This window comes from Euprymna scolopes, chromosome 17 (assembly GCF_053919585.1).
Source record: "Euprymna scolopes isolate OS-2025 chromosome 17, ASM5391958v1, whole genome shotgun sequence".
Classification (NCBI taxonomy): domain Eukaryota; kingdom Metazoa; phylum Mollusca; class Cephalopoda; order Sepiida; family Sepiolidae; genus Euprymna; species Euprymna scolopes.
In genome coordinates this window covers 129280226-129352314 of record NC_136498.1, presented here as the reverse complement: position 1 = coordinate 129352314, position 72089 = coordinate 129280226, and the positions used below count along the sequence as shown (strand labels likewise).

The window sequence follows — 72089 nt, the reverse complement described above, 5'->3', positions numbered from 1 at the left end:
GGTTTATATGAAGTTCCTACAGTTGTTTCCCTTCACTTTTTTTTTTATTTTTGTAGGATGAATAGAATAACTTTAGGTGATTTCTTTGAAGATTTTTATTAAGTTAATACAATTATTTCCCTTGATTTTTTGCGATTTTTGTGACTTTAATAGAGAAAATAAAGGTGATTTTTTTGATAATATTTATTAAGTTCCTACAATTATTTCCCTTGTTTCCCTATGTTATTTTTAATGAGTTTAATAGAGAAAATAGTGGTTATTCTTTAAAGACCTAGATTAAATTTATACATCTATTTCCGTTATTTTTATGCGTTTTTGATGAGTTTAATAGAGGAAATAGAAGTGATTCTTACAAAATTCAGATTAAGTTTTCCTTTCTTTTATGTTATTGTTGGTGAGTTTTATAGATAAAATAGAGGTGATTCTTCCAGGATTTTTATTAGGTTCATACAGTTATTTTCCTTGATTTAATGCCATTTCTGGGGAGTTTAATAGAGAACATAGCTATAATTTTTCTCAAAATTTAGATTAAGTTCATACTATTTTTTCCTTTTATTTTATGCTATTTTGTGTGAGTTTAATAAAGAAAAAAAGGTGATTCTTTCAAGATTTAGATTTATACTGTCATTTCCCTTGATTTTTTGGTATTTTTCGTGAGTTTATTAGTGAAAATAGAGGTTATTCTTTCAAGATTTAGATTACACTCGTACAGTTATTTTCCTTGATTTTATACTATTTTTGGTAAGTTTAATAGAGAAAATAGAGCTGATTTTTTGAAGATTTAGATTAAGTTCATATAGTTATTTCCCTTGATTATATGCTATTTTAAGTGAGTTTAATAGAGTAAATAAAAGTGATTCTTCCAATAGTTTAGGTTAAGTTCATACAGTAATTTTCCTTTATTTATGCCCTTTATGATGGGTTTATTTGAAAAAAAACTAAGTGTGTTTTATAAGGAAAATAAAGGTGATCATTTTCCTTAATTTTATGGAATATTTGGTCAGTTTAATAGAGAAAATATTGGTGATTCTTCCAATTCAAGATCAAGTTCATACACTTATTTCCCTTTATTTTATGCTATTTTTAGAGAGTTTAATAGAGAAAATAGAGCTGATATTTTGAAGATTTAGATTGAGTTCATACAGTTATTTCCCTTCATTTTATGGAATTTTTGGTGAGTTTTATAGAGAAAATAAGGGCGACTCTTCCAATGTTCAGATTAAGTTTGTATAGTGTTTTTCCCTTGCTTTTATGCCATTTTTTTGTTGAGTTTTTTAGAGACAATACAGGTGATTTCTTCAATGTTTAGAATAAGTTAATACAGTTATTTCCCTTTAATTTAATGCCATTATTCGTGAATTTAATAGAGAAAATTAAGGTGAATATTTTAAGGTCTAAATAAAGTTCAACAGTTAGTTTTCTTGATTTTATGCTATTTTTGGTGAGTTTAATAGAAAAATAAGAGTGATTTTTCAAAATTTTGTATTAAGGTCATACAGTTATTTCCCTTGATTTTATGTCATTTTTAGTGTGTTTAATAGTGATTTTTTCCAAGTTAAGATTAAGTTCATACAGTTATATCCCTCGATTTAATGCCATTTTAAATGAGCTTAATAGAGAAAATAGAGTTGATATTTTTAATATTTAGACAAGTTAATACAGTTATTTCCCTTGATTTTATGCTATTTTTTGTTAGTTTTATAGAAAATACAGGTGATTCTTCCACAGTTTAGATTAAGTTCATACAGTCATTTCCCTTGATTTTATGATTTTTTTTAGTGAGTTTAATAGAGATAATAAGGGCGATGCTTCCAATGTTTAGATTAAGTTCATTTACTTATTCTCCTTCATTTGTGCCGTTTTTTTGTGAGTTAGATAAAGAAAATAGAGGTGATTCTTGCCAAATTAAGATTAAGTTCATACAGTTATTTCCCTCGATTTCATACCTTTTTAAGTGAGTTTAATAGAGAAAATTGAGATTATATTTAATTAGATTAATTTAATACAGTTATTTCCCTTGATTTTATGCATTTTTGGTTAGTTTTATAGAAAATATAGGTGATTCTTCCAGAGTTTAGATGAAACTTATACAGTCATTTCCCTTGATTTTATGCTTTTTTTAGTGAGTTCAATAGAGAAAATTGAGGTGATTCTTTCAAGATTTCTCTTCCAACATTTAGATTAATTTCATTTAGTTATTTCTCTCCATTTTATGCCGGTTTTTGAGAGTTTCATAGATTACATGGAGGTAAGTTTTTAAAGATTTAGATTCAAGTTACACAGTTATTTCCCTGGTTTTAATGCTTTATTTCGGCGGTTTTATTGAAAAAATATAAAACGTTCTTTTAAGATTTAGATTAAATTCATAGAGTTATTTCCCTTGCTTTTATGCTATATTTAATGTGTTTAATAGAGAAAATAGAGCCAAATTATTCGAAGATTCTGATAAAGTTCATACAGCTATTCCATTGATTTAATGTTGTATTTAATCCGCTTCAAAGAGAAATTGAGCTGATTCTTTTAATATTAAGATAAAGTTCATACAGCTATTCCCCTTGATTTTAGTCTATTTTTGGTGAGTTTATTGGAGAATATATAGCTGATCTTTTGAAGTTTTAGATTAAGTTTATACTGTTATTTCCCTTGATTTGATGCCATTTTTAGTGGGTTTAATATAAAAAATAGAGGTGATTCTTCCAAAGTTTAGATTAAGTTCATATTGTTATTACCCTTGATTTTAACCCCTTTTTGGTAAATTTTATAGCAAAAATGGAGGTCATTCTGTTAAGATGTACATTAAATCCATACGTTTTTTCCCCTTGATTTTATGCCATTTTTCGTAAGTTTAACAGAGAAAATACAGCTTATTCTTTTAAGATTTGGGATTAAGTACTTACAGTATTTGCCCTTGATTTATGTTATTTTAGTGAGTTTAATAGAGAAAATAGACTATATTTTTTGAAGATTTAGATAAAGTTTATACAGTTATTTCCCTTGATTATATGCCATTTAAGTGAGTTTAATAGAGAAAATTGAGGTGATTCTTTCAAGATTTAGATTAAGTTCGTCCAGTTATTTTCCTTGATTTTATGGAATTTTTGGTGAGTTTATTAGAGAAACTTTTTTAAAGATTAAGATTAAGTTAATACTGTTACTTCCCTTGATTTTATCCCATTTTTTGTCAATTTAATAGCGAAAGGTAAGTTTATTTTTCCGAATTTAGTTAAAATTCATACAGTTATTTCCCTTGATTTTATGCAATTTTTTGTGGGTTTCATAGAGAAGATAAAGGTCAGTCTTTAAAGATTAAGATTAGGTTAATACAGGCATTTCCATTGATTTTATGCTAGAATTTAATAGAGAAAATTGAGGAGGTTCTTCCAACGTTTAGATTAAGTTTTTAAGTTTTTCCGTCGATTGTATGCGATTTTTAGTGAGTTTAATTGAGATAATAGAAGTGATTTTTTTGAAGATTTAGATTAAGTTCATACAGTAATTTTCCTCAATTTCATGCCAGTCTTAGTGAGTTTAATAGAGTACATAGAGCTGATTCTTTTAAGATGTAGATTTAGTTTATACAGTTATTTCCCTTCATTTTATACCATTGTTGGTGAGTTTATTAGGGTAACTACAGGTTATGCTTTCAAAATTCAGATTATGTTCATACAGTTACTTCCCTTGATTGTATCATATTTTTGGTGAGTTTAATAGAGAAAGTGGAGTTGATTCCTTCAAGTTTTAGATTAAGTTCATACAGTTGTTTCCCTTGATTTAATGTTATTTTTTGTGAGCTTCATAGAAAAAATAGAGGTGATGTTTTCAAGATTTAGATAATGTCCCTACCGGTATTTCCCTTTTTAGTTTGCTATTTTTAGTGAGTTTAATATCGAAAATTGCGGTGATTCTTTCAAGATTAAGATTCGGTTCATACAATTATTTCCCTTTATTTTGTTCAATTTTTGCTGAGTTTCATAGAGAAAATAGAGGTAATTATTTCAAATCATTAAGTTTATACAGTTATTTCCCTTTATTTTATGACATCTTTGTCAGTTTAATACAGAAAATCGTGGCGTTTCTTTCAAGATGTTGATGACTTCATACAGTTATTTCCCTTGATTTTATGCTATTTTTACTTAGTTTTAAACAGAAAATACACGTGATTCTGTCAAGATTTTGAATAAGTTAATGCAGTTATTTCCCTGGATTTAATGCCATTTTCGGTGAGTTTAATAGATAAAATAAAGCTGATTCTTGCAGAGTTACGATTAAGTTTATACAGTTATTTTCCTTAATTTTATGCTATTTTAGCGAGTTGAATAGAGAGAAAAGGGGTGATCCTTCCAAAGTTTAAATTAAGGTACTACAGTTAGTTCACTTGATTTTATGTCACCTTTGAAGAGTTTAATAGAGAAAATGGGGGTGATTCTTCTAAAGTTAAGATAAAGTTCATACAGTTTTTTTTTCCCATAACTTTAAGCAATTTTTGGTTAGTTTAATACAGAAAATAAAGGTGATTCTTCTAAAGTTTAGATTAAGTTCACACAGTTATTTCCCTTGATTTTATGCCATTTTTAGTGAGTTTAATAGTAAAACTAGAGCTAGTTTGTTCGAATATTTTGATTATGTTAATACAGTTATTTCCTTTGATTTTATTCCATTTTGTTGAGTTTTATAGAGAAAATAAACCGAGTTCTTAGAAAATTAAGATAATGTTCATACAGTTATTTCCCTTGATTATATGCTATTTTTTATAGTTTAATAGAGAAAATTAAGGTTATTCTTTCAAGATTCAGATTAAGTTCATAGTTATTTACCTTGATTTTATGCCATTTTGGTGAGAGAAAATAGAGGTAATAGAGGTTCAAGATTTTGATAAAGTCCATACACTTATTTCCTTTTATTTTATGCCATTTTTTGTAGAGAAAAAATAGATGATTCTTCCAAAGTTGTTTTTAAGTTCATACAGTGATTTTACTGGCTTTTATGTTATTTTTTAGTGATTTAACCGAGCAAATAGCGGTGAGTCTTCCAAGGTTTAGATTAAGTTCATACAGTTATTCCCTTTAATTTATGCTATTTTTGTTGAGTTTAATAGACAAAATAGAGCAGATTCCTTAAGATGTTAATTTAGTTAATACAGTTATTCCCTTCAATTTATGCCATTGTAGTTAAGGTAAAACAAAGTTTCGATTCAGTTAAAACAGTTTCTTCCCTTCATTTTGTGCCAATTATTGCAAGTTTAATACAGAAAATACGGGGTGTTCTTCCAAAGTTTTGGTGAAGTATGTAATTTTTAAGGAGTTTAATAGAGAAAACAAAGGGGATTCTTCCAAAGTTGAGATCAATTCCCTTGATGCCATTTTTTAGTCAGTTTTATAGAAAAAATAGAAGTGATTTCAGCAATTTTTAGATAAAGGTCATACAGTTATTTCCCTTTATTTCATACCATTTTAAGTGAGTTTAATAGAGAAAATAGTGGTGTTTCTTTCACGATTTTGAGTTAGATCATACAGTAATTTCCCTTTATTCATGACATTTTTAGTGAGTTTATTAAAGAATATAGAAGTGATTCTTCACAAGTTTATATTACGTTAATACAGTTATTTCTCTTGCTTTTATGCAATTTTTGGTGAGTTTAATAGTGAAAATAGAGGTGATTCTTACAAAGTTTAGATTAAGTTCATAACGTTATTCCCTTGCTTTTTTTTGGTGAGTAAATAAAGAAAATAGAGGTGATTGTCTCCATATTAAGATTAAGTTCATACAGTTGTTTCACTTGATTTTATGCCGTTTTTGCTGAATTTAATAAAGAAAATAGAGGTGAATCTTCTAAAGAGTAGATTAAGTTCATATAATTATTTCGCTTGCTTTTAACCCATATTTTGTAAGTTTTATAAAAAAAATAAAATGGCGTGTCTTCTATAGTTTTGATTAAGTTCATACAGTTGTTTGCCTTGATTTTATGCCATTTTTGGTTAGTTTAATAGATAAAAAAGAGGTGCTTATTCCAAAATTTAGATTAAGTTCATACAGTTATTTCTTTTTTTTTTTTTGCAATTTTTGGTGAGTTTATAGAACAAATAGCGGTGATTTGTACAAATTTTTCCAAAGGTTAGATCAAGTTTATAAAGTTATTTCCCTGAATTTTATGCCATTTTTTTGTGAGTTTAACAGAGAAAATTTGAGTGTTTCTTTTAAGATTTAGATTAAGTTCATACAGTAATTTTCCTTGATTTCATGCCATTTTTGGTAAGTTAAATAGAGAAAATAGAGGTGAATATTCTAAAGTTTAGATTAAGTTCATACAGTTATTTTAATTGATCTTATGATATTTTTTGGTGAGTTTAGTAGAGAATATAGTGGTGATTCTTCTAAAGTTTCGATTAAGTTCAGACAGTAATTTCCTTGATTTTATGCCTTTTTTGTGAGTTAAATTGAGAAGACAGAGGTGATTCTTCCGAAGTTTAGATTACGTTTATACCGTTGTTTCCCTTGATTTTATGCCATTTTTGGTGAGTTTAATAGAGAAAATAGAAGCGATTATTCCAAAGTTTTGATTAAGTTAACACCGTTGTTCCACAGCTTTTATGCCATTTTTGGTGATTTAATAGTGAAAATAGAGGTAATTATTTTCCAAGTTTAGATTAAGTCCATTATTTTATTCTATTTTTGGTGAGTTTAATAGAGAAAATAGAGGTGATTCTTCCTATTTTTAGATTATGTTCATACGGTTATTTCCTTTGCTTTGATTACATTTTTGGTGAGTTTAATAAAGAAATTTAAGTAGATTCTTCCAAAGTTTAGATTAAGTTCATACAGTCATTTTTTATATTTTATACCATCTTTGGTGAGTTTAATAGAGAAAATAGAGGTGATTACTTCAAAGTTTAGATTAAGTTCATATAGTTATTTCCCTTGATTCTATGCTGTTTTTTTTAGTTTAATAGAGAAAATTAAGGTGATGGTTTGAAAATTTGGATTATATCAATACAGTTATTTCCCTTGAATTAAAGAGATGATTCTTTAACGCTTTTGATAAAGTTAATATAATTATTTCCCTTCATTTAATGCCATTGTTTGTGAGTAATTTAAGAAAAAAGAACTTATTCTTTCAAGATTTAGATGAAATTTATACAGTTATTTACCGTGATTTTTTGCCATTTTTAATAAGTTTAATAAAGAAAATAGAGGCGATTCTTCCAAAGTTTAGATTAAGCTAATACAGTTATTTCCCTATCTTTAATGCTATTTTTTGCTGAGTTCTGTTGAGAAAATCTTAGGTTAAGTTCATACAGTTATTTCCTTGGTTTCATGCCATTTTTGGTTAGTTCAATGGAGAAAATATGTGTTTCTTCCAAAGTTTAGATTTAGTTCATACAGTTATTTCCCTTGATTTTATGCCATTTTTAGTAAGTTTCATAGAAAAAATTGATGTGATTCTTTCAAGATTTACATAAGGTTCATACAGTTATTTTCCTTTATTTTATGCTATTTTTCGTGAGTGTAATAGAGAAAAGGTGATTCTTCCAAAGTTTCGATTAAGTTCATAAGTGATTTCCTTTGCTTTTATGCCATTTTTAATGAGTTTAATAGAGAAAATAGAAGTGATTCTTCCAAATTTAGATTAGAGTGCATACAGTATTTTCTCTTGATTTCATGCCATTTTTTTAGTTTAATAGAAAAAAATTGAGGTGATGCTTGCAAAGTTTAGATTAAGTTAATACAGTGATTTCCCTTGCTTTTAGTCCATCTTTTAGTGAGTTTTATAGAACAAATAGTGGTGATTTGTACAAAGTTTAGATTGAGTTCATACAGTTATTTCCCTTGATTTTTGCCATTTTTAGTGAGTTTAATAGGACATATAGAGGTAATACTTTCAAGATTTAGATGCAGTTCATACATTTTTTTCCCTCGATTTTATGCTCTTTTTAGTGAGTTTAAGAAAGAAAATAGAGGTGATTCTTTCAAAGTTTTTATAAACTTTATACACTGATTTACCTGGAGTTTATGCCATTTTTAGTGATTTTTGTAGTGAAAAAGATAGGTTATTCTTCCAAAGTATAGATTAAGTTAAAACAGTTATTTTTCTTGTTTTTATTTTATTTTTGGTGTGTTTAATAGAATAATAGTAAAAGTTTTTGTGAGTTAAATATAGAAAATAGAGATCATTTGTCTAAAGTATAGATTAAGTTCATACAGTTATTTGCCTTGATGTTTGCCATTTTTAGTGAGTTTAATAGAGAAAATATAACTGATTTATACAGTTTATACAGTTATCTATCTTTATTTAATGACATTTTTGATGAGTTTAATAGGAAATATAGAGGTAATACTTTCAAGATTTAGATTAAGTTCATACAGTGATTTTCCTTTCTTTTATGTCCCTTTTTGGTGAGTTTTATAGAACAAATAGAGGTGATTTTTCCAACGTTTAGATTATGTTAATGGAGTTATTTTCGTTATTTTATGCCATTTTTGACAAGTTTGATAGAGAAAACTGAGGTGATTCTGCCAAAGTTTAGATTAAGTTCACACAGTTATTTCCCTTGATTTTATGTCATTATTGTGTTTAATAGAGAAAATATTTTTTTTTGAAGATTTTGATAAAGTTAATACAGTTATCTCCTTTGATTTCATGGCATGTTTAATGAGTTTAATTGAAAAAAGTGAGGTAATACTTTAGATTTAGATACAGTTCATACAGTTATTTCCCTTGATTTTATGCCATTTTTAGTCAGTTTAAGAACGAAAATTGAGGTGATGCTTTTAAAGTTTAGATTAAGTTCATGGAGTTATTTCTCTTGCTTTTATGCCATTTTTAATGAGATTTATTGAGAAAGTAGAGGTGATTTTTCCAAAGTGTTGATTAAGTTCATCCAGTTATTTTCCTTCATGTTATGCCATTTGTGGAGAGTTTAATAGAGAATATAAATGTGATTCTTCCAAAGTTTAAAGTTCATACAGTGATATTCCTTGCTTTTATGCTATTTCTTGGTGAGTTTTTTAGCAAGAATCGAGTTTATTTCTTCAAAAATAAAATTAAGTTCATACAGTTGTTGCCCTTGTTTTCTGCCATTTTAAATAAGTTTAATAGAGAAAATAGAGGTGGTTCGTCCAAAGTTTAGATAAGTTCATACAGTTTTTCCATTGATTTTATGCCATTTTTAAATGAGATTAATAGAGGAAATAGAGTTGATTATTTGAATATTTTTGATAAGTAAATACAGTTATATCCTTTGATTTCATGCCATTTTTGTGAGTTTAATAAAGAAGATAGAGGGGCGTCTTTCAAAGTTTTGTTTAAGTTCATACAGTTGATTTTATACTGGTTTTTGGGAGTTTAATAAAAAAAATTAATGGTGATTCTTTGAAGATTTGGATTTTATCAATACAGTTATTTCGCTTGAATTTAAGAGATGATACTTATAAGCTTTTGATAAAGTTAATATAGTTATTTCCCTTCATTTTATGCCAATGTTTGAGCCATTAAAGAACATAGAACTGATTCCTTCAAGATTTAGATGAAGCTTATACAGTTGTTTGCCGTGATTTTTTGCCATTTTTAATGAGTTTAATAGAGAAAATAGAGGTGATTCTCCCAAAGTTAAGATCAAGTTAATACAGTTATTTCCCTTTATTTTATGGCATGTTTAGTGATTTTCATAGAAAAAATTGATGTGATTCATTCAAGATTAACAGAAGGTTCATACAGATGTTTCCCTTGATTATATGCTATTTTTCGTGAGTGTAATAGAGAAAATAATGGTGATTCTTCCAAAGTTTGTATTTGGTTCATACAGTTATGTTCCTTCCTTTTATGCCATTTTCAATGAGGTTAATTGAGAAAATAGAGGTGATTCTTCCAAAGTTTAGATTAAGTTCATACAGTTATTTCCCTTGCATATTGTGCCATTTTTTGATGAGTTTTATAGAACAAATAAGGGTGATTTGTCCAAAGTTAAGATTAAGTTCATAGAGTTATTTCCTAGCTTTTATGTCATTTTTGGTGAGTTTAATAGAGAATATTGAGGTGCTGCTTCTAAAGTTTAGATGAAGTTCATACAGTTATTTTCCTTGATTTCATGCCATTTTTGGTGACTTTAATAGAGAAAATAGAGGTTATGCTTCCAAAGTTTAGGTTAAGTTCATAGAGTTTTTTTTATTTGATTGTATGCTATTGTCAGTGAGTTAAATGCAGAAAATAGAAGTGATTCTTCCAAAGTTAAGATTAAGTAAATACAGTTAATTCCCTTGATTTTTGTTATTTTTAGTGAGTTTAATAGAGAAAATATTGTTGATTTTTTGAAGATTTTAAGTTTATGCAGTTATCTCACTTGAATTTTTTAGTGAGTTTAATAGGAAATATAGAGGTAATACTTTCAAGATTTAGATAAAGTTCATACACTGATTTCCCTGGCTTTCATTCTATTTTTGTGAGATTTATAGAGAAAATAGAGGTGATTTCTTAAAAGTGAAGATTAAGTTACTACAGTTATTTCTCTTTATGTGATGCCATTTTAGGTGAGTTTAATAGAGAAAACAGAAGTGATTATTTCAAGTTTTAGATAAGTTCATATAGTTATTTCCCTTGATTTCATGCCATTTTTAGTGAGTTCAATAGAGAACATAGTGGTAGTTCTTTCAAGATTTAGATTAAGTTCATACAATTATTTCCTTGTTTTTTTTTTTGCCGTTTTGTGTGAGTTCAATAAAGAAAAAAGAGGCGATTCTTCCAAAGTTTAAATTAAGTTCATAGTGTTATTCTCTTGTTTTATGCAACTTTTGGTGATCTAATAGAGAAAATTCAGGTGATTCTTTCAAAGTTTAGATTAAGTTCATACGGTGATTTCCCTTGCTTTTATGCCATTTTTTGGTGAGTTTTATAGAACAAAGAGAGGTGTTTTTTCCAAAGTTTATATTATGTTAATAGAGTTATTTTCATGATTTCATGCTATTTTTGATGGGTTTAATAGAGAAAATTGAGGTGATGCTTCCAAGGTTTAGATTAAGTTTATAGAGTTATTTTCCTTCATTTTATAGCATTTAAAGTAAGTATAATAGAAATAATAGAATGATCTTAATAGAGAAAATAGAGATGATATTTTTAAGATGTAGATAAGTTAATAAAGTTATTTCCCTTGATTTTATGCTATTTTTGGTTAGTTTTATAGACAATACAGGATATTCTTCCAAAGTTTAGATTAAGTTCATACAGTTATTTCTCTTGATTTAATGCCATTTTTAGTGAGTTTAATACAAAGGTGATATTTTGAAGATTTTGATAAGGTTAATATAGTTCCTTTGATTTCATGACGTGTTTAATTGAAAATAAAGAGGTAATACTTCAAAATTTAGATACAGTTCATACAGTTATTTCCCTTGATTTTATGCCATTTTTAATCAGTTTAAGAAATAAAATTGAGGTTATGCTTTTAAAGTTCAGATTAAGTTCATAGAGTTATTTCCCTTGCTTTTATGCCATTTTTAGAGAGTTTTATAGAGAAAATAGAGGTGATAATTCCAAAGTTTCGATTAAGTTCATACAGTTATTTTCCTTGATTTTCTGCTATTTTTGGTGAGTTCAATAGAGAAAATATTGTTGATTGTTTCAAGATTTAGATTAAGTTCATATAATAATTTCCCTAGATTTCATGCCGATTTAAGTGAGTTTAATAGAGAACATATTGGTGTTTCTTTTCAAGATTTTGCTTAAGTTCATAAAGTTATTTGCCTTGATTTTATGGCATTTAATAGAGAAACTAGAGGTGATTCCTCCAAAGTTTAGATTAAGTTCATACCGTGATTCTCTTGCTTTTATTCAGTTTTTGGTGATTTATTAGAGAAAATGAAGGTGATTCTTACAAAGTTTAGATTAAGTTAATACAGTAATTTGTCTTGCTTTTATTAAAATTTTGGTGAGTTTAATAAAGAAAACAGAGGTGATTCTTCCAAAGTTTAAATTAAGTCCATGCAGTTATTTCCCTTGCTTCATGCCATTTTTGGGGGAGTTTTATAGAGAAAATATAGGTTATTTGTCCAAAATTGAGATTATTTCCCTGTAATTTATGCCATTTTTTGTGAGTTACATAAAGATAATAATGGTGATTCTTCATAAGTTTAGATGAAATTCATAGTTATTTTCCTTTATTGTATGCCATTTCTAATGGGTGTAATAGACAAAGTATAGGTGATTCTTCCAAAGTTTAGATTAAGTTCATACAGTTATTTCCCTTCATTTTATGATATTTAATGTGAGTTTAATAGCGAAAATAAAGTTGATTGTTTGAAGATTTAGATTAAGGTAATGCACTTATTTCCCTTCATTTTATGACATTTTTGCTGAGTTTAATAGAAAAAAATAGAGGTAATTCTTTCAACATTAAGATTAAGTCTATGCAGTACTTTCCCTTGATTTCATGCCATTTTTGGTGAGTATAATAATGAAAATAAAGGTGATTCTTCCACAGTTTAGATAAAGTGCATACATTGATATCCCTTCCTTTTATGTTATATCTTGGTGAGTTTTATAGAAAAAAATAGAGGTTATTTCTCCAAAGTTAAGATTAAGTTCATACAGTTGTTGGCCTTGATTTTATTTCATTATTAATGAGTTTAATAGAGAAATAGAGCCGATTCTTCCAAAGTTTAGATCAAGTTCATACATTTTTCCATTGATTTTACATTATTTTATAATGAGTTAAATAGAGAAATTAGAGCTGATTCTTTGAAGATTTTTAATAAGTAAATACGGTTATATCCCGTTATTTCACGCCAGTGTTTGTGAGATTAATAGAGAAAATCAAGGTGATTCTTCCAGTTTAGATTAAGTTCATACAGTTATTTCCCTTGATTTTATGCTGTTTTTTTTTTTTGGAGAAAATTAAGGTGATTTTTTTAAAGATTTTGCTTATATCAATACAGTTATTTCCCTAGAATTTTAGAGGTGATTCTTTAAAGCTTTTGATAAAGTTAAAACAGTCAATTCTCTTCATTTTATTCCATTGTTTGTGAGTAATTAAAGATAATAGAGCTTGCTTTCTTTTTGCCATTTTTTATGATTTTAATAGAGAAAATATAGCTGATTTTTTGAAGATGTTGATTAGGTTACAGTTATCTTTCGTGATTTAATAACATTTTTGGTGAGTTTAATAGGAAATATAGAGTTAATACTTACAAGATTCATACAGTCATTTCACTTGATTTTATGCTATTTTTAGTGAGTGTAATAGAGAAACGAGGGGTGATTCTTCCAAAGTTTTGATGAACTTCTCGTAATGATTTCCCTGGCTTTCATGTTATTGTTAATGAGTTTTATATAAAAAAAGAGGTGATTTCGTCAAAGTTTATATTAAGTTAATACAGTTATTTCCCTTGATGTTATGGCATTTTAGGTGAGTTTAATAGAGAAAATAGACATGATTGTTTCAAGATTTAGTTTAAGTTTATATAGTTATTTCCCTTTGTTTCATGCCAGTTTTAGTAAGTAGAATAGAGAAGATAGTGGTAGTTCTTTCAAGATTTTGATTTAGTTCATACAATTATTTCCTTTGATTTTATGCCATTTTGTGTGAGTTTAATAGAGAAAATAGAGGTGATTCTTCCAAATTTAGATTAGAGTGCGTACAGTATTTTCTCTTGATTTCATGCCATTTTTTTAGTTTATTAGAGAAAATGAAGGTATTTAGTTAGAGAAAAAAAGAGGTGTTTTTCCAGATTTAGATTAAGTAAATTATTTCCCTTTATTTTATACCATTTTTGATGAGTTTGATAGAGAAAACAGAGGTGGTTCTTCAAAAGTTTTTGTTAGTGAGTTAAATATAGAAAATAGAAATCATTTTGTTAGTGAGTTAAATATAGAAAATAGAGATTAAGTTCATGCAGTTATTTGCCTTTATTTTTGCCATTTTTAGTGAGTTTAATAGAGAAAATATAACTGATTTTGGGGTTAGGGTTAGGGTTAGGGTTTTGATTAAGTTTATACAGTTATCTATCTTCATTTAATAACATTTTTGGTGAGTTTAATAGGAAATATATAATACTTTCAAGATTTAGATAAAGTTCTTACAGTTATTTCGCTTGATTTTATGTCATTTTTTGTAAGTTTAATAGAGAAAATAGATGTGATTCTTGCAGTTTAGATTAAAGTCATACAGTTATTTCCCTTTATTTTATGCCATCTTTGGTGAGTTGTATAGAGAAAATAGAGGTGATTCTTCAAATGTTTAGATTGAGTTCATACAGTTATTCAGTTGCTTTTATGCCATTTTTAGTGATTTTAATAACGAAAATAGAACTGATTTGTATAAAGTATAGATTAAGTTAATGCAGTTATTTTCCTCTATTTTATGTTATTTTTGGTGAGTTTAATAGAGATAATAGAGGTGATTGTTTTAAGTTTTCCATTAAGTTCATATAGTTATTTCCCTAGATTTAATGCCCTTTTTTAGTTAGTTTAATAGAGAACATAGAGGTGAATCTTTCAAAGTGTAGATGAAGTACATGCAGTTATTTTCCTTGATTGTATGCAATTTTTGGTGAGTTTAATAGAGAAAATAGAGGTGATTCTTCCAACATACAGTTATTTCTGTGAATTTTATGCTATTTTTGCTGAGTTTCATAGAAAAAAATTCAGGTGATTTTTCCAAAGTGTAGATTAAGTTTATACAGTTATTTCCCTTGAATTTATCCTTTTTAGTGAGTTAAATACAGAAAATAGAGCTGATTTTTATTAACAGTGATTTCCCTTGCTTTTTTGCTATTTTATGGTGAGTTTTATACAGAAAGTAGAGGTGATTTCTCCAAAGTTACGATTAAGTTCCTACAATTATTTCCCTTGATTTTATGCCATTTTTTGGTGAATTTAATAGAGAAAATAGAGATGATTCTTTCAAAGTTTAGTTCATACAGTATTTCCCTTGATTTTATGCTAATTTTACTGAGTTTATTAGAAAATAGAGCTGATTTTTCCAAAGTTTAGATTAAGTTTATACAGTTATTTCTTGATTTTATGCTATTTTAGGGGGTTTTATTAAGAAAATGGAGGTGAAGTCTCCAAAGTTTAGATTAAGTCCTTACAGTTATTTCCCTTTATTTTATCCAATTTTTGTGTTAGTTCAATATAGAACATGGTGGTGTATCTTTCAAGAAAACATTAAGTTTATACAGTTAGTTCTTTTGATTTAATGCCATTTTTGGTCATTTCTTTAGAGAAAATAGGTGTTATTCTTTCAAGATTTAGATTGGGTTCATACAATCATTTCCGTTTGATTTTATGCAATTTTTTTGTGAGTGTAATAGGTGATTCTTCTAAAGTTTTAATTAAGGTAATGCAGTTATTTACCTTTACTTTATGCCATTTTTTGTAAATTTTATAGGAAAATTGGGGTTATTCTGGCCAATTTTAGATGAAGTTCATACAGTTATGTCCATTGATATTTCCATTTTAGTGAGTTTAATACAAAAAATAGAGCTGATTCTTTGAGTATTTTGATTATGTTAATACAGTGATTTCCCTTGCTTGTATGCTATTTTTTGATGAGTTTTATAGAGGAAACAGAGGTGATTTCTCTAAAGTTTAGATTAAGTTCATATAGTTATTTCATTTGATTTTATGCCAATTGCGTAAGTATAATAGAAAAAATAGAGCTGATTCCTCCAAAGGTTGGATTAAGTTAATACAGTTATTTCCCTTCATTTTATGCTATTTTTTATGAGTTTTATAGAGAAAATACAGGTGAGTTCTCCAAAGTTCATACAGTTATTTATTTAGTTTATACCATTTTTGTTAGTTTAATAGAAAAAATAGAGGTGATTCTTTAAAGATTTCGATTCAGGTAATACATTTATTTCCTTGGCACTTATTCCATATTTAGTGCATTTAATAGAGAAATGAAGAGCTGATTGTTTTAAGATTTAGATTAATTTCATACAGTTATTTCCCTCTATTTTATTCCATTCTGGGTGAGAAAATAGAGGGTTCCTTTATAGATTTTTATTAAGTTCATACAGTAATTTTTCTTGATTTTATGACATTTTTGGTGAATTTATTAAAGAATATAGTGGTGACTGGTGATTCTTCGAAAGTTTAGATTAAGTTCATACAGTTATTTCCCTTGCTTTTATGAAAGTTTTGGTGATTCAATAGAGAAACTAAAGGTGATTCCTCCAAAGTTTTGATTAAGTCCATAGAGTTATTTCCCTTGATTGCATGCCATTTTCAGTTAGTTTAATAGAGAAAATAAAGGTGATTCTTCCAAAGTTTAGATTAAGTTCATAGTTATTTTCGTCGCTCCTATAACTAACTCAGCCCTGGTCTAGGCTTGCTAAAATCAATTTATTATTATTTTCAATCTATCGAAAATCTTAATAGAGTTGTTTTTTAAATTCCATTGTAACAGCAGCAGGTGTCGGTAGGCGTCTGGAAGTGCTTGAGGAGCCAGAGGAGTTGGCAAGCTCACTAAACTGCCCGCTGGTGGTGTCGGTAGGCGTCTTGAAAATACCCGCTCGCTCGCTCGATGACGACTAGGTGGACGAGGAGGACTCCCTACCTAGCCGAATACCCGTCGTCGTCACGTCACGTCAGTCAAACTTGCTTAAGAGGCAAAGCCTCACCTTAAGAGAGTCACAGTTAGTCCCGCCGTTGACCCGTCGGGGTGCCGGTCGGTGTGTTTCGGCGTGTTTCTTTCTTACTTTAGCTCGGCGCTCCTATAACTAACTCAGCCCTGGTCTAGGCTTGCTAAAATCAATTTATTATTATTTTCAATCTATCGAAAATCTTAATAAAGAAAATTAGTTTTCATGTGAATGTTATCATCTATAAGTTTAACTTTGTTTAATAAAGAAATCATGTTAATGATATCGACTGCGGCCGGGTGCCGGAACCCCATAAGCATTTTTTCACTCCACCTTGTTTTTATAAATAGCCAGTCTAGAGTTAAGGAAGGAAGAAAAAAAAAAAAAAAATTAAAAAAAATTTAAAAAAAAATTAAAAAATAATATTCGTTCGGAACGGATCCAGGAAAACACAGAGAAATGGTCTCTCCATCCACACCACTGTCCGTTCGTCTTTCTGGTACGAAACGGACTCGGTCGCTGTCGTCCCTCGTTGAGGACGAATCGTTTCGGTCGAGGGCTTAGTCTCAATAGATCGCAGTGTGGTGGCTGCTCTACTAAGTACGACACCCCGAGCCTGAAGTCAAGTGGTCTACGAGCGATCCCTCGTCTCAAGCTCCACAGGGGGTTCGAAACAGGACAGTGATGGCAACATCCCGCCGGTCGCGCATGTCGAGTCGGTTGGCCCTTCACGCACGCCACCGCATAAGCGGCAACGACGACAGCGACCCGACGACGGCCCGAAGACCGCCGACGAAACCACCACCGCCGCCACCACCACAAGCGACGACGACTGCTATGGCAGGCTCCAGCGGAACGGAAAGAGACGCCTTTCGTAATACCGTGACGGCACCGGTCGCGGTTCTGGCTTAGAGGCTTTCAGCCGTTATCGCGCGGAGGCAGCGTGGCACCGCCTCTTGTTCGAGCAAGCACGCGAACCGTTGCTCCGATCCCGCGGTTCCTCTCGTACTGAACGGGATAGCCGTAGCCACGGCCGACGTAACACACGTGTCGATCGGTAGGATAAAACTAACCTGTCTCACGACGGTCTAAACCCAGCTCACGTTCCCTGTCAGTGGGTGAACAATCCAACGCTTGGCGAATTCTGCTTCGCAATGATAGGAAGAGCCGACATCAAAGGATCAAAAAGCGACGTCGCTACGAACGCTTGGCCGCCACAAGCCAGTTATCCCTGTGGTAACTTTTCTGACACCTCTCGGCGGAACGGAGCTCTCCGCTCGGAAAGGATCGATGGGCAACGCTTTCGCGGTCCGTATTCGTACTGAAAATCGAGATCGAGCGAGCTTTTGCCCTTTTGCTCTACGCGAGGTTTCCGTCCTCGCTGAGCTCGCCTTGGGACACCTGCGTTACCGTTTGACAGACGTACCGCCCCAGTCAAACTCCCCGCCCGGCATGGTCCCCGGCTAAGGGTTGAGCGCGGAATCCAGAATCTTGGGAGCCCGTGCCCTTGGCGCTAGCAAGAGGGCCGCGGAGCGACCCGTCCCCTTTTTCGCCGGGTGAGTGAGGAAACGACAGAAGTGGCGGTATTTCAGGTTCGACGTTGCCGAACGACCCCAGCGCAGACCACGGCCGAAAGGAGGACCGACTGGGTGAGGCGCACAAAGACGCGCAGCAGGACCGGGTGGAGACGGAAACGACCGGCGACGATGGCGGGACGAACCCGCCGACCACCGGCCCGACCACGACCGCCCCTCACCGTTCAACACGCGACGTCCCGAACGCCGCCCCGCGGAAGACCCCGACCGCGGCGCAGCCGACGCCGACGAAGGCACGCCTCCCGCCTATGCTACACCTCCCGTGTCTCCTCACAGAGTCGGACTAGAGTCAAGCTCAACAGGGTCTTCTTTCCCCGCCGATCGTTCCAAGCCCATTTACCCGCGCTTGGTTGAATTTTTTCACTTTGACATTCAGAGCACTGGGCAGAAATCACATCGTGTCTGTATGGGTCGACAGGCCACACGATCGCGCGGACAGCGCAGGAGCAGAGGACGTCGCGTCGGAGGTGCCGACGAAGAAGCACCGGCAAAGCAACGATGACACGGCCGTGAGGCAGCCTCATCCCGTTTCGAGGAGGACGGAGACGTGCGACGAATGATTGGAGCCGCCCGCCGCCACCCCGACCCTGGAGCGAAGCACCCGCAACACCGCACCGCTTAACCGCCGCCGCCAGAAAGACGACCCGCCGACGGTCCCCCGCCGTTTTTGGTCAACGGCACACTCCTGCCACCCGACGGCGGACTCCCACCCGTATCGCTCTCCACGCCACTCGCTTGACCGCGACCGCACCGGACGCCGCGGCACAATGGACCGCCGCGGCCCCTATGCCTTCGCCGCAAAGCGCGAACAGAGCGAACGCTACAGCCCCGTACCGGTTCCTCGCTTCGCGCGGGCACGGCCCGATCGACCCGGTCCTCGGAGCCAATCCTTCTTCCGAAGGTACGGATCCATTTTGCCGACTTCCCTTACCTACATTGATGCCATCGACGAGAGGCTGTACACCTTGGAGACTGGCTGCGGATGGTGGGTACGGACCGACTCGAGAGCTGCGAAAACCGGACCCGGATTTTCCAAGGCCGCCGAAAGCGCACCGGACGCCGCCCGAGCCGCGGCGCTCTACAGGTACCTTTTCCGTATCTCCGGACGAGCCGATTCCACGGACATGGTCCTTAACGAAGAAGAGAGAACTCTTACCGGGGCTCCCGGCGACGTCTCCGGGCTCGCTTGCGTCAGCGCGGTTTTGCCCAGGAAGCGATGGGCGCCGCCGACATCGCTGCCGACGGCGTCGCCACCCCTGGGCCCTCTCCGAGTCCGGGTTCGGGAATATTAACCCGATTCCCTTTCGACGGGAGGCCGGCTGCTTATTCAATAAAACATCGGAACTCTTATTCGGTTTCGTTCGTTTTTTTTTTTTTCTTTCACGGATCCGGCGCCTTTCGCCCGCGTCTTAGGACCGACTGACCCATGCTCGACCGCCGTTGGCATGAAACCCTTCTCCACTTCGGTCTTCGAAGGTCTCGTTCGAATATTTGCTACTACCACCAAGATCTGCACCCGCGGTCGGCTCCACCCGGGCTCGCGCCGTAGGCTTCCATGCTCGCCGCGGCGCCCTCCTACTCGTCGCGGCATCGTTTCGACGCGAAAGTTCATCGCTCCTCGCCGCGACGGTCCGGCATTGGTCCGTCTCTCCAGCGCCATCCATTTTCGGGGCCGGTCGATTCGGCAGGTGAGTTGTTACACACTCCTTAGCGGATTCCGACTTCCGTGGCCACCGTCCTGCTGTCTATATCGACCGACACCCTTTCGGGGATCTCATAGGCGTCGCGTTGGGCACCTTAGCCGGACGTTTGGTTCATCCCACAGCGCCAGTTCTGCTTACCAAAAGTGGCCCACTTGGCACTCACATTCGAGGTGACCACCGCCCGTGGGCGGCGGCCGGAGGGTCGGCTCCGTCGTTTGGGAGAGTCGGCCCGTTCCACCCGTTCCGAGTTCGAGAGTAGCTCGAGGCCGTGAACGGCCCTGGGGCCTCCAATCGTTCGCTTTACCGGATGGAATTGCGACGATCGAGCGCCAGCTATCCTGAGGGAAACTTCGGAGGGAACCAGCTACTAGATGGCTCGATTGGTCTTTCGCCCCTACACGCGGTTCCGACGATCGATTTGCACGTCAGAGGCGTTTCAGACTTCCACCAGTTTCCTCTGGCTTCATCCCGATCGGGCGTGGATCGCCATCTTTTGGGTCCCTGGTCGCTCGCTATGCCAGAGTCGGCCGAGTCGTACTCGGAAAAAGGGGAAACCGACCCGGGGGTGATGCGCCCGCGCGCAGCGCCTAAACTCGACGACAAAATAGGACTAGTTCAAGCCGCGGGATCTCACCGATGGGCGGAAGGAGGATATGGAAGCTGGCGCGCAGACACTCAGTTAAGAGCACACTTGGAGGAGAAACCGCCGACCGCACACGCGCGCAGACAAGACACGAAGCAGGGACTCGGAGCGGACCGGGGGAGAGCGTGGCGGCGGAGGGAGGGAAGCGCGAGGCAGGGGGAAGCGCATGCACGACGCAGAAACGCCGTCACACAGCGACAACGCACCCGTGCCATAGTTATCCATCGCCTCCGAGGAGGAATACGGTCCCGAGGATTAGGTCCGGTTCCTGAGCCATTCGCGGTTTCGCCTGTTCTAATGCGTGGCGTGAACTTACACTTGCATGGCTTAAGCTTTGAGACAAGCATATGACTACTGGCAGGATCAACCAGGTATCGTTGGAACTTGTTTTTGTTTCAAGATGATAGACCGAAATAAGACAGACAACTACAACGATGGGTCCGTTTTTGTTTGCTGACCGTGGAAGCGCGCTGCCCGCGCTGATGGCCTCTTTCCCCCTGACTTGGACCGAGACGAAAGAACAAACGACAACATCAACGACAACGACACCCTTGACAACGATACATACGACAAACGACAAACAGCACAATGGCAGTGCACACGGACATCGAGGGTCAAGGTTCAGACTGAACTCGTCGAGGTTGTCGTCATCATGGTCGCCATCGATGCCGTCTCGTCATCGTCGTCGTCTTCGTCGTCGTCAACATCAACGTCACAGCCGACCGAGATGAGAGAAAAAAACGACATCGACAACAACAACGACAACGACACCCTTGACAGCGATACATACGACAAATGACAAACAGCACAATGGCAGTGCACACGGACATCGAGGGTCAAGGTGCAAACTGAACTCGTCGAGGTTGTCGTCATCGTGGTTGCCATCGATGCCGTCTCGTCGTCGTCGTCGTCATCGTCGTCGTTGTCGTCGTCATCAACGTCAACGTCACACAACCGACCGAGATGAGAGAACAAACGACAACATCGACAACAACAACGACAACGACACCCTTGACAGCGATACATACGACAAACGACAAACAGCACAACGGCAGCGCACACGGACATCGAGGGTCAAGGTGCAAACTGAACTCGTCGAGGTTGTCGTCATCGTGGTCGCCATCGATGCCGTCTCGTCGTCGTCATCGTCGTCTTCGTCGTCCTCAACGTCAACATCACAGCCGTCGTCGGGGAGCTGGACCAGGGCAGCGGCGGCGTCAACTTTCCCGCCGCCTTCGTCGTCGCCTTCGTCGTCGCCTTCGTCGTCGCCTTCGTCGTCGCCTTCGTCGTCGTGTTTGGAAAACCGAGGAGAGACAACGTGCACATGGCGCGTTCTCGCAAGCGGCTCCTTGGTCCGATTTTTTGGGCGGCTTTTTCGAGCTTTTGTCTCTTTCGTTCGTGCGACGGCGAACGTCAGGGAAAAAACAATAACGCGGTGGACCGGGCGAACAATATTGTCGACACACAGAGATGATAGCGGTGGCGGCGACGACGACATTGACGGCCGGTCCCCTTTTCACAATCGCATCGAGTTAAAACGAACGAGTCCGATTCGAGCACCGAGTCGCGAGCGGGGGGACTGTCGGTGCAAGTATCGATCACTGACATGAGCGCTTCGCCGGACAGAGGATGGCTCATCCGGCAGCCGTGCAAATCGACGGTATGGGAACGAACAAGAAGAGGAACGACTTGATCGGCGGCGGCAGGAACTGCGGACGGTGAAAACGGTTAATCGACTGCGACGACGACTGCTCGATCGATCTTCTTTGGCGCTTAGAAAGGTGGAGGTGGCGGAATGAGCGCTATCACCGTCCACGTATCAGAAGATGCGGCAGATGTCGACGCTTATGCGTTGTCGGACGAGAAGTCGCTGCAGCACGTGTACCGCGAGCGGGACGTCCAAGGTTTTGCCAGACGGAAAGAAATCGGTGTCAGCGAACGTTCACACGGCTGTGAGATCGGACGCTGACAGGAGGAGGAGGAGGCAGGCAGGCAGCGGTTATGGTGGCGGCGCCTGCTGCTCTTCCTCCTGTTTGCTGCGGCGACTTCCAGGATGGGAGAGCATCGAACAACGTACAGGGGATCAGGTTCTCCATCATCTCCCCGGCTTTTTTCCGTTCGACGGCGGCAGAGAGCGGCAGCGTTTCTCCCTAATACGGAGGATTTATCGGTCGCACAGCGATGGGTCGTTCGGTCGATCATCTCACAAGATTCGCAGGTAGTGGTTAAATGGCAGAACGGCAGCAACAGCGGCGGCTGAGAGCGGCGGCTACTGAGGCGGAAGCAGAAGCTGCAGCAAATGCATCGGCAAAAAGGGTGGACATCGATAAGCTGACGCGGGTACCATGACGACTATGGAACCAGGAAAGGAGCCGGAGTTCCACCATATCGTTCGACACGTCGAGGCCTAGGTCCACGAAGAAGCACACACATGTACCACGTACCTAACGACGATGAGCGGGCACACGGTTGGCAGGAACGAAGGCGGTGGATCAAAACAAGTTGGAGCACGGCGACAGCGATAACAGTGACAGCCCTAGGCGGCGGAGCTGCACTTTCTGACGCCTTTGCGACAAGCCCATAGAGGCATTCCGGACCACCACGAGGTAAAGAGTCACTGCTCCGATGAACCGACACACCAAAGTGTGCTTCCTACCGAACATGGTTTTTAAAACTTTCAAGTTGTAAAACCCTAGAAATGGTGGTGGTATGCGTCCAGATCCCGCTCCGACACCTGAAATGGGTGGTCAAAAAAAAGCGCGATTATACGAAGCGACATTTCTGGTCGGCGATTTTCCAGTTTTACGCCTACTGCCATATGGGGGTGGCAGTAGGCGTCGCAAAGTGCCTTCTCGACGCCTAGGCACACCAGGACTTTGCCAATTTTTTTCCCCCTTCAAAACAGTCGACCTCGACGAGGTTCCCACTCGACATTTCTGGTCGGCGAAATTCCGATTTTACACCTACCGCCACCGGGGGGTGGCAGTAGGCGTCGAAAAGTGCCTTCTCGACCACTAGCGACACAACTACTTTATCGACCTCTGGAGGCCCGCCAACCGACCCGGGAGCCGCGGAGTCGACCCCGGGGGCCGCAGAGTCGACCCCGGGGGCCACGGAGTCGCCCCCGGGGGCCTCAGGGCGTCGCCGCCGCTCCATTAGGCGCCTTCTGCAATCTGTGGTCCCGCTTGGGGCCGCTGGGAGCCTCGCCGACCTGACCGGTGTCGGTAGGCGTCTGGAAGCGCCCGTTCGACCTGGACGAGGTCCCCCTGGCCCCCGGGGGCACCCCTTAGATGGATGGGGGTGCTGTCCCAGGCACACATGCAATCCACGACCGCCTACCGACAGCCCCCGCGGTCGGACTGTACTTGAACACACCTCTTACTAACCAATGTCGAACAAGATTTAAGCTTGGAAAACCCCAGAAGTGGTGCTGGTATGCGTCCAGACCCCGCTCCGACACCTGAAATGGGTGGTCAAAAAAAAGCGCGATTATACGAAGCGACATTTCTGGTCGGCGATTTTCCAGTTTTATGCCTACTGCCATATGGGGGTAGCAGTAGGCGTCGAAAAGTGCCTTCTCGACCACTAGCGACACCACTACTTTATCGACCTCTGGAGGCCCGCCAACCGACCCGGGGGCCGCAGAGTCGACCCCGGGGGCCTCGGGGCGTCGCCGCCGCTCCATTAGACGCCTTCCGCAACCTGTGGTCCCGCTTGGGGCCGCTGGGAGCCTCGCCGACCTGACCGGTGTCGGTAGGCGTCTGGAAATGACCGGTCGACCTGGACAAGGTCCCCCTGGTCCCTGGGGGGCACACCTTAGATGGATGGGGGTGCTGTCCTGGGCACACATGCAACCCACGACCGCCTACCGACAGCCCCCTTGGTCGGACTGTACTCGAACACACCTCTTACTAACCAATGTCGAACAAGATTTAAGCTTGGAAAACCCCAGAAGTGCAAAAATAATTACTAATCATTCTGGAATATAAAAAAAAACAAGTCCCTTTTTTCTTTTTCTTCGAGTACAAAAAACGATTCCTCAAACACGACTTTTAAACCTACTTCCTTTTCATATAAAAAACAAACTCAGACCTAAGCTCCTTGCGCGTATCTACGAACCTTGCGTGTGGCTCCACACTCACAACTTTAGCTGAGTTATGTAGGTCCCTTACCCTTTCTTTCTCTTGTAGCAGTCGACACTCGCTACATACAGGCAGATGCTACTTCTCACGACCTCGAGATTTGAGATCCATTTCCTCCTGCTTTGTCCAATAACAAGCCAGCTCTCCAGCACGTGACCGATCATTTTTATACTCTCCATTTACCATTCACACACTGCGGATGCCTCGTCCTTCCCCCTTCACATACGCAACCTAGCTTCCAATTTTATTCCCTTTTTGCTAGCATCACAATAAAAGAACAAAAAAATCCTACCAGACCGACGCAGTTTTTCTTTTCTCTCCTTTTTTTCAATAGAAAACACCAAATGATAAGTAATTGAACGTACAGAAACCATCTCTCATAAAAAGGAATCCTTCGATAAACCCTTATTACAACCCAGATTGAACTATCTCTTCATGAGAAGCTGCCGCTCCTAGGGACAATTAACAGCCAATAATTACCTATTCAATTCCTATTTTTTAGAAAATTATATATCCTTGTAACCATTGGTACTCTTAAAGAAATTATTACTACACCTTTATAGTCTATTCTTACAAGGTGTGAACGTTACACTCAACGATCTATGCACGCAGAAAATTCTATTTAAAAAAAAAACTTAAAAGAAAACACAGAATAGTTCTATTATTTTTAATTAATTTTTCTTTCCTTTTCTTTTGTGTAATATCCTTCATTACCTAGGCTTTGGCTGCACGACTAATAAATTTATTCACTCATTAAAAAAAATTTGTAATCTTTGGGAAGAAAAATAAAGATTCTCCATTTCTTTCTACATTGTGTCCGTGTTTTTTCTCTTTGTTTTTTTTCCACAGCCTCTTTTGTTCCACATCAGAACCACAGCTACTGTGTTCTTTTTCCTCTCTTTCTGTTTTTCCTCTTACACCCAAGAGTAAAAATCCTTGTCAACAGCTACCAATTTATGACCCTTTGATCGTCCAAGTCAGTATCTGTGCCAACAGAGACTAGATATGACTTCTCTGTGCAGCAGATCCCCGTTAATCGTGCTGGTTGGTCTTCAATTCACGCTTGCATGTTCGTCGGTGTTGCTCGTGTCAGGGTTGATATGCCGTCGCTTCGCTAGTCTGTCGTATGCTAGAAGAAAAATTCACAATTCGTCCTCCATCAAGACAATTCCATGCACAAAAACAACGCAGTTCTTCTAGTTTACTGATTAATTTTCAGGAAAAATGATATACATATATATAAATATATACAATTGTCTTTACAGTACAATGTTCAATAATGTCCGACTTCACTAAGTCTATATTTAGATTTCACTTCTCTCTTTTGATATAGCACTTAAATGGGTGTGGAGAGAAAGGGGTGTGGCAATTCTCTCTAAGTTGCTCTCGACTCCAGCTTTTTCTTAGTTTCAAACTGTCTTAACTGTCGTTTTTAACTGTGTGCTCCATTAAATATTCAGGAGTGGGGTGAAACCAGAGTTGTTCCCTAGACCAATCATACCCAACAAAGTCCCAGGGGAAAGCCCCCCCCCCACACGTCCACCTGTCGGTCTGCAAACGTTTCTCATGACCTAATGGGGGTCATCCCCGTGATCCCCAGGTTGAAGCACTGCACTTGAATTATTAATATAATTTCTCCAGTATCCTGAGTCATTACTTGCTTTGGAGGACAGCTTCAAAAATCACATTGTTTGTTGTTTTTCAAAAAAATTAAAGTCACAAATCCTAATCTTTTCTCTCAGCAGGGGTTTTCGCTGTCACCCGGGCACACCGATGATAAATAAAAGAATCATACCTGCCCAGCTTTCTCCAGTTCTCTCGAAGTCTCAACCTCCCTCCACGTCACACCTTGTGGTACACCTGTATTTATATCATTGTTTTGACGTACTACCATCAAGGACAAATTGGATTCTTCTCTTACTTAATAAAATGCTGTGCAAATATTTACTTTAACATTCATTTGAATGAAAATGATGATCCAGACATTTTACAAAAAAATCTTCTCCCATGCGAGTTTTACATGTTTAAAATCCATTCATGCGAACAAGAATATCCACATCAATTACAAGTGTGCTGTTCTTCAAATGTGAGTTTAAAGAAAAAAAGAATCTATACATAATTTACAAAAATATGACTTTGCTCAACAGTGTGAGTTTTGTCCCTGAACTTTATTTAACAAATCGGGAATATTTCCATATTTTACAAATTTTTCCCTTTTTTCCTTCATTTTATTCTAGCTGAGGATGGAGCATTCTACCAAACAAAAGACATTCACCCACTCCCTCATAGATTCCAACCGAGGGATCTTAAGTGTAATTTCTTATATGACTCAGTAAATTTGTTTTGTTGATGAGGAATATTGACAAATGTTAATTCTGACAAGAATATCCACATTATTACAGGTGTATGGCGTTCACCCATTGTTCGTGTTTGTAATTATCATGAATACTATATTTTACAAGAATATGGATTTTCCAGGTTTTCAATTTTTTGTCATTTTTCTAGAAATTCACATCCTATTTTATACAAACTACTATTACCAAAACAACTATCTTTTTAGTTTTTGTATCATTTCGTTTAAGCTTTCGATGGGGCATTCTACCAGATGGTAGCCATTCACCTGCTATCTCATATAGTTTTATGATTCTAACTTTTCCTTTAAGTACAAATGTTTGAACCTTTCGTGAACTTAGTTCACACAGTATATTTGCCGAGTACTTCTTGAAATGATAATTTATGAGTCAAATATTTTTATGAGTGAAGTACGTCCTATAAATAAAAATCCTCCAAAAATTCCAGTTTCTTTTCATGTTGCACATATCTTCGGCATTTCGTTATTTTTTCTTCTCAGCCCTGTTTTACCCTTAATCATTAGACACTAACTTCTTCTAAAGTTACTTCTTTCTATTTATTATCCTATACACCTTCATCAGATTTAATTGCTCGATTTCCAGAGTAGGCAGCTAAAGAAATTGCATATTCATAATGGATTCTGTATGTCTTATTTTCAACCATTAATTCTGGTATATGTTCCCAGACGTTGATGCTACATTCAATATACAACTTTTTACAAATTTTCCACTGGAGATATGTACACACTCCATTGTGTTGTATCGTGTAGTAGCTGGTCACCAACAGAACCTTACAGCTGAATGTAAGGCGGCTCACAATTTCTACTTCTGTGTGAGTTCTTATATCACTTACTAAAAACTGATTATGAAAAACTAGAATATTTACATATTTTGCAATAAAATTTTTGCATTTTTGTTTCATTTTCCTTTAGTCGAAGTTCTCATAAATTAAGGCCCTCTACCAGGGGCTAATAGATACATAGATATTTGAATGTTCCATTATAGTTCTTTATATTTCCAACACTAAGTAAAGAAAGTAAGAATAAAATATTCCTATCCTTAATTAACCATTTTAATATGTTATCATTTGTAATTCTTTTGGGTCTCTTCATCTTACAAGATTACAAGATGAAATGTCATCTAGTCTGGTAGAGTATCAAGTCTTGTGTTACTACTTCAGGTTACATCTATTGGAAAAGAGGTGGCTATACCGAGGATATGTTATTTGAGCTATAAATACGATATTATTTGGACTAGTTCGCCCCCAGAGGGCTTTCGATTTTATTTCAGTAGACATTTAAGTTTTCTCATCTCATTTTCTTAGTATGTGTTCTTATATGTGTCAGTAAATTTGATTTTTGAGCAAAAGAATATCCACAGACTTCACAAGAATGTGGCTTTTCTCCAGTGTGAGTTCTAATATGTCTGACTAAACTTTGTTTATCAGAACAGGAATATTCACAGACTTTACAAGAATATGGTTTTTTTCCAGTGTGAGTTCTCATATGCTTCACTAATGTTGATTTAACAAAACAAGAATATCCACACACTTCACAAGTGTGTGGTTTTCCACCAGTGTGAATACTCATATGTGTCACTAACGTTGATTTATAAGAACAAGAATATCCACAAACTTCACAAGAATGTGGTTTTTCTCCAGTGTGAATTCTCATATGTGTCACTAACGTTGATTTTTGAGAAAAAGAATAACTGCAAACTTCACAAGAGTGTGGCTTTTCCCCAGTGTGAGTTCTCATGTGTATCAATAAAGTATATTTTTCACAAGTAGAATATCCACACACTTCACAAGAATGTGGCTTTTCTTCAGTGTGAGTTCTCATATGTTTCACTAATGATGATTTTCTAGAACTAGAATATCTACACATTTCGCAAGAATGTAACTTTTCTCCAGTGTGAGTTCTCATATGTTTCACTATCGATGATTTATCAGAACAAGAATATCCACACACTTCACAAGAATGTGGCTTTTCCCCAGTATGAATTCTCGTATGTGTTTGTAAGTCTGATTTTCGAGAACAAGAATATCCACACACTTTACAAGAATGTGGCTTTTCCCCAGTGTGCGTTGTTATATGTCTCAATAAGTTTGATTTCTCAGAACAAGAATAACCACAGACTTCACAAGAATGTGGTTTTTCCCCAGTGTGAGTTCGCATATGTCTAACTAACATTGATTTTCTAGAGCATGAATACTTACACACTTTACAAGAATGTGGCTTGTCTTCATTGTGTGCCTGCATGTTTCACTAAAATTGTTCCTGGAACAAGATTATTAACGTATTTACTAACTATATGGAGTGTTTTCGTGATGTTCTTAGTCTTTATCTACAGATCGTGAAGCTAATTTCTTTTCATGCCTAGATGTTACTTCTTAGTGCAAAAGTTTTCCATAGACAAATATTGTTTTTTTTTCCAAAACAATTTGTAATTCGATATATTAATACCTCATGGTTAATTGAAACATTAAACACATATTTCCGAATATATTTCTTTGAAATGTGTGACGTGTAAATCACTATTTTTCAAATAAATCAGGAATATAAATTTTCCTACAGCTGTCGAAATAAAGTTCCAAATAGATGTTGCTGTTGACTCCAACATAAGACAATAATTGCCCATATAATAGTGTTTACAATGATTCATTAAAACAAGTGTTCAAGCAGGAACATCTGTAAATAAATGAAAATCAATATTTTAGTATCATCATTAATATATAATCATTCTATTTGTTAAATCTGGTTTATCAAAAAAGTTTTTATTGCATACAATTTTTTCTGCTTTTATAAAGAAGATACATATGCTTGATATGCGAATTTGCAAAGTATCAAAAATATCGACAATTTCTTAAAATGAGCTAATTTATTTTCTAAAATTTTTGTTTTTAATTTTATATATTTTCAATCTGTCAATCATTTTATACCAAACTAAGCTTTGTTTGAAGAGAAATAAACGCTTCCCTTAATTCATCTGTGCTTGAACATTTTTTGACACTACAGGCGTTTAACTTACTATCAAGTTAATGTCTTATCTTTTAATATCTAATGATGTAATTTGCTAATTATTAAATGCACTTACAAATACTTTTAGGACAATACAAAGACTGCTTCAAAGAAAGTGGGGTTTTATAACCGTCAATTGTCTAGAAAATTACTTAGACATAAGCATATCCTACACCCCTACAAAGCTTACATTAGCACATATATTATGTATTGTTGGCACATATGGTCTGGTGTAGCTACCACAATTATCTTCATCTTATAAAGGGTTTTAGAAAGTTTAAAATCTAATAAGTCCCATACCTATGTCAAAGTTCCAACCACTGCAACAACACTATAATGCTGCATTACTATTCCTGTTTTCCAAGCATTTTAATGATGTTTTATGGTGAACTCATATAAATTGTATCTGCTCTAAATATGAGGTGTTTTCAATAAGTATTCTGACATTTATCGTTTGGGCACTTTTAGTGATTGTGCACACACAAACTCTAATATGTTTATAAGAAATCGCCTCTGTCGGCAATGCACTTGTACGATTCTAACAAATTTTAGAAGGCCTCATGAAAGTCCTCTTGTGTGAGCGTGTCAATGACCATCGTCATTTTTATTTGTCTCTTTCATCTCCTCTATTATCTCATAACAACATCTGTAAGGTTTCCTTGAACTTTAGACATAACCAAAAGTCACAGGGAGTAAGGTATGGAGAATAGAGAGGGCGAGGAACTGTCTTGATCCCATCTTGGTCAAATAGTCTATGCAAAGATAAAATTGTGAAATGGTGAATTTGTGCAAATCTTCCACGTCTTCGGTTCCTCGTGAATAATTGTGTGTACAGTTCTCACAGTTACATCAAACTGTGAACATTCTCTCTATAGGCACACGACGGTCCTTATCCAAAAATTTCGCTAATTAATTCTGGTGTTATGACTTCCTTTCTCCTTCCACATCTCTCATCATCCCTTACACACACCCTGCCTTCCTTAAATCTCTTATGCAATTCGAAAAACTGATAAAACTGTATCCACTCGACGTACATACCTCGACTAACAGTAAAATCCAACTATTTCCTTTTGTTAAAAGTGATAGAGCAAATTTATTTGTAATCATAGACATTGAACTTATCAACATCTTCATTGTTTTATCTGTTATTTGTTAATTTATATAAACATAAATATTGTAATACAAACGTTTAACTTATCAGTATCATGATTGTTTTGTTTTTATCTGTTCACCATTAATATATATGAACATAAAAATATAACACAAACGTTTACCTTATCAATATGGTGAATGTTTAATCTGTAAATATTGAATTTACTACAAACAGATAAACATTTAATCTAACCTTGTTTAAATTTTAACCAAGCATGTTATTACAATATGACTACAGATATAAATTAATGCAATAAGTAATCACAGATAATAAAACCTTTTTAAAGAAGTACTAACAAGTAATAAAATCATTTTTAATAACTAATAACAAAAATAAACGTTTTTAAAGACCTAATAAGAGATAAAAAAAAGCATTTTAAAGGACTAATAACAGATAATAGAACCTTTTTTAAATAACTAATAGCAGAATAAAAACTTTTTAAATAATAAATAACAGATAATAGTTTCTTAAATAACTAATCACAGATAATAATATTTTTCAAATAATTAATAACAGATAATAAACAATTTCAAATGAATAACTAATAATAAAAACTTTTAAATAACACATAATAGATAAAAATTCCAAATAACTAATAACAGATAATAAAACAATTTTCAGATAAGTATTAACAGATAATAAAAACATTTTAAATAACTAATAATAGATAATAAAACTTTTTAAATAACAAATAACATATCATAATTTTTTAAATAACTAATAACAGAAAATAAAAAAAAATTTAAAAATTACTAATAACAATAAATAAAACGTTTTTAAATAACTAATAACAAATAATAAAACATTAATAACGGATAATAAACTTTTTAAATAACCAACAACAGATAATACAAACTTTATAAAACTACTAACAAATAATAAAACGCCTTTAAGTAACTAATAACAGATAATAAAATATTTTCTAAAAACTAATAACAGAAAATGAAACTTTTTATGAATCACTTATAGCAATTAATATAAACTTTTTAAATAACTAATACAGGATAATACAATGTTTTTCAAAATAACTAATAAAAGATAATAAAACTTTTTAAATAATTAATAATCGATAATAAAACCTTTTTAAATAACAAATCAAATAAAATAAAAACGATTTAAATATTTCATAAGAGATAATAAAATATTTAAAATAACTAATAAAACATAATACAAACTTTTCCCAAAATTAATAACAAAAAATAAAAACTTTTTAAATAACTAATGACAGATAATAAAAATCTTTCAAAAAACTAATAACATAAATAAAATGTTCTTAAATAAATAATAATAGATAATAGAACACATTTAAATAACTGATAACAGATATTAAAATATTAATGAATATTAAAAATAATAAACCTTTTGAAATAACTAATAACAAATAAAAACATTTTAATTAACAAATAACACATAATAAAGAGTTTTTAATGACTAATAACAAGCAATAAAACCTTTTTCGAATAACTGATAACAAGTAATAAAAACTTAACAAATATCAGATAATAAAAACTTTTTGCATAACTAATAACACATGATAATTTTTTTAAATAACTAATATCTACTAATATATATTTTTATATTACAAATAACAGATAATAAAATATTTTCAAATAACTAATAACAGAAAATAAATTAAAAAAATAACTATTAACAGATAATAATGCATTTTCAAATGACTTATATCAGAAAATAAAATATTTTAAAATAATTAATAATCACCCAACATATTTAAAATAACAAATAACGGATACAAATAATTTTAATATAACAAATAATGAACACTTTTTCAAATAGTTTATAACAGAAAATAAACACATTACAAATAAATAACAACTAAGAATAAAAACGTTTCAAATATCTAAAAACAGATAAAACATTTTTAAATAACTACTAACACCAAATAAAATCTTTTTTTGAATAAATAATAACAGATAATAAAAATTTATTTCAAATAACTAATTACAGGTAATAATAAATTAATAATTCATAACTGATAACGAAAAACATTTAAAATAACTAATTGCAAACAATAAAAACTTATTGAATTATTATTTACAGATAATAAAACCCCTTTCAAATGATTAATAACAGATAAAACCTTTCCAAATAACAAATGATCAAAACAGTTTAAATAATCATTTACTTTTTCAAATACCAAATAACAGATAATTAATCGTTTGAAATAATACTTAATATATAATGAAGACTTTTAAAATAACTATTAACATGAAAAGTTTATAAATAACAAATAACAGATAAAACAATTTTAAAATAATTAATGAAATAAAATAAAACTTGTTCAAATATTCAACAGATAATATTTTATTTTTAAAATAACTAAAAACAGCTTATAAAAACTTTTGAAATACCTAATAAAAAAATTAAAGACGCTTTGAATAATAAATAACAGATAACAAACATTTTAAATAACTAATAACAGATAATAAATTTTTAAATAACTAATAGATAATAATTTTTTTTGAAATAACAAATAAAATAACTTTTTAATGAGTAATAATTGATAATAAACACTTTTAACTATTTAGTAACAGATAAAAACCTTTTTGAAATATCTAATAACATAAAACTTTTTCAAAGAATTAATAACAGATAATAAAACATTTTTAATAACTAATGACTGATTATAAAACTTTTTTAATAGTTAATAACAAAAATAAAACCTTTTTTGAATAACTAATAACAGAGAATAAACATTTTTTAAATAAGCAATAACAGATAACACATTTTAAATAACAAATACCAGATAAAACATTTACAAAACCAATAACAAGATAATAACTTTTTCGATAACTAATAACAGATAAAAAGCTTTTTTTAAATAACTTATAACAGATAGCAAACTTTTTAAATAACTAATAACAGGTAATTTTTTTAAATAACTAATAGCAGATAATAAAACTTATATAACAAAAACAGATAATAAACACTTTTTACAGATAAAACTTTTTAATAATTAATAACAAAAAAATCCAACGTTTTGAAATAACTACTAACATATAATATTTTTTAAATAACTAATAACCGATAATAAATACTTTTTTAAATAAAAACTAATTACAACTTTTTAAATAACTAATAACAGACAATAAAACGTTTTAAAAAACTAATGACAGACAATAAACCTTTTTCAAAGAACTAATAACAGATAATATAAACTTTAAATAACTAACAACATAATAAAACATTTTTAAACAACTAATATCAGATAATAAAAAAAACTTTTTAAATAACAGGCCCATTCCGTGTAAAATCAATTAAGTTTTGGGTGTGGCGATTAATAATAATAATAATAATAATAATAATAATAATAATAATAATAATAATAATAAGTAGTAGTAGTTGTAGTAGTTTTATATAATAATAATATCTACTTAGATTCTACATTTACGTGAAAATATAACTTACATTTTCATGGAGACTGGTAAAATTTCAATCTTGTAGTCTGTATTTGTGTCTTCTCAGTTCCAAGATAAACTCAAGTGGCAAAACGGTGTCAATAATAATATTTTGTATAATCTTTTATTTCTTTTTATCTTTTCCCATCCATCTGCTATATATTTAGAACTTGTCTTAACAACCAGTAAACGGGCATCAGCCTCCACTGGTAAACAGACACTTACTTCAAATATAAAAAAAAAAGATTGTCACTAAAGCAGGTGATAAAAGTTTCTCTCAGTCCACTAATTTATTGAAAAAAAAAGTATGTTTTAATACCTTTTAGCACTTTCTTGTCAGATTTGTCAATGTTAAAGAACTGGACAGAAATCAAGAGGTCATGTTTTGTGGTTGTTTCACACGGCTAAAATGAATCATCATTTTTTATGTTGTTAGGTTTTACTTTTACTGGTAGATTAAAAATAAATATTCCTCATTTTATCTTTTAGTACCAGCAATGGAAAAGTTGAACATTTTTTTGGAAATCGGAAATTAGGCTAAAAATTTTCTGATTCTCAAAAAGTTCCGATTTTCCACATTCCAATGAACTGTCCCAATACTAATTATATCACTTTTTTCATAAGAAAACCTGTTTCAGTAAAAAAGGAAAAAAAAACAAATGAAGAAAATTCAGTTTCATCAACAGAATTTTCTTCTATTAATTTTATGACCGTGGTCTTTATGTAAATATTAATCAGCATTAAAATAGCCTTACAAAGATACAAAACTTGACCATATTGTGAAATATAAAAAATGTTTTTCTATGAAGTAGCAGGCAGAAATTTCGTGAAAAATATTGAATAATTCCATCTCGTCTTTCTAAGCTTATAAATTCTTGAAAAATGTAATTCAAGCCCGAATTCTTTTTCCAATTAAAGGAGCAAGGACCAAAGTTTCATTACAAAAAAAAACAAAAAAAAACAACGTGTTTTTTTTAAAAAAAGGTTTTAAACTTCGGACTTTCAGCTAAATTTCTAAAAACACTACATTTTTTTGTTTTAAATTTGAATATATTATTTATTGATCTTTTATCGTCAATTTGTGATATATAACACTTTGGTGAGTAAATTAATTATTTACTTTTTAATAGACATTTCAAAATGGGAGGCGTGAATTATTCGACCCCTTGCCTTTCCAAGCTTATAACTACTCGAAAAATGTAATTCAAACTCTAATTTTTTTTCAATTAAAGGAGCAAGACCAAGGTTTCATTTAAAACAAAAAAAAAAACAAAAGAAAAAATAAACAACGTTTCTCTTCAATTTGTGATATATAAAACTTTGCTGAGTAAATTAATTATTTACTTTTTAATAGACACTTGAAAATGGGGGGGGCGTGAATAAAAAAAAAACGTTTGTCTAAAATATTATATTCGGTTTATTGGAAAGAGCATAAAATTTCACATTGACCTTGAAAATATCGTAAAAATAGAATCGATAGAAAAATTTTGATAGATTTTTAAAGTTTAAAAATTGAAAAATATTGAGTTCGTAAAATTCATTACTGTTTTTTAAAAAATAAAAAAAATATTTCTATTACTTTTAAAACAACTTTAATAGTTTATTTTGGAAGTATAATCCATAAAGAAAATAAACAACCCATTTTTAAAAGAGAAATTACGAGTTTTTTTATATTTTATTCGCAGTTTCGTGTTAGGGGTGTCAAAAATTCCTACAAAAATTCTGATACACCTAATGTGCCACCATTTTGCATTTTGTCCAATTCTATAAAAAGTCTGTAGACACAGTTCTAATGGAATTCCCATCATGAAATTGGGAATATCTACTGCCATTAGGTAAACAAATCTTTTGTCAAAAGTTAGAAAAATTAAAATAACGTTTTTTGAGATAATTCCGGTAAAAGGATAAGGTCTATTTTTATTTTACCTTGAAAAATATCCCCAGATAAAATTGCAGATCTATCAAAGTACTTTAGAATAATATATGAATGAACTTTGTAGGCCCATAAACAACATAGATATTGTGTTTTAAAGTTGATCACTTTTTAAAAATTCATATTTTGTAAACGGTAAAAGTAATAATTCAGAAACCCCTTAACCTTGAAATGTGTAACAAGTGCCATTCAATTCCTTTCATGAAGATCTAGGAGTGTAGAAAATTTGAAAAGAATCCGTGTAAAACATGGTTTTGCCCCATGTTTATTTGATAGAATGATTCAACAACAGAACATAAAAACTTTTTAAATAACAAATAACAAATGATACAAGCTACTTAAATAACTAACACATAATAAAAGCTTTGTACATAATCAATATTAGATAATAACAACATTTCAAATAACTAATAACTAACAATAAAACCTTTTAAATAACTAATAAAAGATAATAACATTTTCAAATTACTAATAATGGATAATAAAACCTCTTTAAAATAACTAATAAGAGATAATAAAAACGTTTAAAAATAACTAATAATATGCAATAAAAACTTTTTAAATAACGTATAAACGTTAATTTTTTTAAATAACTAAAACCAGATAAAATCTTTTTAAATAACTAATAAAAAATAACATGTTTTTTTTAAATAACTAATAAAATCTAAAATCTAAAAAGAACTAATAACAGATAGTATATGCTTTTAAATAATTAATAAAAGATGATATACACGTTTATAAATGACTAATAACAAATAATAAAAACTTTTAAATAACTAATAACACATAAAATCTTTTTAAATAAATAACAGGGTATAATAAAATTTTTCTAAATAACTATTAACAGCTAATATAAACTGTTTAAATAATAAATAACAGATAAAACTTTTTTATAATAACTAATAACAGATATCATAAACTGTTTAAATAATAAATAACATATAAAACTTTTTATAAAAACTAATAAAAGAATAAACTTTTAAATAACTAATAACAGAAAATAAAAAAACTTTTCAGATATATAATAACATATAATAAAAAATTTCGATTAACTAATAACACATAATAAAACATTTTAAAAATAACAGATAATAAAAAACTTTTCAGTAAATAACAGATAATAAAAACTTTTTAAATAAATAATAACAGAAAATAAAAACTTATTAAATTATTAATAACAGATAATGTAACCTTTTTAAAATGGGTAATAACAGATGATAAAACTTTTTCAAATAACTAATAAGGTATGATAATTTTGTTAAGATTACTAATAACAGATAATAAAACCTTTCAAAAGATAAATGAAAAATAATAAGCATATTAAAAAACTGTTAACAGATAAGAAAACATTTTTAAATAACAAATAAAAGTATTTTTAAAAAAGAAATAACAGATAAGACCTTTTTATAACTAATAACAGATAATAACACTTTTGCAAATAACCAAAAGATAATAAAATTAATAACAGATAATAAAAACTACTTTAAACAATAATAACAGATAAAACTTTTAAAATAACTAATAATAGCTAATAATTCCTTTTAAATATCTAATGGCGTATTAATCATTTTAAATGTCTTAGTGGCTTAGTGGGGGATGCCCTTTTCTCTACCCTGCAACCTCTCTCCCACAGAAGAGACGTTACGAGCCTATCATTGTTTTATCGTTATTTCCATGGCAGGTGCTCGTCTGAACTCCACTCTCTGGTCCCCCCTCGCCAAATCTTTTACGAAAAACACCCGTCTAGCCGAATCTACCGTGAAAAAATTTCCCCGCTCTTTATCTGTGCCTAGATCAAAACGTGGATTCCATGAACAAAGCTTCTTTCTTAGAACTGCATGCCTGTGGAACTCTGTTCCGTCTGCCTGCTTCCCACCGGACTACAACTTGGATGTCTTCAAGTCCAATGTTAACAAATTCCTAATGAACCGCCCCCTTAAGTAAACACTTCATCAAATCTCCACACTAACGTAATGTACTTGCAATAACCATTATCCCTGAGTGGCTTCCGGGCCTTGATAAGTGGTGATCACTGTGTAAAAAAAAAGATGATAAACCCTTTTCAAATAACTAATCACAGATAATAAAAGCGTTTTGAAATAAATAACATCTCAGAAAACCATTTTAAATCACAAATAACAGAGAATAAAATCTTTTTAAATAACTAATAACAGAACATAAAAACATTACAAATAACTAATGACGGATAATAATACCTTTTTAAAATAACTAATAACAAAAATAAAACTTATTTAATAACCAATAACAGATAATAAAATTAAAAAAAATAACTAATAACGGATAATACTTTTTTAAATAATTAATAACAGATAATAATAATTTTTTTAAATAACTAATAGATAATAAAAATTTATTTTAAATAATTAATAACAGCCATAAACATGTTTCAAATAACTAACAACGGATGATTAAAACTTTTTGTAATAATTGATAACAGATAATCAAACATTTTTAAATAAGTAATACCAAATACTGATATTTTAAATAACTAATAACAGATAATAAAACTTTTTAATAATTAATAACAGATATAAACTTTGTAAAGAAGTAATAACAGATGATAAAACTTTTTAAATAAGAAATAACAGTTTATAAAAAGTTTTTGAATGACAATCAACACATAATAACTTTTTAAAATAACTAATAATAAGTAATAAACACTTTTTGAAGTAGCTAATAAAAGATAAAAACATTTAAAAATATATCATTATACACAATAAAAACCTTTAAAGTAACTAATAGCAAATAATAAGACATTTTTATATAACTAATAACAACAAATAAAAACTTTTCAAATAACTAATAAAAGACAATAACTACATTTTAAATAACTAATAAAAAGCTTTTTAAATAACTAAGAGATTAAAAGATTTTAATTAATTAATAACAGATAATAAACATCTTTTGAATGAATAATAACAAATAATAAATATTTTCAAAATATTTAATAACAGATAATACATTTTAAATAACTAATAGCAGATAATAAAACCTTTTTAAATAACTAATAACGGATAATAAAAACATATTTAAATAATTAACAACAGATAATAAAAACCTTTTATATAACTAATAACATAAAAATACTTTTTAAAGAACTAATAACAGATAATAAAACCTTTTAAAATAACTAATGACAGATAACTTTTTAGTAACTAATGAAATTAATAACTTTTCAAATAACTAATAATAGATGAGTAGAACTTTTTAAATAATCATTAGCATATAATAAAAACTTTTTAAATAACTAATAACAGATAAACACTTTTTAAATAACTAATAACAGATAAAAAAAACTTTTGTAAATAACTAATGCCAGATAATAAAAACTTTTAAATCATAATTAACAGATAATAAATCTTTTTAAATAACTAATACTAGATAATAAAAACTTTATAAATAACTAATAATATATAATCAAGCTTCTTACGTTTTAATTTATTTTGTCTAATATTTTGATTTATTAATGTGATTAAATGCCTTAAAAGTTCGGCAATAAGTACATAACTAGAATGGAAAGAAATGTGAACAACAGCAATAATATCCAATCAACAAAACCCAGGCTATGTCAGATTGAGGATGGGTGTTTTTTTTTTAGCCTATTTTGATGTTGATAAGTGGAATTAAAGTCAGCCTACCTTCAAATTAATGTGGACAAGAAGCTATGACAGTAATAGTTGATTTAATATAAAGGTCAGATTTATTGTTTAACGAGATTGGCATTTGGATTAAATTCCACACCAAAAATTATGACAGCAGTGCTTAGGACTGTAGTGACTAAAAATAATGCAGTGAAAAGAGTCACCTGCTCTTATATTGATTATGTACTGGTGGGCGAGACAGCGGTGACTGTAGAAAGGGTGAGAGAACATGTCAACAAATATTGGCTGACATCTAAACCGTCAGAGTCGTTACAAAATGGAATTACTCTAGGATTGAAATTAAGGTAGGAAATTTGATATTTGTACGAGGAAATGAGATCCCTCAAGTCAAGGATAGCCTAACCAAGCTTGTAGATACTGTCTTTTCATTCAGAAAATGGGAAATACGATTGATACAACATTGCTGGGATACAAAAGACCGAATCGTTGAAATTGTTTTTGTCAGTATAAAATTAGGGTTCATGGGTCACACAAAATCACTATGAAATCCTAATCATCCCGTATTTCTCCATCATTCCAGCGCACTCCATTTTAAGGGTCAATCAAATCGGCAAGGAAGTTATTACATGCTCTTCACACTTATCCCATGAACAACTTGTACTTTACTGATATCTTTGTAGCGTCATAGCATCCCGGTGTGCACTTTATAAATCACATCCAAAATTGTTAGCAACAGATCAATACAATGCTTATGTACATTATTTATAAACATTAGGCATAACATCTCGGCCTGATCTTCATAAACTACATGATAAATGGGAAATGGCTGCTGAAAAATGAAAACCAAATCTTACAAACATCAAGTTTCTAATATGTAAGAAGATAACAATTATAAACTTCTCTTGAATTTGCAAAACGTTTTAATTTTTCCATAAGAATACTCTTGAAAATATCCTAAAAAGTAGTCATTCAAGTTTAATTTCAACATATTTCAACAGTTCTATAAGACATGGTACACAAAGTACAGACATTCCTCATTTTCATATGCTCAATTTAATGCCCAAGATTTTACTGTACAAACAGTAAAGAGGATAATTAATGACAATAATGGTATTCAGGGCTCGTTGAATAGTTCCAATTAGTATCTTTGTACAATACAATTTTTTTTTTTAATAAATCTTAATAATCTAATCAAACGCAGTTAATCCCTTAAAAATTTTTATTCTCTTTTTTTACTATTACAGGAATATATATATATATATATATATATATATATATATATATATATATATATATATATATATATATATATATATTAATTAATTTATTGTGGACTATTATCCTAATCTTTTTTTTGTTGTTGTTTCACGACATTTGGACCAACTATTCCTCTGGAAATGTCAGGTGGTAACTGCGATGGGATAGGAACTTCGAATTTTCTAACTTAATTCTCAGCAATTACTGCCTTCCATAGTTGTCATCTCACCACGTTTTGGCTAAATAAGCCTCTGGCCGGCTTTGGGTAGGATTGAAACTGCTATCTTCAGACAATTCTCACTTGGAGCCATAGAGATGCAACATCTCTATCCCGTCATGGTTACCACCTGACGAAGGCTAGAGGAATAATTGGCTGAAACGTCGTGAAACAACAACAACAACAAAAAAAGATGACGATAATAGTCCACAATAAATTAATAAATAATACTCATCTCAAAAATGAATTCCAATTAAATAATATATATGATTATTGCAACGTCTTATCACATGAGTGCCACTCCCTAAGTCACTGAAAGTCTGTGAGCCCGAAGATGACTATTTCTTTTTTTAGTCCTACCAGCGAATTCACATGCTCAAGCAGACATGACACTGAAGACAGTCATTGGCATATATACATATATATATACATACACACATACATACATATATACACATACATATCTATAAACATACACACATATATACATATGTAATATACATACATATACATACACACATGTATACATAAACATATACATACATATACATACAGATATATACAAATACATATACACATACATATACGTACACATATATGCACATATACATACACATACATTTACCTACATACACATTTTTTTTCATGGTGGTCACCACTTATCAAGGCCCGGAAGCCACTCAGGGATAAGGGTTATTGCAAGCACAGTACGTTAGTGTGGAGATTAAATGAAGTGTTCATTTAAGGGGGCGGTTCATTAGGAATTTGTTTACGTTGGACTTGAAGACATCCAGGTTGTAGTCAGGTGGGAAGCAGGCAGACGGAAGAAAGTACCACAGACGTGCAGTTCTAAGAAAGAAGCTTTGTTCATGGAATCTACGGTTTGATTTAGGCACAGATAAAGAGTGGGGAACATTTTTGACAGTGGATTCAGCTAGACGGGTGTTTTTCGTAAAAGATTGGCAAAGGGGGACATACATATATATGCATTTATATATATATATATATGCATACACATACACACACATATATATGTATATACATACAAACACATGTAAACATATATACTCACATACATATATACATACATATACACATAGATATACATACATATACATACAGATTTACATATATAAACATACATACACATATGCATACATACATACATAGATACATATAATGATGGCAGATCAATTATTACATGCTTCCAGCATTTACGGCTTACATGCGTCACAACTTTTTCATTGCTACAGGACTATTTTTGATAGACAAATGCCTGAGGGAGTATCTATACAAAGATGATGTTACAGAGTTTTAGCTTTGTACGACAGCTAAGTTTCTCTCTCGATTCAAAATGTTGAGATCCAGCAACCCGCCAAAGCAAGATAGCCAGCAGCAAGTCAAACTGCAGACCAGCTGTATGCGGGTACTGGTTTCCCGCTTCATGGTTTTTTTAAATCAGAGATTTGCTTCTCCTAGAAAGGTTAATTTTAAAACTATGAACGCAAGTTACAAACTTATATTTAAATTTCAACAGATATATCTTTTTCCCAATAAGAATATAAACTTGCGTTCATAGTTTTAAAATTAAATTAACGACTATATGACGTCACTAAAATTTCCTTCTCTTTAACAGCGCCAGCCCCCCTTCCTTTTTGATTTTCCAACATCAATTTTCCGTTTCTCTTAAATAGAACTGCGTCACACTGTGCACGTGAAACTTTTTCAAATATTTTGTACTGGTATATTTTTTGGTATCTTAATTTCATTCACCCAGAGGAAGTCTCGAAATAAAGACGAAACGTTGGTGAACACATAATACGGTTTGTTCCTTTTTTATTTTCTCTATATATATATGTGTATATATATATGTGTATATATATATATGTGTGTGTATATATATATATATATATATATATATATATATATATATATATATATATATACTTGTTTATTGTTAAATAAACATGTTTACATCCCGCTGCTACAAACAACCATTTGTTTCAATCAAACAACAGATATCATCAGGCACCGACTTGACTATTCAAATGTTCAATGAATAATCATTATTCATTGAACATTTGAATAGTCAAGTCGCTGCCTGATGATATTTGTTGTTTGATTGAAGCAAATGGCTGTTTGTAGCAGCGGGATGTAAACATGTTTATTTAACAATAAACAAGTATTATCAGCTCTTTTTATTGAGCACTATCTAACAACCTCGTTGAATTCATTAGTTTATTACTTTTGAATAAAAAACCTGAGTATATATATATATATATATATATATATATATATATATATATATATATATATATATATATATATATATATACTTAAGATTTTAGAGTTTGGGGTTGATTTACTATATAAATTTAATGTAAAATAACTACTCATGTTTAACTGTGTGAGAGTACCCAAATCACAATAAGGGCTTGCAACCCATGACCTTGGAATTTATTTGCAGCAAGTTAAGACAAAATCACAGACCCTTGGAATCTGCAAGAATGATGGAAGTATAACATATCCGTAAGGAGTGATAACATGTTAAATGAAAAAGGATTGGAAAAGGATAACGAAAAATCAAACTTGTTGCAACGAGTTTGATACGGCTAAAGGGTTTTTTTTTATTCAATTTTCACCCCAAACAAGGCACAGTGCCACTTTGAAGCAGGGGGCTACTATCAAGGACTTAATTAGCGGGGTCATTATGAAGGGAGATGAGTAGAAAGATGTTTGTTGACATTACACTTGAACTTCTGCATATCGTTGCAGTTGGGAAAGCAGAATCCCGGAAGGGAGTTCCAAAGACCCGCAGTTCTGGGGAAGAAACTATTGGAGTAAAAGGCTTTCTTGCACCTAGGGAACTCTACTGTAAAGGGATGAGACTTAGTAGCTTGTCGGGTTTGTCGGGGGTAGTTACGCCGGGGAGGTACAAGTGTTTGCAGTTCGTCAGAGCATTCACCATTGAAGCATTTGTAGAACAGGCAGAGGGATGCAACATCTCGTCGATGGGACAGAGGCTGAAGCCTAGATGACAGTTCAGGACCTATCAGGTTGGCGACTCTCTTTTGAACCCTGTCCAGGAGCGAGAGACAAGAAGCAGATGCACCAGCCCAGATGTGACAACAGTACTCCATACATGGGCGAATGGTTGCCTTATAGAGGTATAGGATACTGTCAGGCGTAAGTAGTTTTCTAGCACGGTAGAGGGAGCCAACCTTCCTTGCAGCAGCCTTGGCAATGCTCTCAATGTATCTATTCCAGTTCATATTCCCTGTAAACGTTAGGCCGAGGAGTTTAAAAGAAGTACTTTCAGGTAATGTGTTCTTGGCCATTGCTATTGATGGTAGAGAAGGTTTCTTGTAGTTATTGAAGGAAACAAGCTTAGTCTTAGCAGCATTGAATGTGACCAACCATTTTTGTCCCCATTCCACTACGGATTGGAGGTCATCCTCTAGTGTTTCTGCCATTTCCTTGGATATGTGTTCATTTGTTTTCCCCTCATATCTGTTATAGAGAGTGGTGTCATTAGCAAATATACCCATCTCCGAAACAATTTTATCAGGGAGGTCGTTTATGAATATCAGGAATAATAGAGGTCCAAGGATAGACCCCTGAGGTACTCCCGCATTTATGTCATATTGTTTGGATGTACGACCGTCGAGGACAACTTTGATTTTTCTATTACTTAAGAAGGATTTAATTACATTATGAATTCTTCCAGTGATTCCATATGATCTAATTTTCCTTAGAAGACCATCGTGCCATACCCTGTCAAAAGCCTTAGATATATCGAGGGCCACCGCTCTACCCTCCCCTGTTTTATCCAATGAACGGTATATACGTTCAGAAACTACAGTTAAGATATCTGCTGTCGAACGGGCTTGCCTGAATCCATATTGTTTGTCAGTCAGGAGTTTAGCAGCTGTTAGGTGCTGGACTAGGGCTTGATTAACTAAGGACTCAAATATGGTTACAAATCCATAAAGTAAAAAAGTTGAAAAAAGTATCCTAACAAATGATCATGAGAAGTGTAGCCAGAACATCAGGGAAATACACCACAGTAAGAAACAATCTACAGCTAATACAGAAAAGCAAGAACGGAGCCATCCAGATAGGAAATTAAGATAAATTGGTAAAAGAGTAATGATGAAATGAGCTACAAAACCTTTGGTGTAGAAATGGCAAAAATGGTAGAACGTTCCTAAGGAAACACTGAGTTAAAGCTGGAGAAATTAGTAATCATTTATGAACAAGGAAAAAAGATTTGAAGTGGACAAGGAAGAATCGACAAAACAAAGAAATGCTAATCAACTATTCAATAGAGAAATAAAACTTGCAATAATAAAGAAATATTAAAGGGTATAAAAACTATTGCAGAAGAATAGGTTGGGATGAAGCAACTGTATGAAGACGTTAAGGGAAGGCTTAGGGATAAAATGGAGTCAAGAGAAAAGAAAAAAAATGTAGTGTTTCTCACCGAGAATGCAAACGCTGGGTTTGTTTGAGATTTTATTCATCTGAGACTCTGCCGTAAACATTTACATTGTGTTTTAGCCCAAGCAGGAAGTTCCCAGTGTCTCGCCGGTGTCTGACTATTATAGCCCCTCGTGTAAATACGTACATCACATCTCCCCCCAAAAAAGAAAGATCAATTTATCATGGAAAAAGATCAGAGTGGACTGTCTTTGTGACACTTTTGTGGTCGAGGATTATTCTGCCTCAGTATGTGACCATTAAAATACTTTTTTTAAGGTTAAAAAAGTAAAAAGTAAAAGGTAATTGTTCAATCTTTAGTCAATCCGGACTAAAACGATTCGGTGGTCTTATTGTATGGCCTGATCATCATGGCTGGGCTGGTGGGGTATGTTCACTCACTTCTATGGCTGCTCATAATCAGGCGAATTTACATGTGTCAATGGAGTCTGTGGATGTGTGTTATTTTCGGTTGCCGATTCTGGAGGCATGTTTAGTTCTGTGAAAATGCATTCTGACTTGTTTTCATTTGGGGATTGAGGTCGTGGCTCAGTGGTGCAACGACGAGACCTGATGTGACCCTGGTGAAAACGAACCAATCAGCCATCCTTAATCTGATTAGAAAGGATAAGGGAGATACTCTTTCCAGAATGTGACCAGCCAACCACGTGGGTTCAGAACCAAAGTTCTGTGCAAATACTACTTGGGCAGATTTGTCATGGTGAAACTTTTGACTTTCTTGGTTGTTATATACAACACTTGAGGTAGCGGGCTTCATGTGATCCAGATTGGTGCGCAATCTTTGCCTCATCAATATCTCTGCTGAGGTAGATCTCGTTGTTGCGTGAGGCATTGTCCAGTATGTCAGCAGAAAATGGGATATTTTTGTTTCCAGAGTTCCCCCAACATCTTTTTAATACCGTTTTTAACCAGCCCAACTGAGCGTTCTGCTAGATCATTTGATGCCTAATGATGTGGACTAAAAAATTTGTCTGATACCATTCCATTTTATGAACTCTGGGAATTCTGAACTGGTGAAGCATGGGCCATTATCACTGACAATAATGTGCGGGAGACCATGAGTAGCAAAACAGCGCCTCAACCTTTCAATTGTAGTGGCTGAAGTAGCTGCACTTGTTGTGTAGACATCGACCCATTTTGAGTGTGCATCTGTAATGACAAGCAGGTATTGTCCACTGTAAGTGGCATAATCAATGTAAACCCGTTGCCAACATTCAACTGACCATTCCCAGGGGTGTAGTGGTGCTTTAGCCTCTGGAACATTGACAAGGGTAACAGTTGTTCACCTTTTCTTAGATGTTAGCATCTATCCCAGGCCACCATACATAGGTCCAGACAAGGCCCTTTATGTTGACTATGCCAGGGTGGCATTGGTGAAGCTCGTCCAACACTCTCTGCCTGAGATGGTGGGGAATTACCACTCGTAAACCCCAAAGCAGGATCCCCTTTCAACACTTAGTTTGTTGTTATGAGCATGAAATGGTAAATATGGAGCATCATGTGGGAGACTGCACCCTCCATGTTGTGTGGTTTGAACAACCTTAGAGAGGATGGGGTCTTTGCGTGTATGAACACCAATGTCAGTCGAGTCAACATTGGAATTGTCCAGGTGATCCATGAAATGTATAATACAGCATGTTGTTGGGACATCTAAGGCTTCCTGTAGGGGAAGACAACTCATTGCGCCAGCAGTAATGATGTGTGAGCCAGGCCTATATTCTATCGTGTAGTCGTAAGCACTCATTAACAGTGACAAACGTATTATTCTTGGTGGCAAGGTTTCCAGTGTTGGCTTTGTTGGGCTAAAGAGGCTGATGAGTGGCTTATGATTCATAATGATACAGAATGCATGTCCAAATAAGTATTGATGAAATTTTTTAACCCCAAAGTGCCTCTTTGTTCAACTGACTATAATTTTTCTCAGCTGGTGACATTGTTCTCGAAGCAAAAGCAACAGGTTTCTCCGAACTGTCGGCAAAGATGTTTGACACCATATTGATTGGCGTCACAGGCCAGTACCAGTTCCTTCTCCGGGTCATAATGAACCAGGACATTTGTGGTCTGCAATGCATCTTTGGCTCGGTGAAAAGCTGTTGATTGGGTGGTGCCCCACGTCCAAGAGACACCTTTCCTCAGTAGATAATAGAGGGGGCCCAACTTATCTGAAACATTGGGGACGTACCTAGCGTAAAACTGGAATAAGCCCCAAAAAGCCTTAAGTTCAGTCTCATTGCGAGGGGCTGGAGCATCCTGTATGGCACGGATCTTTTCTGCGTTACGGTGAAGGCATTCAGAGTCAATCTAATGATCTAACTAGGTTACAGAGGGTGTCATGAACTTAAACTTGTCCAGACGAACGTGGAGACCAGATTGTGAGAGTTTCCTTAACACTCGGTCAAGGGTGATCAAGTGTTCCATGTCTGATGATCCTGTAATTTGTATGTCGTCCTGATAGCATACAACATGTGGTTCATTTGCCAACAGATTGTCCATACAGTGTTGACAGCAGCTGACTTTACTCCAAAACTGAGGCGGTTGAACCTGTAGAAATCCTGTGGTGTATTGATTGTAAGGTACTGCTTCGAGTTTTCCTTTAATGGAACCTGCAGGAATGCTGATCTCAAGTCAAGCTTGGTGAATTTCTTTTCCTGTGCCAACTTTGCATACAAATCATCAATCCTGGAAATGGGGTACTGGTCGAGATTTGAACATTCGTTTATTGTAGTTTTATAATCTCCACACAACCGTATTGTTTGGTCAATTTTGACAACTGCTACTGTAGGGGCAGCCTATTCTGAGTATTGTACTGGTTCAATAATACCCAGAGACTCCAGTCGATTCAGCTCCTTGTCAACCTTTTCCCATAATGCAATGGGCATGTGTCGAGCCTTGCAGAATATGGGTTTTGTTTGCAGGTCAACACTAAGTTTTGCTGTGAAACCTTCAGTGTGCCCAACTCATCCTTGAAAACATTGGAGTATTTCGCAATTATATCTTCAATTGCAGGTGTAGCATTTACTGCTTTCAACTGATAGATGCGTTTCTAGCTGAGTTGATCTACTTGTAGCCAGTTTCTATCAAGAAGTGCAGGGCCAGAACCAGGAACAATCACTAATGGCAGACAGAAACTGTTAGCCATCATAGTCTCCCGACACTTGACATGCACCACACAGCATGATACATTCTCCTGTGTAAGTTGCTAGTTTTTGTGACATAGGCTTAAGTACGGGCTTATCAGGTTCGCACCATAGGTTTTCAAATGTGTTGCGGCTGATCAATGGAACAGCACCTCCAGTGTCGATCTCCATCTTGACATTGCAGCCATTTATGCCCACCAACATCATCAGGGGTTTGGTTTTGCTATTTGCTGTCAGGTTAAACAGCCCACGCATCGAGGCACAGTCGCTGCTGTATCTTCGTCTACTTGTTCTTCACTGGTGATCTTGTGGGTTTTCTAATTTCCAGCTCTGTCATTGTACTTCCGAGTCAAACAAGCTGGCGAAATGTGACCGGTTTTGTGACAAAAATTACATGTTGCCTCTTTGAAATGACAAGAGTCGGGTAATGGTCTTTGTTTTTGTCTCCGTAATGGAGTAGGCTGTTCAACCTGGTTGGCCTGCGACTGTGGTGTAAAACTAGACGTTGAGCAGGCTTCCATATCACTAACATTCCTGTCTGCACTTTTCATGGCAAGAGCTATCTGTCGGGCGTAAGGAAATGTTAGTTTCCTCTAGGAAAGCAGTTGCAAACGAATTTGGTCATCCACTAATCCAACAACGAGAAAATCTCGCAACATATCTTCTATGATATTTCCAAACTCACAAAACTGCGTCATTTTTTTGAAATAAGCAATAAAATCTGAATTGGACTGACCTGGTTGTTGGTGGCACATGTAAAAGCTAAATTGCTCAACAATTACGGATGGTGCTGGATTGCAGTGCTCTTTTAATGAGAACGAGAGTTCCTCATAGCTTTTGTCTCTTAAGCTATGCGGCATGACAAGATCTTTCAGCAGAGAAAATCTTTCCCCACCACAAACAGAAAGAAAGACGGCTTTTTTCGTTTCTGGATCTTGTATTCCGTTCACCTTGAAATAATAATCCAATCTTTCTGAATATGTGTCCCAATCACCTCCACTCAGTGATCCTATCATGACGTCATATTTCAGAATGCATGTGTGCAGGTAAAAATATCGGAGTTTGATTTCTATTAAACATGATGTTTTCAGAGAAAAAAGTTTAAGTAATGTTCCGCTATATGAGAAGTGATTTCATCCTCGTCGCCATGTCGTGTTTCTCACCAAGAACGCAAACACTGGGTTTGTTTAAGATTTTATTCAGCTGAGACTCTGCTGTAAGCATTTACATTCTGTTTTTGCCCGAGCCGGAAGTCTCCAGTGTCTCGCTGGTGCCTGGCTATTATAGTCCCCCATGTACATAGGTACATAACAGAAAAGAGAACAGTGTAGGAAACGATTTGTAAAGAACCTATACAGGTTTGTTTAGGGCCTGTTAACAGCGTGTAAGAGTGGAAAGTTGGAATGTTCTAAAAAAGAAGTAGAGGAGCATTTGAAAACAACTTCAGTTTAGCAGGGCCCCGCTACTACTGATACAGTAGAGAAGTAGGAGCGAAACTGCAAAGTAGTTTCTTCTGATAATCATTGTACTGGATCTGATTGTTGAGTTATTAGTTGCTGAGCACTTTGAACAGTGCATACAAATTGCAAATATTATTATTTAGAAAGTCATCTTATTAGAAGGGGTCCTTGCTAACTTACATGTATTTAACCTAACAATTCGTTAAACAAAAGGGATATTTAGTAGTATAGACAAAAGAACCCTCCCCCCAATGATCAAAATCAAATATATGACAAATAAATATTAAGAATGCAAGGTAAATCTTCTGGCTAAAAGTAGTACCAGTCTTGTTTTAAAACGAGAAAATGGCTGATATCTGCAGAATCTGGATAATCGCTTGGAAAACAAAAATTAAACAAAATATTGGAAGAAATAAACTCAGTAAATGTCATGATGACACATTTTCAAACAGTTTTGTTATTCCCAACTATATTTTTACGGTATCTTTTTGTTTATTAAATTGTTAGGTGAAAGTACAGAATAAAGAACTACACGTGGGCTCTAATCTCCTTGTCATAATATGTATTATCGATTTTGTTGCTTAGCTGTACAGTTACCTCTCCTTGGGATATAATAAAAATTGGTTACTGTATCTCACTGTCGTCTCGTTATTTCTTCACGTTATTATAACTTATTTGTACTCAGAAAAATTTCAAAAAGGTGCAATATGGTGGCACTGGTAAAACTCAATTATATCACAAAAAGAAAAAATGAACAGGAGAATATTTACCGACTGAATCAGAAAAGTCTGGCGAGTTGCATGATGATGTTCACTCTACACAGGCCTGAAGGTTTCTGCCCCCCCAGCAACATCTTTTATAGTGCCCAGGCGCACCTCAAAATCACAGGTGAGACATGATTTTTCAGCAACTGTGCACATTAAAAGAATGTGAGCATTAAAAGACAATGGTCGCCATGTTGGATCTTTTCCTTTTTCCTTCTGAACCCGCAGGATAGACAAACACAAGCATGTTTTTGCGGTAAGCCTTCTCTATTTTCCCCACATTCCCCCATGATCTCATGATCACAACAATGGCAGGGAGGTGGCGATCGCCTTTGCCGGGTGCTTTTTTGAAGTGAGGGTGACACATGCCTCATCTTTGCTTGTGCTCTCATCTGCTGTCTGTGGGTTGTAAAAAAACTGCATTCCCTGGAAGGCCAATGTTGTCTGCGTCACTTTCAGATAGAGCTGGTGCAAACCAGAGTGCTGCCTCACTGGTCTCCAACTTTGATTTACTTGTGTCATGCAAGGGTGTTCACAGCTGTGTTACCAGCCGCAGATCCCTAATATGACTGGACATACCATTGACTCGCACTGCTCGTATGATGATCACCTCAGTGACATACTCCATTCCGTACCTTGCTGTACATTTGCCACGTAGGTTTTTAATCCAGATGACATCCCCTTTCTTCAGCCTCTCTCTGGTTGTTTCCAGTTCGGGCAACGGGTTGGTCTCTATGCCTTTTACCTTGACATGGTAACTGTACAATGTGTTGGCCAGCACCATAAAGGATGAGATATTATCCTTCAGAGTTACGATATACAGGTAGACTGCTTCAGACACCATGCAGCTCATCTTGGCTGCAATGGTCTTGACAGTCCTGTAGTTTTGCTCAATGATCCCATTTCTGCTTGGTATGTGGGCACATTGGAACCGCAGGCATACTCCCCAGCCATCAGCAAACTTTCTGAATTGCTCACTGGTGAATGCAGTGCCATTGTCAGTTAGTATCTCTATTGGAGGGAGGGCGTCTCGTTCAAAGAAAACACTGTTTAACTGATGGATGATAGCGGCTGTATTTTGCTGGTACAGCGCCCACCATATTGCAAACGTGGATGGGCCACAGTCAATGAGTCAGGAAATTCTCACTGTTGTGGTGAGTAATATCTAACGCCAGCCAGCTCCATTGGTCCTTCACCCCCAGCTTCCCTTTCTCCCAGCGAATGGGTGCTGCATTCCACACAGCTTTTGCCCATTCTCCTGACGTCTGCCTTCTGCACTCCTTAATAAAAAAAAACTTAGTGAAATATTAGATCTGCTTGATCCCAAGGTGCCCGCTTTGCTGGTGAACTTCTTTGATTCGATTAACTTGAACGGGGCTTAGAGACACTGTGCAGGTAGGTTGTATGGGTTCAGTGGCTCTCTTAGTAGCGTCAAGCTATCTTTGGGGTACTCTTGTCAAACAATCTGTCTTTTTAAGGCTGGATTTGACCAGGGACACCTCCATTGACAGTACATATTCTTGTATCAGCCTCATGATTGTGTCAAGCTGCTGTCAGATGAGCATCTTGCTTGTGGCTTTGGTTGCACCTTGTCCTTCCCGGTAAGGGTATCTGAAATCCACTTGTAGACACTGGCAAAATCGGTGAACAGTTGCAGGGTAGTCAATTTCCACAGGATTGCCAAGTTTATCCCCTTAATGCCGCCATCGACCTCTGCCAGGTTTATACTGAGAGTCCTTTTCTGGTTGTAGTTAGCAAATGTCCTCCACCATAGCCCTATCATAGATTAATAACACACCAGTGGCAAGAGAGCTTGCGTAAACCTATACACTGAGGTCTCAGCCATCGACGCACCATCTGCACCACGCTGGGTCTTCCTTGCACATCCTGGTGAGGACCTCCCTGAGTATTGTGTTGAGAGGGGCATCATGAACTTCATAATCCAGCGGTAACCTCAGATGCTCTCCACTTGATGAACGCCACTGCAACATGAAGCCAGCCGCCCACAGGGAGGTGCCCAACCAATTTTCCACAGAAAATATGCTTCGTCACATAGTAATGTGGGGCATGTCTGGGATCTTCTTTCCTCATTTCCAACACAGGACATTATTCTCTTTCCAAACCTGCAGACTAAGTACCCATACACCATCTGATAGCCTTTCTGGATCCTTGCTGAGGAGGCCAAAGTTGCAGAGGTGCTTCTTCACATGCACAGCAGCTATTATTCCCTCACCCACATAAACATCAATATATACAGATGTTGCCTGCTGTACATACTCATTCTTAGTCAGAATGGCATCAACAATCATCTTCATAATTGATGGTGCCACATTAAGTCCAAACCCCATGTGGGTTAGACAAATACTTTTTTCCCTTAATAAGAATGGCTTGGTAGGGCCACGGTGCACGTGCACTTGAAGATAGGCCTTGCAAAGATCAACACAGATACATTAGATCCCATTTGCTGCCATTCTCTCAATTTCTTGGCGCATATGTCTGCGTGAGCTGTAAAAAGGTCCACACACTCGTTCAGTTCCCGATAATCAAGCACCGGTCTCACCTTCAGCTTGTTTTGCTGTATAACTACCATTAGTGGGATCAGGAACTTTGGGGGACTCAATTCCTTCTTGGGATAAGGAACTTGCCACCCATTATCGATTCAATTTTGTAGTCCCTTGTCATATTGTGCACAGGCTCCAGGGGAATTTTATATTCCGGCACTCTATTGTACAACTTCTCTGGTGGCTGCTTGTTTGATCATTTCCAGGATACCATCCAGAACTTTGTGCACTGGTCGAATTCTGCACAAAAGTTAGGCTGCTCCAGCTCCATGGCTATGCCCAGCGCAAGACCTGCTTCAGCAAGCCGTGCCTTACCTTCATTGTCAATATGGACGCCACCCAATTCTTTGATAGCGTCCATTTTTAGGAGCAGATCATAACCAAACAGCTCACCGTCTATGAGCAGGACTCGCACGACTACTGAGGGCCCATTGCTGATACTCACACAAATGATGTAAGCACAAGAGGCTAGAGAACCACCGACAACCGTCAGCACCAGGACCCTCATTTTGTCCATGTATCACAGCATTCCTTGCACGAGTCTGCATACACTCTATGTCTATGAGCACGAAGCACTCTCGCCCATTGATATGCATGCTCACTACAAGTAGAGCCTTGTTTAGCTGTGATCTGGGGAGAAGACTGGTGCTATAACCTACTTCCCTTGCCCGTTTCTTGAACAACTTCTTGCTACATGGCCCAACTTGTTGCACCGGTAGCAACACATGCGTCTTCATATCCCCTGGTCAGGCGTGTCCTTCACACAGCTTTGGCAGTCTCTGGAAAAATAGTTTGACCTGCCACATTTATAACACTTCGCCTCTTCTGTTGGCAGTGCAGGTGCTACCGCAGCTGCTGAAACCTGCTCTGCATGGTTTTTTTAGAATATTTTGGGCTCTGGCCAACAACTAATCTAGCTCCAGCTCACTGAGCCTTGACGATGCTCACAGCAGTCTGCTGACATTGTCCGAGAGTCTGACCAAAAATATTTGGTCACTCGCTTCACCAAACAGTGCAGCCAGCTTCCTTAAATTGGCCAGGTATACATTCACCATCTCATTTGGCCCAAACCACTGTTTGGTGAACTGCCTCCAGGCAACAAAGGTGTCTGTATCAAGGCTGCGTATAGTGCCTGTGTAACCTACTCCAGGCCTGGTTCATCTCCAAGCTACTGATAGACAGTATACGCTCCTTTGGTGAACCTCAGCGGGATGACTAGTGCTGAATCTTTATTTGGCATAGCCTGCAGACACACTTCGCCTTTTCCCACCACTCGACTACAGAGGGGCCAGCAGGGGATCTGTCGAACACTTGAATCAGTTGAATATGTCCATAGCATAACAAAACACCAAAATAGCTTGAATCGTAAAAGTCTGACGACTCGCATGATGATGTTCGCTTTACACAGGTCTGAATGCTTTTGCCCACTCCTCTTACCAACCTGCTTTTATGGTGCCCGCGCGCAACTCAAAATCATGTGTGAGACATGATTTTTCAAGAACTGTGCAAGATTGTGGGCATTAAAAGATCATGCTCGCTATCTTGAATCTTTTCCTTTTTCTTTCTGAGCCTGCAGGACAGACAGACACAAGCACGTTTTTGTGGTAACCCTTCTTTATTTTCTCCACAGTGACAATATTTCAGTCTTATAACTGACCAATGAGAATTTCGCCCACGTGTGTCCATAAAGGCATCAAATTGAATTTACACTTGTGAATCGTAAGTTGTCTAATGTCCATCACCTTACAGATGCTAAACTTCTGACTGACCAACAATATGGATTTAGGCAAGCCCATTCTACAGCAGACATCCTAACTGTAATCTCTGAATGTATATACCATTCAAAGTACCCCTTCATCCACAAACTATAGGAACTTTACAGTAAGAAAGTTATCGGTTTTATCAAGCAAATCTTTGCTGAACAAGAAATGCCAGATTTTAAATACATCACCTCTTCTCTGAGATACTCCCAATCAAACGTCATGGCAGAACACTGCATACAGACCATCAAAACAGACATGAAAAAGTATACTAAGCAATTGGGACATAACACATGAGCCTATTGTGTCTTGAATCTAATCTGATGGCTCATGTTTTCCTATCTCAAGGTAAACAACTATTTAATCATAAACTGGTCAGTTATCTCCCTACAAAATGCACCAATCAAAATGTTCCAAAAGAAGAAATTTAGGATCGCTTACTACAGAAACAGTTGTCGCAGAACATCACCTCATCAGTTTGCCCTGTATTTAAAAGTTCAGGTGATAAGTCCTCTCCCTCTCAGTACAGACCAATAAGTCTCCTGTGTGTTATGAGTAAGTTGCTGGAATCCATATTAAATAGAGAAATAGTCAACCACCTCAGCAGGAACAATCTTCTTAGTGACACACAATATGGTTTCCGCTCTGCAAGATCTACCGCAGATGTGCTGACGGGTATATCCCACAGGATTAGTGAATCTCTTGACAAAGGCTTCCTTTCTAGGGCAATTGCTCTTGACATATCAAAGGCCTTTGACAAGTTATGGCATAAGGGTCATCTTCACAAGATTTCCAGCTACGGTATAACTGGAAATGTTTTCTCAATCATTAAATCATTTCTCTCCGATAGGCTCATAAGAGTAGTGGTAGATGGACAAAAATCGGAGGCCTGCAATATAAATGCTGGAGTCCCTCAGGGGTCAATCCTGGGCCCGACTCTCTTCCTGATCTACATCAATGACCTCCCTAAACACATACTTAAATCATTCGTTGACATCTATGCTGATGACACGACCATCTACGGCAACACATCAAAGGCTGTAAATGAAAAGTTCTCTCTGATTCTCTCTCCTCTGATCTCGAGCGCGTGGTTCAGTGGGGGAAGACGTGGCTGGTTACCTTTAATGCATCCAAAACCAAACTCCTATCCTTACACCATCAACGCTCTGATCCCCATCTAGCATCAATTGTGATGGATGGCTCTCGTCTGGGTGAGGCCCCGTGTTTTGACAAGCTTCTGGGTTTGACCTTTACTCCTGATCTGAAATGGAACACGTACATCAAGTCTGTTGCCAAGGTCGCTGGAAAGATGGTGGGATCCTTCTACCGCTCCAGAAGATATCTCACTACTGATGCAATTCTCTATCTATATAAAAGCCAAGTATGTCCAAGGATGGAATACTGTTGCCATATCTGGGCAGGAGCTGCTAAAAACAGCCTATCCTGCCTTGACAGAGTACAAAATAGACTTCGTAGCTTAGTGGGGGATGCCCTTTTCTCTACCCTGCAACCTCTCTCCCACAGAAGAGACGTTGCGAGCCTATCCTTGTTTTATGATTATTTCCATGGCAGGTGCTCGTCTGAACTCCAATCTCTGGTCCCCCCTCACCAAATCTTTCACGAAAAACACCCGTCTAGCTGAATCCACGGTGAAAAATTTCACCCACTCTATATCTGTGCCTAAATCAAAACGTGGATTCCATGAACAAAGCTTCCTTCTTAGAACTGCATGCCTGTGGAACTCTGTTCCCTCTGCCTGCTTCCCACTGGACTACAACCTGGATGTCTTCAAGTCCAACGTTAACAAATTCCTAATGAACCGCTCCCTTAAGTAAACACTTCATCAAATCTCCACACTAACGTAATGTACTTGCAATAACCCTTATCCCTGAGTAGCTTCTGGGCCTTGATAAGTGGTGATCACTGTGTAAAAAAAAAAAAGAACAGACATGATAAGCATGCTAAGGATTTCCGTAATCACATGACAATGGGTGTGAGTACAAGACCATGATATGAAGAGATGGACTCCAATGGTCATCAGACAAGCCTACACTGAACCACAGTCCTACACTGTTGAGAGCCCAACAAGATAGGTTCTTCACAGAAACACAAGCATCTCATGGAAGATGCCCACTTTTCCATTACGGCACAGACATTTCTGCATAATACCCTCTCATATCACACTCCACTTACACAATCCAATATTCCAAACATACATCACTCAAAAACTCCCAACACACATCAGCAACTACACCCCCTCTATAGAAACACACAGACCTTCACATAAAACCCATCTGGAAAATCATGAGATCGAGTCGTGTCGTAACCCCCTTCCCAAAAGGTACAACCTTAAGGAAAGGTTCATACCTGACACCCGTCTCACTCTAATATCGAAATTTTTTTTTTTAATTCCTTCTTTGCAGAAATTTTAAAGATTTTTATAATGTAATAGCAAAAAAGTAGATTTTGAATTTTTTAGGTGTTGAACTACGCTGGGTTGGATTGTAAAGATTTACAACTATTTTTTCTACATTACGTTTCTGCTGATTGGTGATGGCCAATAAATGGGTATTCATTTTATGTAAACTTTATAAAAGAAAATAATTCCAGTTCTAAAATGTAAAATATTGGGTAAAGCATCAAAAATCGAAATTTTCTAACGACAGAATAGTTTAGTGTAGACAGAAAAGGATTTTTACAATGTAAAAACAATTAAATACCGAAAAAGCAATTTTGTTGGGGAAGGGAGAGGTAAACTACGTGGAGTTAGATAGTAAAGATTTACCAATATTTTTTCTACATCAATTTTCTGCTAATTGGTTATGGTTAATTAATGGGTGTTCATTTTATGTAAACTTTATAAAGAAAGTGATCTTCATTCTTAAATTTCAAATATTAGGAAAAAAAAATCAAAAATCAAAAGAATTCTCAAGCAACGTAATAAATAAGTGTAGACAGAAAAAATATTATTTTATTTTTGTTGTAAAAAAAAGGAAAAGTTTATTTAATTAGAATATTTATGAATATCCACAAGTAAGAATTGTTTAAAATATAAAAACAATTAAATACTGAAAAAGCAGCGCTTCTTGTGCTAAATTGTCTAATCACTCGATCAATTTGGAATTAAATGATTGTGTTTATGGTAAACATTATTTTCTCAGATATCACAAAAGTTTTACTTAAATAAACACATTTGTGACAAAAATCTGAATATCAGATTGAATAATATCATTTTAGGACATTTTTTTTATTCAGAGATTTAATATTTTTTATTAAGGTCTGTTATAAAGCATGGCAGAATCAATATATATATATATATATATATATATATATATATATATATATATATATATATATATATATATACTTCAGAATAATGAAATGCAATAAATCTACTGGTATGCAAATCCAGTGATTATCAGTCTTACAAAATATTTTTCATTCTGCACCAATATCTAATTTCCCTTATTCTATGATTTACAAACTTTTAATTATAATTTTCTATGTTTATTACCTTCAGCAAATTAGGTGCAAACCATTTATAATATTTACTAATGTTTTTCCTCTGAGGAGATGAAGAAACATCGAAAACTCATCGGTTAAGGAAATATACTTATTAAAATGTATTCTTTGTTTTGCATATGACAAAAATTCTAGATTTGAAATTTAACCGTTTCAAATCATAAAACAAATTTCTAAATTATGTATTGGTATTAATTATTTCTTTGTTCAAAACAAAATATATAAGTGTGTCACCCAAAAGAGTGCTCAATGTTTAGACAGAGCCAAAATAAGTGAATTTAGTTTACAAACAAATGGCTACACATAGCCATTTGTTTGTAAACTAAATTCACTTATGTATATATATATATATATATATATATATATATATATATATATATAGAGAGAGAGAGAGAGAGAGAGAGAGAGAGAGATGGATTGCAAAAAGAATAAACTTTTTTAATGTTTAAAATTACTTTAAAAGGGTAAAATCCCTTCAAAGCATATTGAGGTTATGTGAAAAAATAAAGCTGTGTACGCATTACAAATGTTTATTTTCTATTTCTTATGTTATACATTAGTACATTAGGGGTCATTTCGAGTTAAAAGTTTATTTACTTTACCCATCTGAACTAGAGAAAATCATGATTAAAATGTGTATGTCTCGTGTAAATAGCTAATAAAGAATATGAGATATCGCAGCCGTTCAATAGACCGACGGGTGATCAAAAAGTTAGATCGAGTCAGATCTCTTTTTGCTCTCTCGAACGCCCACAAGTAGATCAGTTTTACTATTATGGCAATTGCCAGCCTAGACTTTGCGAAAAAAGTTCTTGTCCAGATCGATGGAAACGTTCAGCATTTGCCAGCCTGGCACCTCCAGGCATAGCTATCGCTTTGCTTCTTGCAATAAGAGTGCATCTATGTCAACAAGAGGTACACGTTCTTATTCGTGCTAGTAATTCCCTATACTGACAAAATTCCAGGACTCCCGCTGGTGTTTTTAACTGCTCAGCTAATTCTGTAAAATTCATGTTTTTTTTTCCTTACATGAAAGTATGCAAATGGTGTGTTTTTTTCTTTTTTTAAACTAACATGTTTTCTTTTCTTCCTCTTCATGATTGTCGTCTGCTGCTTTGATTTTTGCAAACGTGCGCCGCTTGGAAAACCATCACGCTACATTGTCATTGGATCAGCTTTATGTTACGTCAAATGGCTTAATTTCTTCAGCAACACTCGGCTGTTGACGCCAAGTTCCGGGGAAAGCCAAGCATGTGCTGAGTTACGTCCAGATCACTTTATGCATAAGTACCAAAATTGGTTAATTTCCTGATTTTTAGTACATTTTTAAGTAAAGGGAGGAGTCAAAATGTTAATACATTTTGAGCATTCATTTTACACGTACCTAACAAAAACTTAAAACCCAGCGTGGATGTGGAATTCGCTCGACGCACACCATTGCTGACTGGAAGAATTTCTTAAGACGGGGAATATTTTCTAAGGAATCACTGGCAGATAGGGGGGTGGCCAGGCCATACGGCGGAGATAGATGAGGCTTTGTTTAACCGTAGGAAGCATAACATCGGCAGGTTACTCACACCGGTCTGGGTCTTCGATGGATACGACCCCTGCCGAAAAAGAGGGTTTCTTGGTGAGTGTACCAAACCCGAATGCCGAAACCCTCCTTCCATTAATAAAACAATATATTCTGCCGGGGACCAGAGTCGTATCAGACTGTTGGAAGGCATACAACAAAGTGGGGTAAGAGGGGTATCGCCATTTGAAATGAAGGCTACAATGAATCATGTGGAGCGAATGTGAAAGGAAGCAAAACAATGCAACAAAGTAGAATGTGGGGCCAATCGGGAGCTTTTGGACACATATCTCCTAGAGTTTATGTGGAGGCAAACATTTGGTAATGCTCCGTTTGTCTCCATATTAGCTCACATTGCTGAAAGCTACCCGGTTGATGACAAGCTTCCTTGCATGTCCGCTATCACCTCTGCATCCACTTTGGCATTGTGTGATGATGCCCGCCAACGGTCTGAGGAAACAACATCTGTTTTAAAATGAAAAAAAAATATATTCCATCCAGTTTTCTTTCTTTTTCTAGTTTCCAGGTTTTTCCTTAAAAAAAAAATCCCCCCCCAATAAACAAAAACACACAAAAAAAATTGTTTTGAATAAAAAAACACAAAGAAATAAACAATCTCACCCAGTTTTCTTTCTTTTTCTAGTTTCCATGTTTTGCCTTAAAAAAAAAAACCCAAAAAACAAAAAGAAAAAAAATTGTTTTGTTTCAACGTTTCTATTTTTTCAGGTTTCCCTAAAAAAAATTCCTAGAAAGTATTGAACCTTTCTTTGAACAAAAAAACTCAAAAAACACCAAAAAATTGTTAAAATTTTTTAAAATTTTTTTCCTGAAAAATAAAACAAAAAAAAACTTTACGAACACAAAATTCCTTAAAATTAATGATTAATCGGCTTTCAAAACTAGGCCCCCCTATCTTTATCCACCCAATTTTGCCCGTACCTAGTTTTGGTAAAATCCATTGAAAGCGGTCGGTGGTTCTATGAGAAAATAAAGCTGTGTACGCATTATAAATGTTTCTTTTCTGTGTCTTATGTTATACATTAGTACATTAGGGGTCATTTCGAGTTAAAAGTTTATTTACTGCACTCATCTGGACTAGAGAAAATCATTATTTAAATGTGTATGTCTCGTCTAAATAACTAACGATGAATATCTAATATGGCCGACAAGACGGGTGATCAAAAAATCAGATCGAGCGTCCGTACCGCGTACCGAAAAACGAAATGAGACTAACGAAATGAGACCTCATTTGATCTCATTTCGTTTTCCGGTACGCTCGATCTGACTTTTTGATAATCCGTCTTGTCGGCCATATCAGAGAATTATCGTTAGTTATTTAGACGAGACATACACATTTAAATCATGATTTTCTTTAGTCCAGATGAGTGCAGTAAATAAACTTTTAACTCGAAATGACCCCTAATGTACTAATGTATAACATAAGACACAGAAAAGAAACATTTATAATGCGTACACAGCTTTATTTTCTCATAGAACCAACCACCGACCGCTTTCAATGGATTTTACCCTAGTTTTTGTTCAATATGTGTATTTAATTTTTTTTTTTTAAATAAATATTTTTTACTTATTTGAACTCGTATGTTTCATAATAAATAGAAATTTCGATAGATTTAAACATATTTTGTTCAAATTTCGATAAAATGGGGGGGGGCACTAAAAAAAGTTTTTTCCCTCGTATATTTTACGGAAATTGCATTTTATATGTAATTTCATTCTAAAATGGATAAGTATCGAAAATTTCACGAAAATCTGACGATTAGTAGATTTTTACTAGATTTATTAAGACGGGTATGTTTTCACGTTCGAAACGCTTACAACATGGGAACGTTATTTTAAAGCGCCAATTATGTAAACACGATTTTCGTCTCGCAATTTCATTATTTTCGTACGATGAAAAGATTTTTTTTTAATTATTACTGGTTTATTTTGCCCTTCTTTTAAATGGTACAAAAATTATATTGATAATATTAATTTATAATAAAGCTGGTACTCCTGCAGTATTTTACCCACCGATTTCACGATCTTAGCCGAGCGTTGATCGACATCCGTCGGAAAACACCGGAACATGGCGAGCGGTACGATACTCTATCAGCAAATACGGGCGCTTCAAACGAACGCGCAGCAGACGAATAATTTTCATTGAAATTACGCACATAGCGTTTCATTTCAGTTATTTTATTGTTCAAAGTAAAAATACACAGCCTTTCATTTCAGCTATTTAATTTAGCGATAAAAAACCCCAAAAAACTGGGAGCTGTTGGAAACATATTTATGCGAATTTATGTGGAGACAAAAATTTGGACACAACCCTTTTGTCTCCATAATAAATCAAATCGCGGAAGGAAGGCTACCCGGTTTGGGAAGGAGCTTCTTTCCACATCCTCTGAAAACCCTTTGCTCCCTACTTTGCCTCTCTACAGTCAGTAGAAAATCTTCCAGTCGGAACTAAAGATAAACAGTAATTGTTGTCCCCCCCCCTACAAACATTACTGAAAAAAAACAAAAAAAAAACATTGTTGTTACTGTTTAATAACGTTTTGTTAAAAACAAACAAACAAAAAAAAACATTGAAGTGTTTATTACTGTTGCTTACCCCCCCCCCCAAAAAAAAGCTATCAGAAAACAAAATGAACCAAAAAAAGAAAATATTCAACAAAATAAATTTATTTTACTTTAAAAAAACTTACGGTAAGTGTTTGTGATTTATTTTATCCAAATTTTTTGTATTAATTTTATCCATTTTGTTGTGTGTGTGTAATATCTTTTCCTTGTAATGTTGTTGCTATTCACATACTTTTAGCGTTCTTGCACCGTAGCTCCGAATTCTCGGCTTTCGTCGGCGTTAACGCCGAAAGCGTTCGTCAACGCTCGGCTAAGATCGTGAAATCGGTGGGTAAAATACTGCAGGAGTACCATAAAGCTATATCGTTTTACATATAGGGGAGATTCTCTGTGGTGACTTTTGGAGGTGCTTGCTTAATGTATAACATAAGAAACAGAAAAAAAACATTTGTAACGCATACACAGCTTTATTTTCTCATATAACCTCAATACGCTTTGAAAAGTTATCGAATGAATTTTCTTTTTAATGTATAAAAAGAAACCTTACCTTTCATTTAAATGTGAAATTATTTAAAAAGAAGACCAACTGCTAGGGAGCAATGAATTTAAGTCATCATAACACGGTGTAATCATTATTTTCTTCCTCGTGTAAAAATGTCCGTTCATTAGTTAATAATTGTGTCGAATTGTTTTCTTATCAAGTTTAGATCATTTTTGTCAATATTTAAGGCTTGTTCGAATTTCATTTGTCAATTTCTCTTTTGCTTGTCGAATTTTTTTTTACGACTGAACATTTCATTATAATTTGGATTAGTCGAACTACCACTGAACAGTAGGGCAGGTCGATTTTGGAACCCCAACCCCGGCGTGGCAAGGCAATGTTGATGATAGTTGGTGTTTGGCATAGAAAAGACCTCTACACGAAATATATTTTTTTCAAAATCGTTATCTTACGTTGAGGAAATGACTTTAAAAGTTGAAAAATTGAAGCTATTAAAAGTTTTTTTTGTGAATTGTCAAGAACGTCCCGTCATCAAAACAATCCGTACTGTTAAGAAAATGGAATCATTATTTAAAATGTTTTGAACTACATTTTTAAATAAAATGAGTGAGGATAATGAATTAATAAAATAAATATAAAGTGTAAAGGCAAAATTATGCTGTTTTTTTTTTTTTTTTTTTTTTTTTGGGACCAAGTAAAGAATAGATATCCCGTAACAGACGACGCCGCCTGGCGGTGCCAGGCGCACATTTCAACGAACACCGGTGATTCGACCTTGACATTGGCACAAGCACATGGCGTCGGTTGTTTTTAAACACATCAAATAGCAAACATGCTCGAATATTCGCCAGCATTTTTAAAAAAATATATTTACAAAACCTTTGAAGATTTAAAAGAAAAAGTATATATTTACAAAACATTTTTTTTTTAAAATAAGTAACAAAACGAACGTATTTAAATAAAAGATATTTAAATAAACAGGTGTCTCTTTCTGTTTCGGATTTTTGCGACCAAGATTGATTTTTATGTACCGTGTTTTGTGAGGGTGGGTGGGGGGTTCTGTGTGGGTTTTTAAGACAATTCAATATTTATTCTTTAAAACATTAACTTAAGCGACAATTAATATATTTTCAAAATAATATTTTTAAATATTACATTTTTACGAATATTCGCGAGCAAGATTTTTTTTAAAATAAAAGATATTTCAAGAAATGGGTGTCTTTCTGAGTACGTGTTTAATATATTTACATAGGCACCGCCAAAACTGGGGGGGGGGGCAGGTCAGTACTTTTTGACGGACCGTCTTTTTATAAATCTACCAAAAATTAGGTAATTATCCGATCAATACGAAATTTTCAGCGATTATTAGGAGAAGAATGAACTTTATAACAGTGTACTTATTTTTCATAAACGATATTTATATATATATATTTTTTTGCTTACAACCCCCCCTTGTTTTGAAGTGGGAACAAATATGCTTAAAATAATCATCTGAAACTGAACAAAACATATTGTGTTGTTGTAAGGGACAGAATTATAGATTAAAAAAAAAAAAAATTGTTTGCATACCTTATTTTGACGTCTGAATATCAGAACTTCGATTGTGTTTAATTATCCCGCTTTTGAGTTTTGAAGTGTGAAATTCGGTGAATATGTTAAGTAAAATAATTAATTTAAGTTAAGCAAAACAAACAAATTTTTTTAAAAATATTTATACGAAAAAAGCCATTTTAAAATTTTGGATAAATAAATTAACAATTTTTTTTTAGCGAGCCGAATAATGCATGACCATTATTAAACAGGGCATGCTTTGAATAATCGATACAAAAAAAAAAAATTCGATAAATATTGTGCCCTTTGTGTTAAAAATAGCATCATTTTTTTCGATCCCGTTTGAAAACGTTTGCCGCCTTTCGACTACGGTGGACCAAACGCGCTGAAATAATTTTTTTTTATTCTGCTTTAAATTGCCCCCCCCCATTTTGGGGAGCCTGGCCCCCACACACATACACATTAAAAACCAAACTCATACAAATGGTCACCCATCTGGTACTGGCCAGCCTCAGCTTAATAATACATTGAAATTTTCGTCACTGAAAAATAAGTTTTTTTGGCCTGTTTGGTCTTCCATAGTTTTCTTCTTATCAAACGACAACGTAAACAGAGTCGATCTGAACTCTACGTCGACGCGAAATATCTGGTTACGTTATGAATAAGTGGAATTATTTGAAATTCAGGTACTTATATTATAATATTTTTGCATATTCTCTTAGAAAATCATCCTAAATCTTAGTTAGACAATAAATAAATAAATTAATTATTTCAAAAACCCTTTTTTTTTTTTTTTAAATATTTAAGTACGTTTTTTGTGCAAGACAAAAAATGTCAATTGTTAACTTTTTTGGAAAATTTAACATTTAAAATTGAATTAAAAATAGTAGAAAAAGTTTTACATTATTCTGTTTTCTATATGATAAAATTCAGGGTTTTATCTTTCTGGAAAAAAAAAGTTACTCAGAAATAATGGATTTTAATAAATGTAATTTAGTTTTAAAAAACAACAACAACTTGATTTTGCGGCCATTTTTGGCGGTGCCTATATTTACAGAACTTTTTAATAACTATTTTATTCTTTTTATCAAACAAAAATAGAACTTTTATAATAACATATATATTATGGACTGTTTCGAAATTTTAAAATTAAAGTTAGTTTTATTAAAAAAAAGACGAGGTGTTTTTTTTTCAATTAAATTATACACTTTATTTGAACTTTCAACAAACTTTTACAGACATAAAAATAGACTTTATAGATATTTTATAATAATTAAAAAAAATATATATTTAACGAAAAGTTTTTTTTATCATTTCATTGTTGAATAAAATTTCAAAGTAATAAATGGTGAAAAAAATATCTCGTCTTTTTTTTTGTTTTAAATAAAACTTTAATTTTAAAATTTCGATGTTTGAAAAGCAGTCCATAATATATATTTCATTATAAAAGTTCTATTTTTGTTTGATAAAAAGAATAAAACAGTTAATAAGTAAAAAAACAAAAAAACAAAACAAAAAAAAAACAACAGTCCATTAAGTTCAAATAAAGACTGTTTGAATAAAACTTATAAAAAAAGGTTAATTCTATACGGTTTGGGCCATTTTTTTTTGTACGTTTTTAATGCAATTCAATATTTATTTACAGTGCGATGTATGTCGGTGGTCAGTGAAGGAGAAATCCTTTTAGGCCGAGGCAATTTTTTATGCATAATAAAATCACAAGTATAAACAATCGAGATAAAAAAAATATATTATTTTATTCACATATCTTTTTATAACTTTTATTTTTATGAAGATGAAATGTAGTATCACAAGATAGAAATCTTTTTATAATTTTTATTTTTATTTAAAAAAAAAAACGCACTCAGAAAGACACCCATTTATTTAAATATCTTTTATTTAAAAAAAAAATCTTGCTCGCGAATATTCGTAAAAATGTAATATTTAAAAATATTATTTGAAAAATATATATTAATTGTCGCTGAAGTAAATATTTTAAAGAATAATTAAATAAATATTTAATTGTCTTAAAAACGCACACAGACCCCCACCCCCACAAAACACAGTACATAAAAATCAATCTTGGTCGCAAAAATCCGAAACAGAAAGAGACACCCATTTATTAAAATATCTTTTATTTAAATACGTTCGTTTTGTTACTTACTTAAAAAAAATGTTTTGTAAATATATACTTTTTCTTTTAAATCTTCAAAAGTTTTCTAAATATATTTTAAAAAAAAATACTGGCGAATATTCGAGCATCTTTGCTATTTGATGTGTTTAAAAACAACCGACGCCATGTGCTTGTGCCAATGTCAAGGTCGAATCTTCGGTGTTAGTTGAAATGTGCGCCTGGCACCGCCAGGCGGCGTCGTCTGTTACGGGGTCTCTATTCTTTACTTGGTCCTTTTTTTTTTTTTTTTAAATAATAGCGATCAGAGTCCGCTTTTTTTTTTTTTTTTTTTTTTTCATTTCAGGAACTTTTTTGGATGGAAACATTTTAGATTTCACCGTCGCAAAACACGCTCGTATTGATATTGAAGATTAACGTTTGTTTATTATTTAATTTGAAAACATTACGATTTAGGCATAATTATTTCGAAAGGAAAAACGAACAAGACTTATTTAAAATATGTATTATTATACTTCAAGTGTCTGCAGTGAATTTAAACATACTTGTTTTATCTTTTTTAATTTGTATTTCTATTAGGTTGGTGCAAAAATATCATTTTTTTGACGTTCAAATGAACGTCAAAAACATTATTTTTGCACCAACCTAATATTCACATCAAATTCTATTTGAATTTTTATTAAAATATGGTAATACTCAAGTTTTATATTAAAAAAAATAGTCCATACAATTTTATTCTACACATTCTTTACGAAACATAACCACGTAAATTTTCAAGTTTTTCTACTTAATAAAAAATACTTTGCAGAAAATTAGTGTCAAACTTTTATTTCTTTTATTTTTAGGGAGTAATCGTTTTTAAGCAGCATTTTTCTTCTAAAATTATAGTTTTAAAATCAGATAACCCACAAAGATTAATACGAGTAAATAAGTAAACTGCTTTAAAGGTTTTTCGTTATTTGTACATCTATGTTATTGTGTTAAAATAACTTTATTATTTAGAAAGCCATTCTTAACATTCGAAGATAGGAGGTTGTGTTGTAACTATTTTGTATTTCAACTAACAATTTAATAAACAAAAATTTCATAAAAATTAAATTTAACTTGAAAATACTATTAAAAATAGCATGGAAACATAGATGCACAAGCACTAATTTTTCAAACTTTAAACACTAAACATTCTTTTAAAATGGCACAGCTACAGCAAGAATGCATCTCTTTATGGATAAATTCATGTTATGGGAGAAGAAGCTAAAAATGTCTGAACTAAACACAACTATGCCTCTGATTTGATTTGGTCCTCTCTCTTTAATACATCTAATTCAAGTCTACAAAGTTTTTCATTATTTTTTATAACTACACTTATATTTTTACACATGAAACTGGAAGATAGCCTAAAATAGTTTCCTTCAGTTATAATTCATTTATTTATTTTACTTTTCAGATGAGAATGTCAGTAAAAGTACGGCGTTCAGTTTTAACAAGTGGTTCACAACATTTCCTGGTCCACCTTGTCGTTTGGATGAAAAAGCACCCCCGACTTCACGACAAGTCATCCAATTTATTTATCCTTACTTAAAAAATAGTGAGATTTCTAAGTTAATTGCTAAGTAATTAATTAGTATTTGGCAAGCAGTTAATCCACAATTGCCATTGTTAGGGGAACATTATATAGGACAGAAGGTCAATATATTTGTCTGTAATAAGGCCAAACAGATTGACAGGAAATCTCTTGCAGCATCCAAAGTGAAAAGAATGAAGGAGCTGCTAGACAGATTGTTTGATATATTTTCTTGTAGCTGTAAATGTCCTGTCTCGAGATGTGATGACTTTGCAGTAAAGTGCAAGACAGAAAATTGTCAAAAAGGCACATAGTCTGCACTTGTCCAATTAACAAGGAAGTAAAATTAATTCTATAGATTCACCTGCAATTATGTTCTTTTTTTGTGGAAAATGAAATAATATATTGGTATTTATTATGTAATCTATTATTAAACATGCAAATTTTGCAATTTTCAGGTTCCACGAGAAGAACTGTCATTTAGAGCAATTTTTAAATTAATTGATGGAACAACAAAAAGCCTAACAACATTTACTGGTCCTTTGTGGAAACTTTGTATTAATAATTATCAAGATTGGCCTCAAATAGAATTCTAAAACATTAGTGTCCCTCCCGATCATCATTATCTGACAGCAAAAGAAACAAATAATTTAAGTGTGAAGACCAGAGGCTACTTTTTGGGTATGCTATTGGCATTTCTCGAGAAATTAACCTAAGATATATGCAGCTTAGAAAATTGGGCCCTTGAATTAAGCAAGATGGCTAACATAGGCCACAAGGTTAATGTGTTTATGGACTAGAGGTGTCCATCCTCAAACTCTATGATAAACATTCTGGTCAAATTTACCATCCAGTGTATGCAGTCAGTTGGTTTGAGATCAAAATCGACTATAACTTTTTAACCAACAACAATATATTTTAATATGATTCAGAAAACAAAACAGTTAATTGAAATCCAAATTACTGTTTTAAACAGTTCAAAATATAGTGCTTTTGCACTACTTCCGGAAAATATCATAATATTCATGATAAACTCAGATGAATTGGATGTGAGAGATGAGCGCATTCAAGCGAGTTTATCCATTAGGTGAATAAATATTTATCCATTAAATTTTATTAGTTTTCTCAATTTACCCAAACAGTAGTCAGTTTTATTCATCACAAAAATATTTAAAAAAAATAAGTGTTTTCAAATAATTGCTTTTTTGTGTTGGTTTTTTTTTTCCAGAAATAGTGAACAGCTCAAAAGATAAAAGACTGAAAAAGATTACTGCTATCAATTTTGCAGCCACACACACGTCAAATTTGATTGATTTTTCTCAAAAAGTTGTATATGTACAGGAAGCAAGACATAGACACATTATTACAAAGTTATCGTGCCAGCAAATTAGGCCTTCATTTTCCTCGAAAGGAAATTATACAGAACAATTTAGTTCTATTATAACAGTTTATATTATTGCGTTTGACAAAAAATTAAAATACATGGTATCAAGTTGTTTACATCTCCACGTATCTTTCTGAATTGAGAAATTTAAAAGACTTGCAGTGACTAAGACCGGTTATCAACCCCTTTTCTTTGAATGAGAAATGGCCTCTACTGGCCGTTCTGTGGTGAACCTCAAATATAAACAAGTGTCTCCGAGAACGCAAAAATATATAATAACGTAGGTGTTTAGTGAAGCCAAGACTACTATTTCTCCATTATATGTCTCTTTCTCTCTACTCCTCCCTTTCCCCTTCCTTCCTTCCTTCCTTCCTTCCTTCCTCCTTTCCTCAAAATTCCCAGGTCGGTTTCTACTCCTGTCTCATTAATTTCGACGACTCTCCAAAAGGGGGACCCGCCGAAATGGTGACCTACCCAATAAGAATTACATTATGGTAACCGCCATAATTTGGTGAACACCCGACGTTCATATGAACACGGACAAACGATGACGACGTAACAGCAAAGTCCGAGGACAAACGCGCGTGCGCGCGCACACACACACACACACACACACACACACACACACACACACACACACACACACACACACACACACACACAAAAAAAAAAAACAAGTAAATATATATAAATCCGCCTAAGGAAGTGCCGATAAAATATATTTTTACTGTTTTGTGACACGACTTACGCTATCAAAAAAAAAAAAAAAAAAAAAAATACGTGATTCCTACCGAGTAATTTACGTGATTTAAATAGGACCTGGCCTGAGAAGTCCGAAGGCGGATACCTTGTAAAATATATATAAATACACAAAAAAAAAAAAAAAAAAAATTAATTGTAAGACGCAGTTCTACAAAATTCAAAAATTTTTGCCCCCCCCCCAAAAAAAACATAAAAAAATCTTTCAAACACGCATACACAAATAATTGTCGCTATCTTAAAAACGTGAGGAAATTAGCCCGTGTTGAAATTCGCCCGGACAATAACGCAGATTTTGTCAAAGACAATAACCAGAACTATATATATTTCTTTAAAAAAAAAAAAAGAAGATATATATATATATATATATATATATATATATATATATATATATATATATATATATAATTTTTTTTATCAATAACAGTTTGAAACACAAATCTCTCGGTTAATTCAATCTCTGGTGAGTAAACGCTTTTCCTTCCTTTCTATTATACCTAGTCCCCCCTCGGCCATTTCTTTTGGTCACGGCTTCCAAAAAATATTAACAAAAGATATAATAATAACAAAAATAATCATACAATTTTTTTTTCAAATAAATAATATTAGTAAAATCATAATGGATGCTCAACAAGTAAGCGTAAACCCCCCACAATTTATGGAAACTAGTGTCGAGGGATGGTTTGCAATATTAGAAGCACAGTTCCATCTCCGAC

The 72089-nt window shown here is 34.5% G+C and overlaps 1 long non-coding RNA gene and 2 pseudogenes across 1 annotated transcript; all 3 read right to left on the bottom strand.

The window, feature by feature from the left end:
- Positions 1-17112: 17112 nt before the first annotated feature.
- LOC145297404 (large subunit ribosomal RNA) lies at positions 17113-18493 on the bottom strand (annotated as a pseudogene).
- Positions 18494-19114: 621 nt separating this feature from the next.
- On the bottom strand, positions 19115-20413 carry LOC145297403 (large subunit ribosomal RNA; annotated as a pseudogene).
- Positions 20414-26771: 6358 nt separating this feature from the next.
- On the bottom strand, positions 26772-64659 carry LOC145296980 (uncharacterized). The gene is made up of 2 exons (XR_013870098.1): positions 64033-64659; positions 26772-29696 (listed from the first exon to the last, which is right to left on the bottom strand). It is a non-coding gene; the product is annotated as an uncharacterized LOC145296980 (long non-coding RNA).
- Positions 64660-72089: the final 7430 nt, after the last annotated feature.